General features: G+C 42.8%; 2 protein-coding genes across 4 annotated transcripts; one reads left to right on the top strand and one right to left on the bottom strand.

Moving 5' to 3' along the window:
* The first annotated feature begins 33,630 nt into the window (after positions 1-33,630).
* LOC123451895 (kinesin-like protein KIN-14Q) lies at positions 33,631-40,084 on the top strand. Of its 2 annotated transcripts, XM_045128443.1 has the most exons (19): positions 33,631-33,988; positions 34,683-34,849; positions 34,931-35,074; positions 35,258-35,515; positions 35,599-35,670; positions 35,764-35,829; positions 35,972-36,064; positions 36,260-36,394; positions 36,516-36,597; positions 36,683-36,778; positions 36,859-37,035; positions 37,121-37,227; positions 37,311-37,486; positions 37,576-37,737; positions 37,821-38,074; positions 38,163-38,326; positions 38,436-38,594; positions 38,967-39,385; positions 39,478-40,084. In XM_045128443.1, exons 1-19 carry the CDS (start codon positions 33,862-33,864, stop codon positions 39,638-39,640), a joined length of 3,021 nt encoding a protein of 1,006 aa, XP_044984378.1. In that variant the 5' UTR covers positions 33,631-33,861; the 3' UTR covers positions 39,641-40,084. The 2 variants fall into 2 exon arrangements, with proteins under 2 accessions (XP_044984378.1, XP_044984379.1); XM_045128444.1 differs by lacking the exon at positions 38,436-38,594.
* Positions 40,085-40,176: 92 nt separating this feature from the next.
* LOC123451896 lies at positions 40,177-43,937 on the bottom strand. 2 transcript variants are annotated; one of them, XM_045128446.1, is made up of 11 exons: positions 43,612-43,935; positions 43,392-43,506; positions 43,063-43,124; positions 42,423-42,907; positions 42,144-42,304; positions 41,827-42,024; positions 41,589-41,751; positions 41,413-41,501; positions 41,044-41,322; positions 40,820-40,898; positions 40,177-40,726 (listed from the first exon to the last, which is right to left on the bottom strand). In XM_045128446.1, the coding sequence occupies exons 1-11, from the start codon at positions 43,695-43,697 to the stop codon at positions 40,419-40,421; spliced, it is 2,025 nt and encodes a 674-aa protein (XP_044984381.1). In that variant the 5' UTR covers positions 43,698-43,935; the 3' UTR covers positions 40,177-40,418. The 2 variants fall into 2 exon arrangements, with proteins under 2 accessions (XP_044984381.1, XP_044984380.1); XM_045128445.1 differs by having other exon boundaries at positions 40,177-40,898; positions 43,612-43,937.
* Positions 43,938-72,089: the final 28,152 nt, after the last annotated feature.

The following is a 72,089-nucleotide window of genomic DNA, read 5'->3' on the forward strand; positions in this document are numbered from 1 at the left end:
GGTTTCTGACCAATTAAGAGGTGTTCGACATCTTCGTCCATAGAGAACTTCAAAAGGGGCTTTGCCCAAGCTTGATTGATAACTATTGTTATAAGCGAATTCGGCGAATGGAAGGCACTTCTCCCAATTCATACCGAACAATATAACACAAGCTCGGAGCATATCTTCTAAGATTTGATTCACTCTTTCTACTTGACCACTTGATTGGGGATGGAAAGCAGTGCTAAAAGATAAGTGAGTCCCCATGGCATTCTGAAAACTTTCCCAGAAGCGAGAAGTAAAGATACTCCCACGTCCGAGTTAATCTCCAGGGGAACACCATGAAGAGACACTATTCGGGAGATATATAACTCTGCTAGCTGGCTAGCTGTTATGCTCTCACGAACAGGAAGAAAATGAGCCACTTTGGAAAGACGGTCAATGACCACAAAGATAGCATTATTTCCTTTCTTGGTCTTGGGAAATCCGGTAATGAAATCCATACTAACTTTATCCCATTTCCATTCAGGAATAGCTAGAGGTTGAAGGGTGCCAGCAGGCCTTTGATGTTCTGCCTTAACTCGACGACCAACGTCGCAGTTAGCGACGAACTCAGCAATTTCTCTCTTCATCCTAGTCCACCAAAACCTCTGGCGTAGGTCCTGATACATCTTAGTACTACCGGGATGAATGGTGAGAGGAGAATCATGAGCCTCCTTAAGGATTAACTGCCTTAGGTGTGGGTTCCTAGGAACCACTAGACGATTCTGGAAGAACACAACACCTTGATCGTTCATAGAAAATTCTTTAGCATTTCTGCTAAAAATATTCTCCTTGATCCGTGATATACCCTTGTCACGCTTTTGGCCAGCTATAATTTGATCCTTAAGAGTAGGCTTCGCCACCAGGGTAGAAAGGAATCCTTGAGGAACAATATGAAGATTCAACTTCCGGAAGTCCTCATGGAGATGTGGTTGACCTTGTTGTAGCATCAAATTGTTACAATAAGATTTACGACTTAGTGCATCGTCCATAACATTGGCCTTCCCCGGGGTGTAAGTTATCCCTAAGTCGTAATCCGAGATCAACTCAACCCACCGTCTTTGCCTGAGATTCAAATCCGGTTGGGTGAAGATATATTTCAGACTTTGGTGATCAGTGAATATTTCGCAACGATTACCCAAAAGGTAATGTCGCCAGGTTTTTAGTGCATGGACCACAGCTGCAAGCTCAAGGTCATGTGTGGGATAATTATCCTCATGTGTACGCAACTGTCGAGATGCGTATGCGATCACATGACGATCTTGCATGAGAATGCAACCTAATCCTTGTCACGAGGCGTCGCAATAGATAACAAAGTCCTTAGAAAAATCTGGTGGTAGCAACACAGGTGCGGAAGTCAGGCGTCTTTTCAGTTCCTGAAAACTATGCTCACACTGTGGTGTCCACTCGAACTTTTAATCCTTCTTGAGGAGTTCGGTTAGAGGCTTTGCAACCTTGGAGAAATTCTCGACAAAGCGGCGACAATAGCTCGCTAGACCAAGAAAACTCCTAACTTGCTTAACCGATTCAGGTTGAGTCCAATCAAGGACAGCTTGAACTCTCTCGAGATTGACAGCAATACCCTTACCAGAGATTACGTGACCTAAATAGGTCACTTCTGGTAACCAAAATTCACATTTTGAAAACTTGGCATAAAGGCGATGCTCTCGAAGTTTCATCAATACCAGCCTTAGATGCTCGGCATGTTCTTGTTCGTTGTTCAAGTAGATGAGAATATCATCGAGGTATACCATGACGAATTTATCCAAATACTCCATGAAGATTGAATTCATCAGACGAGAGAAGGTGGCTGGGGCATTGGTTAAACCGAAAGACATGACGGTGTACTCGTATTGGCCATAACGAGTAACAAAAGCCGTTTTTGGAATGTCCCCGTTCTTAATCTTGATTTGATGGTATCCCAACCTCAAATCCATTTTGGAGAAGACTGAGGATCCAGCGAGCTGATCGTACAGATCGTTGATCCTGGGGAGCGGATACTTGTTCTTTATGGTGACCAGATTAACTGGTCGGTAATCTACAACCATCTGATCCTCTTGACGAAGAGGACGGGGCAAGCCCATGGAGAAGAGCTAGGACGAATGAAACCTTTGTTCAAGGCCTCATCTAGTTGCTTCTTAAGTTCGGCTAGCTCCAGGGGTGCCATCTTATAAGGTCTTCTGGCTATTGGGACAGTTCCCGAAATAAGATCTATCACGAACTCTACATCTCTGTCAGGTGGAATTCCTGGCAGTTCCTCTGGAAAAACATCCGGGAAGTCACGGACTACCGGAATGTCTTCAAGTTCCGGAAGAGGGTTGGCATTTAGGGAATAGAGTTGGCATTTGGCAACTCGAGTAGAGACATTTACTATCTCCCCCGAGGGATGGGTAAGCTGGACATTTCTAGAATGGGTATCAATCTTGGCATAGTGAGCTGACATCCAGTCCATGCCCAAGATGATATTAATATCCGAAGATTTCAATGCTATCAATGAGGCTAGAAAAAATAGCCTGTCTACTAGAATTTCATTGTCATAGGTTATCCTAGAGGTTTGCCATTTACTACCAGGAGTTTGGACAACCAATGGGATTGGCATATCACAAAAAGACATGTTATGCAACTGTGCATAACTTTCTGAAATGAAGGAATGAGAAGACCCAGTGTCAAAGAGAACGGACGCTGGGTGATGATTAACAAGAAGCGTACCTAGCATGACGTCGGGATCCTTTGCAGCTTCTTGTGCTGACACATAGTTCACACGGCCACGTGCAGGAGTTGGCTTCACATAGTAAGCTTTGCCCGACTTGGCTTGCCCGACGGACTTTCCGGGTTGCTTGGCACCCACATTCTGAGGACACTCACGGGAATAGTGCCCTGGTTCTCCACACTTGTAGCATATCACTTGGTTGGCACGTGGTGCAGCATTGCTAGCTGGACCACCATAAGCTTTTGTTGGAGGGTTGGCCTAATTCGTCTGAGGCGCCACGTAGGATGGCCTCGGAGTGTATCTTGGCGGCAGAGAACTGTTCGGAACCCACAGCCTACGTTTTGGAAACGCGGAACCAGAAGACGAGCCGAAGTCACGGGAGTGCTTCCTTGTGGCTTCGAAGTCAGCATGACCAGTCTCGGCACTGATCGCTTTGTTGACCAGGGCTTGAAAGCTTGCACACTCATGGAGGCGCAGATCACGACGAAGCTCAGGACTCAGACCCTTACGGAACCTTGCTTGCTTCTTAGCGTCAGTAGACACCTCCTCTGTTGCATAGCGGGCGAGATTACCGAACTCGTGGCTATAGGCATCCACAGTCAACTTGCCCTGAGTGAAGGCACAGAACTCCTCTCTCTTTCTGTCCATCAGGCCCTCTGGAATATGGTGCAGACGAAAGGCTGCACTGAAGTCTGCCCATGTGGCTACTGGTTCAGCAGGACGCATAGCTTCAAAGTTCTCCCACCACAGATTGGCGGGTCCTTCCAGGAAATACGCCGCAAAGGTTACCTTGTCGGCCTCAGACACATTCGCAGAACGAATCTTGCGTGAGATGCTGCACAGCCAGTCATCAGCGTCGAGGGGATCGACGGAATGATGAAACTTTGGAGGATTAAGCTTCACAAAGTCATTGAGGGACACTGCAGCATTCCTAGGCTGACGAGCCGTATTCTGCTCAATATGCTCTAACAGTTGGTTAGTCTCCCTTTTATTTCTCTCTGCCTCAAGCATCACTTCCGCCAGAGAGGGCGGGTGAGGCAGGTCTTCCTGCGACGCTTGACTACCCTCACCTTGCTCATGACCAGGGGCACAGTTCAACCTGGTGAACACCATCCTGACAAACAAACTCACAGCTTAGACCAATATCATATCAATACTAGCTATGGGTTAAGAATGTACTGAACACACGGAATGCGGAAATGAATATCCGAACAGCATGGTAACAAGCAACTGCTATATATACACCATGGTTCATACACATCCTTACATAGTTCAGTACAACCTTAACCGAAGAGCAAACTACTGAAATTATGGAACTACTCATCAGAGGCTTGCAAGCTTCCTATACATTATTTATCTAGGCCTCCGGAATTCATTTCACATCACAGGCATACTTCACAAGTCACGCAGGACTGTAAACGTACGGCTACTACCACACTATCCTTCCGCTCACAGCTCAGGCATCCGCATAGAACATCTCATAGAGATTACCTCCATGACCTGGGAGCTCAACTTGCGGATCAGGAAACACTCTAGCCTGAGATCCCTGGGATCCATAAGGACACGGATGTGGCCTTGGTCCCCTGACTGGTGGTAAGAGGGGTCCCCGAAGAGGTGTGACTCCTCCTATAGCTGGCCAGTCAACGTAAGCCGGAAGATGGGTCCTAACAGGGTTCAGCATCTCCATCTCTCCATACCCTGTCTGGACTACCGGTGCGAGCTGCGTCAAAGCCATCCACAGACGGGCACGGGTAGCATAAAGCTCCATGCGAAGAGCACGAGCATCCCTGTCTCTGTTCTCTAGCATCTCAATAGTGGACTGCAATAGTGGATCCTCCATAGAAGAATCAAAATAGACTCCACTGAGGTATCCCTCTTCACCAGTCTGAGAGGCCGGAACATAGCAGAACTCTGAATTCTGCAGCAGTGCATGTCTCGCTCTCATAATGGTCAGCATTGAATAGGCAGCATCTTGTACTGCCATGTCAACAGTGACTCCCAACCCATAGGACCAATGGATTGGCTTCTCAGCTCCAGGGTAGTCTGGAAATACCCTAACAGTGCAGATGTACTGGCTCTGACTGAAGTCTCGGTACTGTTCCTCCACTGTGTACTCTGGGTACCAGCGGTAACCGCACACCGACATCACCCTGACCAGCATGGCCGTATGACCCGGCACATCAATGCACCTGGTCAGACGTACCACCTGACGAGAAGGACGGCCAGGCATCTGTAAATAGAGAGTAATGCAAAAGCATTAGAGCTCTGAATGCAAAATTGGGCAGCATAACGGCTGTAAATGCTGAAAAACAAATTTTGAGACAACCCAAAATGGAATAGCGTAACCACTCAACTATCAAGTTCCACTCTCTGGTCATCAAACTTACTTCCTTTTTCTTAGCAAAGAAAGAAACCCAATATCTCTTGACCCGTAGTCCTATAATCTACCGATCAGAAACACGAGCCTAGAAGAAGATGAGTAGCCTAGTCCTTAATTCCCGCAGAAAAGACGAGGATGACCAGAATAGAATAACTTGAGAAGAGAACAAGAGTCTTACGTTCCCTTCCACAAACAATACCCTTATATATAACTAGAGCAATTCTAGACTCAACTTCGACCAGTTTGGCTTAGTAATCCGACAGTCAGTCAGGCTCTGATACCAACGCTGTCGGGACCCCGATGCTAAGTCATAGGAATCCAGCCTGTAACACATCGCATATCTTTGCGGTCTCACGCACGGTTAACTCTACGGCTGCAGCCTTACCTTAGCCGGGACCGTTTGCGTCTTTTGACTCACGTATGCAATAGTGTCGCTAGCATTCCAATTTCAAAGAACCCGGATCGACAAGTCTAGTCACAAACCAAAGTGGCAGTACCGCACAAGGACAGGCATACATGACCCAACAAAGCAGGTGTCGGTCACCAGCGAGTGTAGACGAGTCGTAGCAAGCTACAAGGACTCCATTACATCGCGTGACATTTCCCCAAAGGGGACAGACACAACAGCTAAGAAGGACACATGCCGGTCAACCAATGTGTCCGGAGCTGTAGCGAACTACCAAGGCTCGTTGGATCGCAAAGGGGCATTTCCTTGTAAGGAGTGCTACTAAAGTTCATGACTAGGTAATCGAACCCCATACATATCAAGTACGACACATGTACGTATAGCATACCGATATGTATAGATACAGCGATGGCATCACAACATAACCATAAACATACAAGCTTTATTTAAGAGGCTCGGAAGAGCCACACACATAATATTACACATTAACGGTCTCACGACCCATAAAAGCAGTCATTCAGATACAAGCCAGCGGAAGAGTTTAAACTGTCTGAGTACAGACAGGGCAACTAGAAGGCACATGGCCTGACTATACTACAGATCCAACGTAGGGCCAGATCGTAGCTGGGACACCAGCTACTCGTCGTCGTAGATGTCTACGAAGAACCCTCCATTAGGGTCATTAGCAACCTCTTCAACATTTATTAAGCAAACATGAGTACGAAGGTACTCAGCAAGACTTCAGGATATCTAACTACTCATGCAAGGTATCAAAAGAGTATTGTGGGGTTTCATGCGGAAAGCCAGCATCTGACTCGTGGCTAAACAACTTGCATTTTTAAATAATTTTGACAACTTGATTTCTCGCACACGAGTCCACTAACACCACAACAATACACTATCGTGGAATCATCCCGTCTCCATACCGAATTGCCGTCCACGACACTCACGCTTATCTTGACAATTTTATGAGTAGCCGTTGAAGTTATCTATGAACTACATATGTCTCCAAGTAGTCCATATCCGCGGACGCGGCTATTCGAATAGATCATAACCCTGCAGGGGTGTACTTCGACACACACGCTCTCGCCACTTATCACCATGTGCACGTCATGCACCTCGGCAACCTTCAAGCGGAAGCCCAGCGAGGGAGTCGGCCACGACCGTTAACCACACTACTACCTAGTCCAGGTTTATCGCCTATCTGAGGGTAACCCGTACGGAAGTCCGGCCGAGGTTTCCGCCACGGCCTCAAATGATGTGCGCAGGGTTCCCAAGCCCACCATGCGGGTGCCACTTGGTACACCGTGCCACTGCCTACCGCATCACGGCCCACCTCTCAGGTCAGCACCATGCACGGTCTCCAGCATTACTATAAACACCAGAAACTACTTGCAACTCCTGGACCGAGTACTAAGCGATTAATAGGCCGAGCGGGGTCATATTTCAGGGCCCAGTATGTGGTAGTATCTAGTCTTGGATTACATACACGGAACTCAGTTCCTAAGGACGGTTCCAATGAAACAACCCGCCATGTACTCCTACACAGCCTTTCACCGGTACCTTTACCAAATCAGGTTCAACACACAACCTTTGCTTACCGAACACATTCTCACAATTCTGTTCATCTCCCAGATGACAGACCATACACAACTCTAAGCATAGCATGCATAGCAGGATAAGGCACAACATAGCTCAAGCAACTATCAGGTATGCTAGGTTGCAAGGTTCGGCTATTTACTGTGACAAGGTTAGGTCATGCAAAGGAAGTGGGTTCAACTAACGTGGCAAAAGCAGTTGAAGCATTTGATCCTAATGCAATAAATAAGTGCAGGAGCAAGAACATGGGATTTATCGGGATGATCAAAATGGTTGCTTGCCTTGTTGCTCAGAGGAGGGACAATATCCGTCAGACGGATATTCGGTGGAATCCGGGGGTGCGGAGCCTACCGAGATGAAGGGCAACAATCAATAACAATCATATGCAAACAAGATGATGCATGAGCATGGCATGAGAATGCAAGGTGATATACTAATATAATCAACATGTATTAGGTTTGAAGTTGATTTGAATCACATTCAAATATCAATTCAAACGAGGTATTCTCGGATACCGATTTAATTGATTCGACCTGATGCTCAGATCAACTTGATGTTAGCATGCATGAGATGTCATGTTAAGGTACTGGTTTGTTATTAGAACCATGTTTGATCATGTCAAACAAGAAGAAATATAAATACTTTTCATATTCTATTTATAAAGTATTTGTAAGAATTGACTTATTCATTAAGCTACATGTTTGGGTTCTGTAACTTTTTCAAACATGATTGAAAATAGCATATTCAGATTCCTTGAATTTTTCTGATACTTTTTCATATATAAATTATTTTCATTGGAGTTACAGATTAATTTCTATGAATTTTTGAAGTTTTAAACATTTCTGGAATTATTTTTATACTGGAAAATACTTTTATTGCATCAGCATGACATCAGCAGGTCCATCTGGTTGTTGAAAGTCAAACCTGACCAGTGGGACCCACTGGTCAGTCTCTCTGCTCAATTTTAGATTAGGATTAATGTTATTTAGTTAATTAAACTCACTGGACCCACATGTCAGTGTCTTATTTATTAATCTGATTTATTTTATTATCTCTAAACTATCCAGAGGCTGGCCCCACCCGTCAGTGGCTCAGGCCAGCCGAGATCCACCGGCGGCGAGGTCGTCCTCGCCGGCGGGGAGCCTCCGGCGACCACCAGAACGGCAGAGGGGCTCGGAAACGGCGCCCAAGGGGCCAAACGCTGCGCGGAGAGCACCAGAAGAATGGCACATCTCCCGCAGCTCCATTTCTGCACTTAGACGGGGCTGATCTGGCCGGAGATGACGCCGGCGACGAGCTTGGCGGCGGCCAAGGTTCGGGCGTCATCGACGTCATTGATACAGAGAGAACTACGCACGGTTCTTAGCTCCTACAGCATCTACGCGACGGCCTCAAGCTGTTGGTGCCCTCGGAAGGACGAGCTGATCACCGGAGGGCTACCGGCGACGAGCTGCAGCGGCGGATCTTGTCGGGCTCTGGTGGAACTAGGCCTAGAGGAGGGGATCGACGAGGAGATCTTAGGGGAAATGACCGCATGGTCACGGGGAGTGCAGAGCAGAGCTTAGACGGCTCGGGGAAGGGCTGAGGGCGACGAATCGAGCAGAGCTCGCCGGTGGCCGAAGGTTGAAGATGACGGTGCCGTGGGCGTTGCAGGGCTCGGGGAAGCTTCGGCTTCTGCAGGGAGGACCAGATCGACGAGGTGGATCTAACGGCACACTCAGAGAGGGGATCCTATGGCTAGGGGCACGGGCAGCTCGAGCTTTGCTCGGGCTCCAATGGCGGCAGAAGGAGGGAGGAGAGATCCGAGAGGAGGGGGGATCTGGCGCTGGGAATGGATAGGGTCGGCCACGGGGAGCTTATCCCCGTGCTTCCCAGCGCGAAACGGCGGCCAGGCAGCCAGGGAGCTGCGTGGAGGCGCGCGGCGACGTGGTGGCCACCTCCTGCTCTTACTAGCGAGGAGGGAGACGACAGGAGGAGCTGGGCTGGGCCGGCTAGGCGACAGGTAAGGTTTTCCAAAAAAAAATTGTTCTGTTTCTGTTTTAAATACTAAAATTGATTTACTAATTATTTCAGCTCCTAAATAAAATGTAAAAGCTATGTTAAGCACCCTAGAATATTTGTTGGAATATTTCCAACCATTTCCAGAGTTTTGAACATTTTTGAAAATTTAAAGTTTCTGATTTCAAATTTAAAACTTGAAACCAGTAGCTTTTTGCATTTATTTAAAATACTTAAAGTGTCAAGAAAATGGTATTCTTCATTGCTCATTTACTTTCATGATTTATCAGAAAGTTTGAACTTTTCTTGAGGCCATTTTGGATTCATTGATTTTAACTAGTTTGAGAATTCCTTTATTTAAAGAAGTGGCTAGTGTTTTTGAGCTTTCCTTCATCACTTCCTTTGTTCTTGTTGAAATTTTCTTAGATGCAATGCAAAGAAGACATGAGCACAAGACTAACTTGTTTAAGGTGTCAGGGATGTGACACAATATCCAGTACATTGCATCAATGCTATCGAAAAGACTTCATTGATTCTCATTGAGAGCTTTGAATGCCCTATTCCTCGTGTCAAGATGAAGTATGATTTGCTTGCTGGGCAGATACACATCCCCATTGAGGTGACTTAGTGGCTATCATAAAATTCTCCGTTCTCTCTTGCAATTCGAGAAGGTTTTGTCATAAGGACTTGATCAACCCCATTGACGAATTTCTTCCGATGACCATGAAACGGATGAATCAGAGAGTCACATACCTCTGTTTTGAGCTTTCATTTTCTTTTGCTTAGAAGAAAAATGATAGAATTAGTTTAGCTTTTCCTGTTTTGTGTTTTAGCGTCCAGGAGAAAAATACCTCGAAAATAGAAGTTCTCCGATGGTCCTGAAAATTTAGTATGATTTTTTCTGGAATTTTTGAAAAATTCTGGGCCTGAGAGCTGGTCAGGGGGCCTGACCAGTGGCCACAATCCACTCATTCCAGCTCCCAGCCTCTTCTTCCACCTCCAGAAAAAATTGTTTTGCAACTCAAACCCGTGTTCTTGCTCATTTGGCTGTGATTTTCGATCTCCTTGCTCAAAGCACCATTCTCCGTACTGTTTTGGGGAAATTACTCCTTGGTAAGTGACTCCTCCATTGGTCCAATTAGTTTTTGCTCTAGTGCTTTATCCTTCGCGAATTCTTGCTACCTTGGTGACCCTGTTCTTGAGCTAGAAAAGTTGATTTTAGCTGGTCCCAAGTAGTTTTAGCGCGTGATATGGTCTCTAGGCACTAGTAGGTGTAGTTGCTACAAGTTGGGTTAACCCTTATTCACTTTTCTTTCGAAGTCTCTAAAAATTTCAGAATTTTTCAGAGCTAGGAAAAGGAAGAGGTGAGGAGGTTCTTGAGAGGCTCTTCAAGCCGTAACCACAAGGAGGATGAGAAGAACCACCCCAAGTACGTAGTCCCTCGAGTCACAGAAGTTCGAGCGTGCGAGTGGCCAAGTGATGAATTTTTGCGCGCCGCCGGACTTTATGAAGACTTTTATTACTTGGTGGAGAACGCAGGTCTTACTGTGTTCGTTGAAGATAAGTGCCCACAATATCTCCTCCTTACCAATATTTTCGTTCAAAGCTTCAACTTTTATTCGAGGAAGAATCCTCCCATGGTTGAGTTCATGATATACGATGTCCCCCAATGCATGACGCTGCAGGATTTTTGCAATGTATGCAAATTACCTTATGTTGGGGATATCCGTGACCCTCGTCCACGGGACTTGGAGGATTTCATTGGTTCTATTGCTGTTGGAGAGGAGAGAGGAGTGTCTCGCGCTAGAATCGCTAGCATACATTTTCCTGTGCTTCGGTACTTCTCACTATTTGTGGGAAAATGTTTGATTGGCCGTGGGGAGGCTGGATCACTTAGTTCTCTGGATCACTTAGTTCTCTAGACCTTCCGATTTTGCGCGAGGGTCTTTATAACGATAAGACTTATAGCTTGGGCGCTATAGTAGCTCAACGGTTGAACCTGAACCATTCCAAGGTGTCGTCTATGGAGGTATCTATGCTACCCGTCTTGCCAGACACTTTGAGATACCGATTAGACTGGGAGAGGAAGGAGAGATGCTTCTCCCTGAGAGATATCTGGATTATGACAGCATGGTTCGCCATGATTTTCTGGATAGAGATGCTAGTAGACGGATGATTTATAACCTGGTATTTAGTCAGGGTACTCGATAGACAATTACTTTGCCTGCTCCTTCTTTGTTTGATCTTCATGCAGGAAGGTACACTATTATGCCCGCGGACATCTACGCATATTGGGGCTTGGCCCAACCACAGGCGCCTGCGCCCGAGCCGCAGTCGAGTACCAGACGCCAGTTTCTCAATGGGAGCCAGAGGAGCTCACACAGCAGTGGCATCCACAGTCCCTCTGGAGTATCGTGGAGCTGGTTATTTCCCACCATGGGAGTAGACCAAGCTAGGCCAAAAGCCTAAGCTTGGGGGAGTACGTGTTCTCACCGACTTTATATTCATGCTTATGCTTTCACTTTGATAGCCGGTCTTTACACTTTGCCAATGTATTATCCATGCTAGTTTCTTTTCGTTTTCTTGTTTTCTTATTTTGTGTCCTTTTGAGAAAACCCAAAAAGATTTTTCTTTCTTCTTTTGCTTGTTGGAAGCTTTCCCGTGTAAATAGTTTTATTTTTCTTTGTGTCAAGGTAGAAGATATTGGTTACAATGCTTATTGGTTCTTGCATGCTTACCTGTTTAGCTTTCAAAGAGCCATATTATTTTGTCTTCTCCTTTGTGTTTGCCTGCAGATTCAGTTTAGTCCAATGCGCTTATTATCGTTTTCATCGTTCGATCGTGCAAATGAAAGGCAACAATGATGGTATATGATGAAGGGACTGAGACTGAAAAGCTGGTATGAACTCTATCTATTTTCTTTTTGTAAATATGACTAGCTTGTCGACCCAGATTTAGCTTTGTTGTGAGAGAACCATGTTTGCAATGACAACTTATAGATCATAGTTTCTGATGCCATGCTTATTTAGCTGAGAGCTTATAATGGTTTGTCTTGATTGCCAACATAGATTTTGAGATGACTATGATGTAGTATGATAGGATGGTATTCTCCTTTGAATGTTTCAAGTGGCTTGACTTGGCGCATGTTCATGCATGTAGTTGAAACAAAATCAACATAGCCTCTATGATGTTCGTGTTCATGGCGATTTATATCCTGTTCATGCTTGCATTCTGCGAAGGGCCTGTCTATTTATTTTCCTGTTGAGTCATCCTCCTCTTTTATAAGCACCAAGTAGAGAGCACCTTTGTCATTTTTATGCTTTGCTTTTGATTGATATTGAGTATGACTATGACTGGATCTTTGTTGCTATGAATTACAATGTTTAGTCAGCCCTTGATCTTTGAAAATGCTCTGCATTTATGGCTTGCGGTCTCAGAAAGAGCTAGCGAGAAACCACCTATTCATATTGCTTCATGCTTGCTTTGATTGAAGTGTTGGTATTTGAAACTCATTATTATTTGCTCGTTAGCTGATTATGCCATTGATATTAGTTTACCGTGAGACCTTTGTGTCATTTGCTTCTGTGGTTAACTTGTGATCTTGCTGAAATTCTGGTAATGAGTTAGAAATAGTTGCAACAACAAGATCAAACAGAGTTTGTCAAAGTTTTTCTTTCTCTCTCAGTTTGTCAACTGAGTTGCTTGAGGACAAGCAAGGTTTTAACCTTGGGGGAGTTGATACATCTCCAACGTATCTACTTTTCCAAACTCTTTTGCCCTTGTTTTGGACTATAATTTGCATGATTTGAATGGAACTATCCTGGACTGACGTTGTTTTCAGCAGAATTGCCTTGGTGTTATTTTTGTGCAGAAAACAAAGTCCTCCAAACGTCTTGCAAATTTACGGGGAGCAGTTTTGGAAAATATCAAAAATACCTGCGCCAAGTTCCACCTCAGGGGGTGGGCCAGTGGGCCACAAGCCCCTGCTTCGCCACCACCCCTGGTGGTGGTGGGCAGGCTTGTGGGGCCCACAAACACCTGCCGCCCCCAACTCCAGCTCTATAAGTTGTCTTTCGTCCCAGAAAAAATAAAAAGAGAAGTTTTTGTCGCGTTTTCGATACGGAGGCGCCGCCACCACCTGTTCTTCATCTGGAGGGCAGATCTGGAGTCCGTCTTGGGCTTCGGAGAGGGGAAATCGTCGCCATCGTCATCATCAACCTTCTTCCTCTCCAATTCCATGAATTTCTTCGTCGTTCGTGAGTAATCTATTCGTAGGCTCGCTGGGCGGTGATGAGTAGGATGAGATCTATCATGTAATCGAGTTAGTTTTGATGGGGATTGATCCCTAGTATCCACTATGTTCTGAGATTTGATGTTGCTAGTACTTTTCCATGCTTAATGCTTGTCACTAGGGCCCGAGTGCCATGATTTTAGATCTGAAATTATTATGTTGTCACCAATATATGTGTGTTTTAGATCCGATCTTGCAAGTTGTAGTTACCTACTATGTGTTATGATCCGGCAACCCCACAGTGACAATAACCGGAACCACTCCCGGTGATGATCATAGGTTGAGGAGTTCAGGTGTTCACCAAGTGCTAATGTGTTGGTCCGGTTCTTTATTAAAAGGAGAACCTTAATATCCCATAGTTTCCTTTTGGACCCCGCTGCCACGGGAGGGATGGACAATAGATGCCATGCAAGTTCTTTTCCCTAAGCACGTATGACGACACACAGAATGCATGCCTACATCACATTGACGAACGGGAGCTAGCCACATATCTCTCCGTGTTATAGTTGTTGCATGATGAATATCATCCAAACAAATCACCGACCCATTGCCTACGAGCTTGTCCTACTGCTGTTACTTGTCTTGCTCTGCTGCTGCTACTGCAGGAGAAGGTTCTTCTGGTGCCGCTGCAGGAGAAGGTTCATTGTTATAAGCGTCCGTCTAGCTAATGCCAGAGATTGCAGGATCAGCCCTTTTCTGGAGCCATTGCCAGGGAAGCACAACTGACGTCATTATGTTGCATGTTAGTATAGCAAGTATTTACGTTGCATATGATCATGTGCCGGTAAATCATTTGAAGTGATGTTACCGATGGCTCCTCCGGATATCCACCAAAGAAGCATGTTATTGTTATCCTTAACTTGCATTATTCATATCATGGGTTGTTTGCGAGTACATTCAAAAGTACTCATTGACTTGCCACTGGTTATATTATTGACCAGACATGTAAGGACCGGAGTTTGGAGATGAGTACGTCTTCGGAGACGCCCCTGCGAACTAGGACGCTTCCCAGTCGGAATGCCTGTTGGTGTAGGCTGATGACATGGGCACCCGCTTAGCCCTATGATTTCCTCTACTAGTTGTATCACTGTGATTTGGCCTTATAGGCTACCTTATGACCCTAACCATTCATTCACGTGATGTAATAATTCGGTACTTGGATGTAAGACTCTATTATTCAGTATATGTGTGTTTGGTGAGCATTGATCTCTGGGATCACTGAGCACGTTCATTCGGCGATCTCGACTCATAAGTCGGGGTCCCCATAATCTTTGATCAACGAGCTAGTCAACTAGAGGCTCACAAGGGATAGTATGTTGTCTATGTATCCACACATGTATTTGAGTTTCCAATCAATACAATTCCAGTATGGATAATAAACGACCATCATGAACAAGGAAATATAATAATAACCAATTTATTATTGCCTCTAGGGCAAATTTTCAACAAATCTCTGCCTTCTTGATCTAGCAAGAGGGGTGGAGAGGTAGGTGAGTTCTCCAGCACGACAGCGTGGTGGTGGTGAACTAATACAGCAAGGCTTCGCCAAGCTCTACTGAGCTAATCTAGACAAAGGAGAAGATCTATAGAGGAGAGGGCAACACGTGGCTTTTCACGTGGTGGCTGCCCTCAAAACTTCCACTATATATAGGAGGAAGAGGGAGGTGGGCTGCCATGCCCTCTCCTCCAAGGAGGAGAGGTTCAGCCGAATCCAAGGGGTAGGAGTCCTCCTCCAATTAGGTTTGGTGGAGGAGGACTTCCCTTCTTTGTGGGATTCCGCTTCCTTCTTTCTTCTTTTTTCCTTTTCTTTTACTTTTGGCCGAAATAGGCTTATTGGGCTGGCCGCACTAGCCCACTAAGGACCGGTGCACCACCTTTAGGCCTATTAGGTCCCCTCCCGGGTGGGTGGGCCCTCCCGGTAAAACCCCGGAACCCATTCGTCACTCCCCGTTCTTTACCGGTAATGCCCGAAAACTTTTCGGAAGCCAAATGCAACTTTCCTTTATATCAATCCTTACCTCCGGACCATTCTGGAGCTCCTCATGATGTCCGGGATATCATCCAGGACTCCAAACAACTTTCGGTCACCAACATATATAACTCAATAATACCGAAACGTCACTGAACCTTAACTGTGCAGAAAATAGTAGCAATAAACTGACACGATCATATGCTACGTTCATAGTTTGGGTCTTGTCCATCACATCATTCTCCTAATGATGTGATCCCATTATCTAGTGACAACGCTTGTCTATAGCCAGGAAACCTTGACCATCTTTGATCAACGAGCTAGTCAACTAGAGGCTCACTAGGGAGTGTGTTTTGTCTATGTATCCACACATGTATTTGAGTTTCCAATCAATACAATTCTAGCATGGATAATAAACGATTATCGTGAACAAGGAAATATAATAATAACTAATTTATTACTACCTCTAGGGCATATTTCCAACAGTCTTCCACTTGCACTAGAGTCAATAATCCAATTCACGTCACTATGTGATTACAATGAATCTAACACCCATACAGTTTTGGGGTTTGATCATGTCTTGCTTGTGAGAGAGTTTTTAGTCAACGGGGCCGAAACATTCAGATCCGTGTGTACTTCACAAATCTTTATGTCATAATATGGATCCTTCTACCATGCTTCACTTGGAACAATTCCAAACGACCGCTCCACTATATGAATCCGGTTTACTACTCAGAGTTATCCAGATTAGTGTCAAAGCTTGCATCGACGTAACCCTTTACGACGAACTCTTTTATCACCTCCATAATTGAGAAAACTTCCTTAGTCCACTATTTACTAAGGATAACTTTGACCGATGTTCAGTGATTCATTCCTGGATCACTCTTTGTACCCCTTCACAAACTCATGTCAAGGCACACCTTACAATACAGTCAAGAACTCCTTCTTTGACTGGTCCATTTTGAACTCCTTCAAAATCTTGTCAAGGTATGTATTCATTGAAAGTTATATCAAGCGTTTTGATCTATCTCTATAGATCTTGATGCTCAATGTTCAAGTAGCTCAATCCAGGTTTTCCTTTGAAAAATACCTTTCAAACAACCTTTTATGCTTTCTAGAAATTCTATATTATTTCCTATCAACAATATGTCAACCACATATACTTATCAGAAATCCTATAGTGCTTCGACTCACTTTCTTGGAAATACAAGTTTCTTATAAACTTTGTATAAACCAAAAACTTCGATCATCTTATCAAAGCGTATATTCCAACTCCGAGATGCTTGCTCGAGCCCATAGAAGGATCGATGGAGCTTGCATACTTGTTAACATCCTTAGGATCGATAAAAATGTCGAGGAAACAATGTTTTGACATCCTATCTGCAAGATTTCATAATAAATAATGCAGCAACCGCTAACATAATTCCAACAAACTTTTAGAATTGCTACGAGTGAGAAAGTCTCATCATAGTCAACTCTTTGAACTTGTCGGAAACATCTTTGCGACAAGTCGAGCTTTCTTAATGGTGACATTTACCATCATCGTTTGTCTTCCTTTTAAAGATCCATTTGTGCCTAACAGCCTTACAACCATTAAGTAGTTCTTCCAAAGTCTACACTTTGTTTTCATACATGGATCCTACCTCGGATTTCATGGCGTCCGGCCATTCGTCGGAATCCAAGCCCACCATCTCTTCTCCATAGCTCGTATATTCATTGTTGTCCAGCAACATGACCTCCAAGACAGGATTATCGTACCACTCTAGAGAAGTACACATCCTTGTTGACCTACGAGCTTTGGTAGTAACTTGATTCGAAGCTTTATGATCAACATCATCAGCTTCCACTTCAACTAGTGTAGGACCATAGGAACAATTTCCTACGCCCTTCTACTCTATGGTTGAAGCGATGGTTCAATAACCTCATCAAGTTCCACCATTCTCCCACTCAACTCTTTCGAGAGAAACTCTTCCTCGAGAAAAGATCCTTTTCTGGAAACAAACACTTTGCTTTCGAATCTGAGATAGGAGGTATTCCCAACTGTTTTGGGTATCCTATGAAGATGCATTTATCCGCTTTAGGTTCGAGCTTATCAGGCTGAAACTTTTTCACATAAGCGTCGCAGCCCCAAACTTTTAAGAAATGACAGCTTAGGTTTCTCCAAACCATAGTTCATACGGTGTCATATCAACGGAATTACGTGCTGCCCTATTTAAAGTGAATGTGGTTTTCTCTAATTCCTAGCCCAAAACGATAGTGGTAATTTGATAAGAGACATCATAGTATGCACCATATCCAATAGGGTGCGACTATGACGTTCGGACACACCATCACTCTATGGTGTTCTAGGTGGCATGAGTTGTGAAACAATTTTCACATTGTCTTAAATGTTTACCAAACTTGCAACTCAGATATATATTTACCTCCACGATCACATCGTAGACATATTATCATCTTGTCACGACGATCTTCAACTTCACATTGAAATTGCTTGAACTTTTCGATATTTAAAACTTTGTGATTCATCAAGAAAATACACATGTATCTACTCAAATCATCAGTGAAGTACAAAGTTGTCAGAATCGCGATTCTGAATCGAATCGGAGCTCTGTTGCTAGGATCCTGAATCATAGAATCTTAACTATCAGGATCATAGAAACTTAGATTCTATGAGAAAATCATAGAATTGGAGGGGCTAGTTTGGATCGTAAGATCATAAGATTCTAATACTTGAGTCACGATTCTGACAACTTTAGTGAAGTAAGAACATAATGATATCCACTGCATGCATCATCACTCATTGGAATGCATACATCAAAATGTATTATTTCCAACAAGTCACTTGCTCGTTCCATCTCACTAAAAACCAGGCCTTCAGTCATCTTGCCCATGTGGCATGATTTGCATGTCTCAAGTGATTCAAAATGAAGTGAGTATAAATGATCCATATGCATGGAGTTTCTTCATGCGTTTTCACCAATAGGTATAGTTTGCATGTCTCAAACGATTCAAAAACGAGTGAGTCCAAAGATCCATCAGCATAGAGCTTCTTCATGCATTTTATACCAATATGACTCAAGTGGTAGTGCCACAAGTAAGTGGTACTATCATTACTACTTTGTATCTTTTGGCATCAATATTATGAGCATGTGTATCACTACGATCGAGATTCAATAAACCATTCATATTAAGTGTATGACCATTGAAGGTATTATTCAAGTAAACAGAGTAACCATTATTCTCTTTAAATGAATACCGTATTGCAATAAACACAATCTAATCATGTCTATGCTCAATGCAAACACCAAATAACAATTATTTAGGTTCAATAATAATCCCGATGGTAGAGGGAGCGTGTGATGTTTGATCACGTCAACCTTGGAATTACTTCCAACACACATCGTCACCTCACCCTTGCTAGTATCCGTTTATTCTGTAGCTATAATTTCGAGTTACAAATACTTAGCAACTGAACTGGTATCTAATACCCCGGTGCTACTAGGAGTACTAGCTAGGTACACATCAATATCATGTATATCCAATATACTTTTGTCGACTTTGCCAGCCTTCTTGTCTACCAAGTATCTAGGGGTAGTTCCGCTTCAGTGATCGTTCCATCATAATAGAAACACTTAGTCTCGGGTTTGGGTTCAACCTTGGGTTTCTTCACTAGAGCGGCAACTGGTTTGCCATTCATGAAGTATCCCTTCTTGCCCTTGCCCTTCTCGGAACTAGTGGTTTCACTAACCATCAACAATTGATGCTCCTACTTGATTTCTACTTTCGCGGTGTCAAACATCGCGAATAACTCAGGGATCATCTTGTGCATCCCTGATATGCTATATTTCATCACGAAGCTCCAGTAGCTTGGTGGCAGTGACTTTGGAGAACTATGTCAATCACTCTCTTATCTGGAAGATCAACTCCCACTCGATTCAAGCGATTGTAGGACCCACACAATCTGAGCACATGCTCAACGATTGAGCTTTTCTCCCTTACTTTGCAAGTAAAGAATCTTGCCAGAGGTCTCATACCTCTCAACACGGGCACGAGCCTGAAATCCTAATTTCAGCTCTTGGGACATCTCATATGCTCCGTGACTTTCAAAAGGTCTTGGGCACCTCAATTTTAAGTTGTTAAGCATTACGCGCAGAACTATCATGTAGTCATAAAAAACATGTATGTCAGATGTTTGCAACAACCACAGACGATGCTCGGGGGGTAGCACACCGAGTGGTGCATTAAGGACATAAGCCTTTTGTGCGGCAATGAGTACAATCCTCAGTTTACGGACCCAGTCCGCATAATTGCTACTATCATCTTTCAACTAAGTTTTCTCTAGGAACATATCAAAAACAGTGGAGCTACAGCGCAAGCTACAATATAATTTGCAAAGACATATTGACTATGTTCATGATAACAAGTTCAATTAATCATATTACTTAAGCACTCCCACTCAAATTGACATCCCTCTAGTCATTCGAGTGACACATCATCCAAATTCACTAACTCAAGTCCGATCATCACGTGAGTTGAGTTAGCTTCAATGGTGAACATCTCTATGTTGATCATATCTACTATATGACTTGTGTTCGACCTTTCGGTCTCTTGTGTTTGGAGGCCATGTCTGTACATGCTAGGCTCATCAACTTTAACCCGAGTGTTCCGTGTGTGTAACTATTTTGCACCCGTTGTATGTGAACATTGAGTCTATCACACTCGATCATCACATGGTGTCTCGAAATAATGAACTGTCGCAACAGCGCACACTCGGGGAGAACGCAATTTCATCTTGAAACTTTAGTGAGGGGGCACCTTATAACGCTACTGTTGTCCTAAGAAAAATAAGGTGCATAAAATGATTAGCATCACATGAAAATCATAAGTGACATCATATGCCATGAACTTGTGTTTCTTGATCTCCATCACCAAAGCACCGGCATGATCTCCATCGTCACCGGCGCCACACCATGATCTCCATCATTGTGCTGCCATCGAGGTTGTCACGCCAACTATGTTGTTACTACTAAAGCTACTGAACTAGCGATAAAGCAAAGCATCACCAGGCGCAAATTAATTAAAGACAACCCTATGGCTCCCGTCGGTTGCCGTAGCATCGACGTGCAAGTCGATATTTAACTATTACAACATGATCATCTCATACATAAAATATATCATATCATGTCTTTGTCCATATCACATCACAACATACCCTGCAAAAACAACTTAGACGTCCTATAATTTGTTGTTGCATGTGTTTACATGGCTGCTATGGGTATCTAGTATGATCGCATCTTACTTACGCAAAACAAAAATGGTGATATGCTAGTTGTTATTTAATATTCTCCAAGGACCGCCTCGGTCAAATCTGATTCAACTAAAGTTGGAGAAACAGACACCCACCAGTCATTTTTACGCAACAAGTTGCATGTTAGTCGATGAAACTGGTCTCTCGTAAGCGTACGAGTAACGTTGGTCCGGGCCACTTCATCCAACAATACCGCTGAATCAAGAAAATACTAAGGAGGGCAACAATCTGAATATCAATGCCCACAAACTCCTTTGTGTTCTACTTGAGATGTCATATATGCATAGACCTAGATCATGATGCCACTGTTGGGGAACGTTGCATGGGTAACAAAAAATTTCCTACACGCACACAAGATCTATCCATGGTGATGACCATCTACGAGAGGGAAGAGTGCATCTACATACCCTTGTAGATCGCTCAGCGGAAGTGTATATAACGCGATTGATGTAGTCATACGTCTTCACGATCTAATCACGATCTATCCCACGATCTCATCACAATCCGTCCCGTGATCTCATCACGATCCTTCCCGATCTAGTGTCGAACAGACGGCACCTCCGCATTTAGCACACGTCCAACTCGATGATGATCAACGCCTTCTTGATCCAGCAAGAGGGACGGAGAGGTGGATGAGTTATCCAGCACAATGGCGTGGTGGTGGTGGTGGTGGTGAACTAATCCAGCAGGGCTTTGCCAAGCTCTAGTGAACTAATCTAGACGAAGGAGACGATCTATGGAGGAGCGGGCAACACGTGGCTTTTCAGGTGGTGGCTGCCCTCAAAACCTCCACTATATATAGGAGGAAGAGGGAGGTGGGCTTCCTTGTGCTCTCCTCCAAGGAGGAGAGGTTCGGCCGAATCCAAGGAGGGGTCCTCCTCCAATTAGGTTTGGTGGAGGACTCCCCTTCCTTGTGGGATTCCCCTTCCTTCTTTCTTCTCTTTTCCTTTTCTTTTACACTTGGACAAAATAGGTTTATTGGCCCGGACGCACCAGCCCTTAGTGGGCTGGTGCACCACCTTTAGGCCTATTAGGTCCCCTCCCGGCAAAACCCCAGAACCCATTCGTCACTCCCCGTACTTTACCGGTAATGCCTGAAAACTTTCCGGAAGCCAAATGCAACTTTCCTATATATCAATCTTGACATCCGGACCATTTCAGAGCTCCTCGTGACGTCCGGGATATCATCCGGGACTCCGAACAACTTTCAGTCACCAACATAAATAACTCAATAATACTGAAACGTCACCGAACCTTAAGTGTACACACCCTGTGGGTTCGAGAACTATGTAGACATGACCAAGATACGCTCCGGTCAATAACCAATAGCGGGACCTGGATGTCCATATTGGATCCTACATATTCTACGAAGATCTTTATCGGTTGAACCTCTATCTCAAGGATTCAGTTAATCCCGTATGTTGTTCCTTTTGTCCATCGGTATGTTACTTGCCCGAGATTCGATAATTGGTATCTCCATACCTAGTTCAATCTCGTTACCGGCAAGTCTCTTTACTCATTCCCTAATACAAGATCCCATGACTAACTCCTTAGTCACATTGCTTGCAAGGCTTATTGTTATGTTGTATTACAGAGTGAGCCCCGAGATACCTCTCCGGTACACGGAGTGACAAATCCCAGTCTTGATTCATGCCAACCCAACAGACACCTTTGGAGATACGTGCAGAGCACGTTTATAGTCACCTAGTTATGTTGCGACGTTTGATACACACAAGGTATTCCTCCAGTGCCCGGGAGTTGCATGATCTCATGGTCATAGGAACAGATGCATTGACAAGAACAAAACAGTAGCAATAAACTAACACGATCATATGCTACATTCATAGTTTGGGTCTTGTCCATCACATAATTCTCCTAATGATGTGATCCCATTATCAAACGACATCTCATGTGTATGGAAAGGAAACCTTGACCATCTTTGATCAACGAGCTAGTCCTTGAGAGGCTCACTAGGGACAGTGTGTTGTCTATGTGTCCATACATGTATTTGAGTTTCCAATCAATACAATTATAGCATGGATAATAAACGATTATCATGAACAAGGAAATATAATAATGTTGGAAATATGCCCTAGAGGCAATGATAAATAGTTATTATTATATTTCCTGTTAAAAGATAATCGTTTATTATCCATGCTATAATTGTATTGAATGAAAACATAGATACATGTGTGGATACATAGACAAAACAATGTCCCTAGCAAGCTTCTAGTTGGCTAGCCAGTTGATCAATGATAGTCATGCAAGTGTTGTCACTTGATAACTGGATCACATCATTAGGAGAATCATGTGATGGACTAGACCCAAACTATGAACGTAGCATATTGATCGTGTCGTTTTATTGCTATTGTTTTCTACGTGTCAAGTATTTATTCCTATGACCATGAGATCATACAACTCACTGGCACTGGAGGAATACCTTGTGTGTATCAAACGTCGCAACGTAACTGGGTGACTATAAAGGTGCTCTACACGTATATCCGAAGGTGTCCGTTGAGTTAGTATGGATTAAGACTGGGATTTGTCACTCCGTGTGACAGAGAGGTATCTCAGGGCCCACACGGTAATACAACATCACACACAAGCCTTGCAAGCAATGTAAATAAGTGTAAGTCACGGGATCTTGTATTACAGAACGAGTAAAGAGACTTGCCGGTGACGAGATTGAAATAGGTATGCGGATACCGACGATCGAATCTCGGGCAAGTAACATACCGAAGGACAAAGGGAATGACATACGGGATTATATGAATCCTTGATACTGTGGTTCAACCGATAAGATCTTCGGAGAATATGTACGATCCAATATGGGCATCCAGGTCCTGCTATTGGATATTGACCGAGGAGTGCCTCGGGTCATGTCTACATAGTTCTCGAACCCGTAGGGTGTGCACACTTAAGGTTCAATGATGTTTTAGTATAGTTGAGTTATATTTGTGGTTATCGAATGTTGTTCGGAGTCCCAGGTGAGATCAAGGACGTCACAAGGGTTTCTGGAATGGTCCGGAAATTAAGATTGATATATAGGATGGTTTCATTTGGTCACCGGAAAGTTTCAGGCAATTCCGACGGTGTACCGGGAGTGACGAATGGGCTCCAGGTGTTCACCGAGAGGGGCCCACTCACCCTGGAGTGATCCCAAGGCCCTAGGGTGGCGCCACAAGTCCTTATTGGGCTGGTGGAGTCAGGCCAAGAGGGCTATGGCGCCACAGAAGAAAATACCAAAAGAAAAGAAAAAGAAAAATGAAAGAGGGAGGTCGGAAGGAAGAGGAGGACTCCTCCTTCCCAAACCGAATTGGAGGAGGAGTCCTCCTCCTCCTGGCGGCCGGCGCACCTTGAGGGCCTTGTCCCTCAAGGCTAGCCCCTCCCCCTCCCTCCTATATATAGTGGTGGTTTAGTGCTTTTTGAGACACAACTTTGCCACGTGCAACTCTAGCCTATTCCACATAGTTTTACCTCTAGATCGGATTTCTGCGGAGCTCGGGCAAAGCCTTGCAGGAGTAGATCATCACCACCACCGGAGCGCCGTCACGCTGATGGAGAACTCATCTACTTCTCTGTCTTACTTGCTGGATCAAGAAGGCCGAGATCATCGTTGAGTTCTACGTGGGTTGAACGCGGAGGTGCCGTCCGTTCGGCACTAGATCGGAACGGATCGTGGGACGAATCGCTGGACGGTTCGTGGGGCGGTTCGAAGGACGTGAAGACGTTCCACTACATCAACCGCGTTTCTTAACGCTTCCCTCTGTGCGATCTACAAGGGTACGTAGATCTAATCTCCACTCTTAGATGGACATAACCATGATAGGTCTTCGTGTGCGTAGGAAATTTTTTGTTTCCCATACAACGTTCCCCAACAGTGGCATCATGAGCTAGGTTCATGCGTAGATGTTATCTTGAGTAGAACACAAAAGGTTTTGTGGACGGTGATGTTCGATTTGCTTCCCTCCTTAGTCTTTTCTCGATTCGGCGGTATTGTTGGATTGAAGCGGACCGGACCGACATAACTCGTACGCTTACGAGAGACTGGTTTGATCGATTGACATGTAACCTCGTTGCATAAAGATGACTGGCGGGTGCCTGTTTCTTCAACTTTAGTTGAATTGGTTTTGATCGAGGCGGTCCTTGGAGAGGTTAAATAGCAATTTGCACATCTCCGTTTTGGTTTTTGCGTAAGTAAGATGCGATCATACTAGATACCCATAACAGCCACGTAAAACATGCAACAACAAATTAGAGGACATCTAACTTGTTTTTGCAGGGTATGCTTGTGATATGATATGGCTAATGACGTGATGTGATATATTGGATGTATGAGATGATCATGTTGTAATAGTAAATATCGACTTGCACGTCGATGCTACGACAACTGACACGAGCCATAGGGTTGCCTTTAAACTAACATTTGTGTTTGTAGATGCGTTTACTATATTGCTAGGTTGTAGCTTTAGTAGTAATAGCATAGATAGCACGACAACCTCGATGGCAACACATTGATGGATATCATGATGATGGAGATCATGGTGTGGCACCGGTGACAAGAAGATCATGCCGGTGCTTAAGAGATGGAGATCAAGAAGCACAAGATGATGGCCATATCATGTCACTTTTGAATTGCGTGTGATGTTAATCCTTTTATGCACCTTATTTTGCTTAGAACGACGGTAGAATTATAAGGTGATCTCTCACAAAAATTTCAAGACGAAATTGTGTTCTCCCCGACTGTGCACCGTTGCGAGAGTTCGTCGTTTCGAGACACCACGTGATGATCGGGTGTGATAGACTCAACGTTCACATACAATGGGTGCAAAACAGTGACGAGCCTAGCATGTGCAGACATGGCCTCGATACACATAAGACCGAAAGGTCGAGCATGAATCGTATAGTTGATATGATTACCATAGAGATGCTTACCACTGAAATTATTCTCAACTCACGTGATGATCGGACTTGAGTTAGTGAATTTGGATCATGTACCACTCAAATGACTAGAGAGATGTACTTTTTGAGTGGGAGTTTATTAGTAATTTGATTAATTAAACTCTAATTATCTTGAACATAGTCTAAGTCCACTCTGCAATATTTGTGTTGTAGATCAATGGCTCACGCAACAGTCACCCTGAATTTTAATACGTTCCTAGATAAAGCTAAGTTGAAAGATGATGGAAGCAACTTTGTAGACTGAGCTCGTAATCTTAAGTTGCTCCTGCAAGCTGGGAAGAAGGATTATGTCCTTAATGCTGCGCTAGGAGATAAACCACCCGCTACGGCTGACCAAGATGTTAAGAACGCTTGGTTAACACGTAAGGAGGACTACTCAGTAGTTCAATGTGCAGTCTTGTATGGCTTAGAGCCGGTACTTCAACGTTGCTTTGAGCATCATGGAGCATATGAGATGTTCCAGGAGTTGAAGTTTATCTTTCAGAAGAACGCCCGAATCGAGAGGTATGAGACCTCCGATAAATTCTATGCTTGCAAGATGGAGGAGAATTTGCCTGTCAGTGAACATGTGCTCAAAATGTCTGGGTACTCAAACCGTCTAGCTGAGCTAGGGATTGAACTCCCGAAGCTATCACTGACAGAATTCTTCAATCACTACCACCAAGCTACAAGAGCTTTGTGTTGAACTATAACATGCAAGGGATTAACAAGTCAACCGGCGAGTTATTCGCGATGCTGAAAGTCGCAGAGTCAGAACTCCGAAAAGAGCATCAAGTGTTGATGGTCAATAAGACCACTAGTTTCAAGAAAAATGGCAAAGGCAAGAAGGGTAACTCCAAGAAGAGCAGCAAGTCTGTTGCCAATCCGACAAAGAAACCCAAGGCTCGGCCTAAGCCTGAAACAGAGTGTTATTATTGCAAGGGATTGGGTCACTGGAAGCGCAACTGCCCCAAGTATTGCGGCCAAGGAAAATCAGGTATATTCGATATACATGTTATTGATGTGTACTTAACCAACTCTCGTTGTAGTGCCTGGGTATTTTATACTTGTTCTGTTGCTCATATTTGCAACTCGAAACAGGAACTGCGGAATAAACGAAGGCTGGCGAAGGATGAAGTGACGATGCGCGTGGGAAATGGTTCCAAGGTTGATGCAATTGCCGTCGGCACAATTTCACTTCAGTTACCATCAAGATTAGTTATGAACTTAAATAATTGTTATTTAGTGTCTCATTAAGCATGGACATTATATCTGGATCTTGTTTATTGCGAGACGGTTACTCGTTTAAGTCACAGAATAATGGTTGTTCTATTTCTATGAGTAATATCTTTTATGGTCATGCACCCAATGTGAGAGGATTGTTCATATTGAATCTTCATAGCGATGATACACATATACATAACATTGAGAAGAAAAGACTTAGAGTTAACAATGATAGCGCCATGTTCTTATGGCACTGCCGCTTAGGTCATATTGGTGTAAAGCGCATGAAGAAACTCCATTGCGATGGACTTTTGAAGTCACTTGACTTTGATTCACTTGACACGTGTGAACCATGCCTCATGGGCAAGATGACTAAGACTCCGTTCTCCGGAACAATGGAGCGTGCAAGTGACTTGTTGGAAATCATACATACCGATGTGCGCGGTCTGATGAGTGTGGAGGCGCGCGACGGATATCGTTATTTTCTCACCTACACACGATTTGAGTAGGTATGGATATATCTACTTGATGAAGCACAAGTCTGAAACGTTTGAGAAGTTCAAGCAATTTCAGAGTGAAGTTGAAAATCATCGTAACAGGAAGATCAAGTTCCTATGGTCTGATCGTGGGGGTGAATATCTGAGTTTCGAGTTTGATGCTCACTTAAGACAATGTGGAATTGTTTCACAGTTGACACCGCCTGGAACACCACAGCGTAATGGTGTGTCCGAACATCGTAATCGTACTTTGTTACAGATGGTGCGATCTATGATGTCTCTTACCGATTTGCCGTTATCGTTTTGGGGTTATGCATTAGAGACAACTGCATTCACTTTAAATAGTGCACCATCAAAATCCGTTGAGACGACACCATACGAACTATGGTATGGCAAAAGACCAAAATTGTCGTTTCTTAAAGTTTGGGGATGTGATGCTTATGTCAAAAAGCTTCAGCCTGAAAAACTGGAACCCAAAGCGGAAAAGTGCGTCTTCATAGGTTACCCAAAGGAGACAGTTGGGTACACCTTCTATCTCAAATCCGAGGGCAAAGTGTTTGTTGCTAAAAACGGAGCTTTTCTTGAGAAGGAGTTTCTCTCGAAAGAATTGAGTGGGAGGAAGATAGAACTTGACGAGGTTGTCGAACCTCTAGTCCCTCTAGATGGTGGCGCGGGGCAAGGGGAAACCCCTGTCATTGCGATGCCGGTTGAGGAGCAAGTTGACGATGATGATCATGAAACTTCGGATCAAGTTCCTATCGAACCTCGCAGGTCGACGAGATCACGTACTACTCCTGAGTGGTACGGTAATCCTGTCTTATCAATTATGTTGTTAGACAACAATGAACCTGCAAATTATGAAGAAGTAATGGTGGGCCCAGATTCCAACAAATGGCCGGAGGCCATGAAGTCCAAGATAGGATCTATGTACGAAAACTAAGTGTGGACTTTGGAAGTACTACCTGAAGGCCGCAAGGCTATTCAGAACAAATGGATCTTTAAGAAGAAGACAGACGCAGACGGTAATGTGACCGTTTATAAAGCTCGACTTGTGGCAAAGGGTTTTTCACAAGTTCAAGGAGTTGACTATGATGAGACGTTCTCAACGGTAGCGATGCTTAAGTCCGTCCGGATCATGTTAGCAATAGCTGCATTTTTCGATTATGAAATCTGGCAGATGGATGTCAAAACGGCATTCCTTAACGGTTTTCTTAAGGAAGAGTTGTATATGATGCAACCCGAAGGTTTTGTGGATCCAAAGAATGCTAACAAAGTATGCAAGCTCCAACGATCCATTTATGGACTGGTGCAAGCATCTCGGAGTTGGAATAAGCACTTTGATGAGGTGATCAAAGCATTTGGGTTTATACAAGTGGTTGGAGAATCTTGTATTTACAAGAAAGTGAGTGGGAGCTCTGTGGCGTTTCTAATATTATATGTGGATGACATATTGCTGATTGGAAACAACGTGGAGTTTTTGGAGAGCGTAAAGGATTACTTGAATAAAAGTTTCTCTATGAAGGACCTAGGAGAAGCTGCTTAAATTCTAGGCATTAAGATCTATAGGGATAGATCGAGACGCCTGATAGGACTTTCACAAAGCACATACTTTGATAAAGTTTTGAAGAAGTTCAAAATGGATCGGTCCAAGAAAGGGTTCTTGCCAGTGTTACAAGGTATAAAATTGAGTAAGACTCAGTGCCCACCAACTGCGGCAGATAGAGAACAAATTAGTTTCGTCCCCTATGCTTCAGCCATAGGTTCTATCATGTATGCAATAATGTGCACTAGACCGTACGTTAGCTTGGCCATAAGTATGGCAGGCAGGTTTTAGAGTAATCCAGGAGTGGATCGCCGGACGACGGTCAAGAATATTCTGAAGTACTTGAAAAGGACTAAGGAAATGTTTCTCGTTTATGGAGGTGACGAAGAGCTCGTCGTAAAAGGTTACGTCGACGCAAGCTTTGACATCGATCCTGATGACTCTAAGTCACAAACCGGATATGTATTCATTCTTAATGGGGGTGCGGTAAGCTGGTGCAGTTCCAAGCAAAGCGTCGTAGCAGATTCTACATGTGAAGCAGAGTACAAGGTTGCCTCGGAGGCAGCAGAGGAGGGTGTCTGGATGAAGCAGTTCATGACGGATCTTGGAGTTGTGCCGAGCGCACTAAATCCAATAACTCTGTTCTGTGACAACACTCGTGCCATTGCTCTAGCAAAGGAACCAAGGTTTCACAAGAAGACCGGACACATCAAATGACGCTTCAACCTCATCCGTGACTACGTCGAAGGAGAGGACGTGAATATTTGCAAAGTGCACACGAATCTGAATGTAGTAGACCCGCTGACTAAACCTCTTCCACGGGCAAAACATGATCAACACCAGAACTGTATGGGTGTTATATTTATTACAATGTAAATCGCATGGCGAGGTGAGGACTAGATTATTGACTCTAGTGCAAGTGGGAGACTGTTGGAAATATGCCCTAGAGGCAATGATAAATAGTTATTATTATATTTCCTGTTAAAAGATAATCATTTATTATCTAAGCTATAATTGTATTGAATGAAAACATAGATACATGTGTGGATACATAGACAAAACAATGTCCCTAGCAAGCCTCTAGTTGGCTAGCCAGTTGGTCAATGATAGTCAAGGTTTTCTGACTATACGCAAGTGTTGTCACTTGATAACTGGATCACATCATTAGGAGAATCATGTGATGGACTAGACCCAATCTATGAACGTAGCATATTGATCGTGTCGTTTTATTGCTATTGTTTTCTGTGTGTCAAGTATTTATTCCTATGACCATGAGATCATATAACTCACTGGCACCAGAGGAATACCTTGTGTGTATCAAACGTCACAACGTAACTGGGTGACTATAAAGGTGCTCTACAGGTATCTCCGAAGGTGTCCGTTGAGTTAGTATGGATCAAGACTGGGATTTGTCACTCCGTGTGACGGAGAGGTACCTCGGGGCCCACTCGGTAATACAAACATCACACACAAGCCTTCCAAGCAATGTGACTAAGTGTAAGTCACGGGATCTTGTATTACGGAACGAGTAAAGAGACTTGTCGGTGACGAGATTGAAATAGGTATGCGGATACCGACAATCGAATCTCGGGCAAGTAACATACCGAAGGACAAAGGGAATGACATACGGGATTATATGAATCCTTGACACTGAGGTTCAGCCGATAAGATCTTCGGATAATATGTAGGATCCAATATGGGCATCCAGGTCCCGCTATTCGATATTGACCGAGGAGTGCCTCGGGTCATGTCTACATAGTTCTCGAACCTGCACGGTCTGCACACTTAAGGTTCGATGATGTTTTAGTATAGTTGAGTTATATGTGTAGTTACCGAATGTTGTTTGGAGTCCCAGATGAGATCACGGACGTCACGAGGGTTTCCGGAATGGTCCGGAAACGAAGATTGATATATAGGATGGTTTCATTTGGTCACCGGAAAGTTTCGGGCAATTCCGGCAGTGTACCGGGAGTGGCGAATGGGTTTCGGGTGTTCACCGAGAGGGGCCCACCCACCCTGGAGTGAGCCCAAGGCCCTAGGGTGGCACCACAAGTCCTGATTGGGCTGGTGGAGTCAGGCCAAGAGGGCTATGGCGCCACATAAGAAAATAGCAAAAGAAAAGAAAAAGAAAAAGGAAAGAGGGAGGTGGGAAGGAAGAGGAGGACTCCTCCATCCCAAACCGAATTGGAGGAGGAGTCCTCCTCCTCCTGGCGGTCGGCGCACCTTGAGGTCCTTGTCCCTCAAGGCTAGCCCCTCCCCATCCCTCCTATATATAGTGGTGGTTTAGGGCTTTCTGAGACACAACTTTGCCACGTGCAACTCAAGCCTATTCCACATAGTTTTACTTCTAGATCGGATTTCTGCGGAGCTCGGGCGGAGCCTTGCAGGAGTAGATCATCACCACCACCGGAGCGTTGTCACGCTGCCGGAGAACTCATCTACTTCTCCGTCTTGCTTGCTGGATCAAGAAGGCCAAGATCATCGTTGAGTTGTACGTGGGTTGAACGCGGAGGTGCCGTCCATTTGGCGCTAGATCGGAATGGATCGTGGGACGGATCGCGGGACGATTCGTGGGACGGTTCGAGGGACGTGAAGACGTTCCACTACATCAACCGCGTTTCTTAACGCTTCCTACTGTGCGATCTACAAGGGTACGTATATCTAATCTCCACTCGTAGATGGACATCACCATGATAGGTCTTCGTGTGCATAGGAATTTTTTTGTTTCCCATGCACCGTTCCCCAACAAATAATAACCAATTTATTATTGCCTCTAGGGCATATTTCCAACAAGCAATACGTTATTTAAAAGACTAGAGACAATAAAATTAGGAGGGTTGTTTATCCAAACACATGGTTGCGGCATAGCCTCCCTAGCTAAGCTATAAGCTACAATGTTGATGTCCCTATTATAATAACTATACCCCACTCGAGAACGAAGACGTATATATCAACGAAATAAGGAGCGGTTGTCATAGGTGAAAAAATCCCTTTTAGGTTTCGTTTCACAAGGGAGGTTTTCCTGCCTATGAGGTCGAGGATTGCAGGGGGTTCGGTGATTCCCTCCCGTTCACACAATCCCTACTACCCCCCCCCCCTCCCCAATTTCCCGTGTTTGAATAAACTTGCGCGATCTCAACTCTCACCCAATATCTTCATCGTCCAGTTCCACGAGTAGGCCCTCGAGGATTCGGTTCCGCATGGAACGAAGGGGGTTGTCGGGGATCGGAGGGTTTGGACCAGTCAAAACCATGTGCTTTAGACGACCTTAGGGGGATTTCTCAGGATTACCAGGCTCGCGGGGTTAATCCCCTGCAAACCCTCCCAACCCCCTTCTAACAAATGAGGCCTTATAGTGTTGCCTCCTTTTTCATCTTTGGTTGAATTTTGGATGGCCAATACTATGCACCGGCGCAACGACCCAAATTTGGGCCGGTCTGTTGCCGAGCTTTGGAACTGCAAACGCAAACGGGCAAGATTGTGGCGACCAAGTCATTTTCTTCCTTCCGTGCACGAGCAAACAAAAAAAGGATCTTCACGGCCAGTCTCTTCATGCTTGCCCTTTGCTGCTGCGTCGCAGCTCGCCGAGGCCACTCGCTGTCGTAGCTCGTTGGGGACGCTTGTCACCCAGCTCCGTCGGGCCGGTCAAAAAGAAAAGACGTCCCTAGCTCCGTCCGGCGAGGCATGTCTCCTTCCCCCTGGTTGCAGCACAGTCGGGTGAAGGTGTACTCGCCACGCGCCCATCGCAACACCGCCATGCAGCTCCGTCGCCATCGCTCGCCATTGTTAGCTAGCCGTTCTTCGTTTGAAGCTTTTACAGAAGCACGTTGCAGCTTTTCTTGATGCCGGTTGCAACTTGTTGCGTCGTCGATTGTAGCAAAATTGACCTCGCTGGCTCTAGCAAAACGCCTCGGTGGTCGCAACATGGTCGTATGGTTGTAGCATTTTGCGTCGGTGATTGTAGCAAAAGTGTACGCCGGTAGTAGCAAAATCCATCAACGGTTGCAGCAAAATTCATCTCTCCGCCATTACCGGTTGTAGCTCCGTCATGATGGATGTAGCAAAGTCCATCGACGTTAGTAGCAAATTACAACAAAGGTTGCAACAAAAAAGGCACCGCGGTAGTAGGTCGTAGCTCCGCACGATGGATGTAGCAAATCTGGCGTTGATAATAGCAAAAAATGGCGATGGTTGCAACAAAAAACTTGGTTGTTTCCAGAAAAGTTTCTGTCGTCGGTTGACTCACTTATTTTACTTTTCCTTCACCGTCATTGACGTGGGGTTGCAACTTTTCTGCATATGGTTCCAGCACCATCAACGATGAGTTGCAGCTTTTCTGCGCTCCTTGCTGACCATAGAGATGGTGAGTTCCATCATCATGACGCCTCGAATAGTTTCACATGCAGGCCCATCCATGTATACTTGGGTCGTACGGGACGATTGTTTCATGGATGCTTACGTCAGCGTGGCGTGCTAGCCGGTGAAAAGCTCAACCGGACTGCCGATTTCAAACGTTTTTCATTTTGATACGCTGTGCAACTTGTCATGACTTTAAAAAGTACTACTGTACATGCATAATCACTATCGGCGTCATGTACGCAAAATCCAACGGTGCGGAGCAGCACGGTGATACGTATCGTCTTCTCGGTTAAAAAATTGCAAAACAAGAGTATCAACATTTATTTAACCCCCTCGAAAGCCCCCCACCCCACGTCACCAACAACACCCAACCGCTCTCTTCCCCTCACGAGCGCCACCACCATTCGAAAACACAAGGAAGAACCCCTCGGGCCTCAGGTCTCTCACTACCCCACCCCACCCCACCACTGCAGACGAGGAGAGTTCACCCCCAACCCCAACCCTGCCTCCCTCTCCCCCGCTCCATCTTCTCTTCTCTCCTCTCCCAGCGGACACACGGCAGTCGGTCGGCTCGTCGGGATCGGTGCTGGTTCGGGCCTTCTTGGACCAGGGACGATGGTGGCGACGGCGACGGCGACGGCGACTGGGAGGGAGCTGGCCCCGGCGGCGGCGGAGGGCGCGCTGCGGAATCACGGGACGGTGAAGGACATCGACGTGGCCACCCGGCGGGCCCAGGAGGCAGGTGAGTCCGCGGGCACACGCGCGGATCGCGCTGAATGCGGGGCGAGAATTTAGTGATTTGATCTTCTTGGTTCGCTGGCTGACTGGGGGTGGAGAAATGAGCGCCGGGGTGGGGAAACTCCCATCCCGATGTCACGGTGGCTTGATCTCGGCGCTTTGCCCCTTGATTTAGGCGAGATGTTCGCAGATGCGGTTGAATTCAAATTTCATGGTGTGATCTGGGTCCCAAGTCAGTGGATGGCGCTAGTTTAAACGTTTCCCTTGTCGCGCTTGTTTGAATTTTAGCTTGCGTTGAGCTCATAGTTGTGTTTTCTGTGCCTTGGAGTTGGTTGGTTTAAAACTGGTCCTAGCTAATGATAATACTGTACCATTTAGTATCGTTCGCTCTGCACATTATACTGTGCCAAACTGCCAATTGTGTTGTTCATTAGCAAATTACACTGCTGCGGTGGCGGCTAATGGTGATACTGGGCCAACTGTATCATTCGCTTTGCAAATCATACTGCTGCCTGTGCTGGTTCATGAAGCAGTTGTTTCATAATTTTGTGCCAACCTAACACTGAGCATACGGGCTTGTGTTTTAAATAAAATAGATAGTGTATGATGGTGATGGTTCTTACGACAGTTGATATGCATGATTGCTACAATATAGCAGCACAATGTGAATTTATGATTTACTGGGGTTGAAAATGCAGCAAATAGACGGTATAATGCAGCCAGTTGGTTGCGAAGAACAGTCGGGATTGTGTGTGCAAGGGACCTGCCAGAAGAGCCCTCTGAGGAGGAATTCCGGCTTGGGCTGAGAAATGGAATTGTCCTTTGCAATGCACTGAACAAGGTTCAGCCCTGCGCCATACCTAAGGTAGTTGCACTCTCAGTACTTCTAGTTTATTTAGTTGCCATGCTTGCTAATACACGGTGATGTTATACCCGTACATTTTAGGTCGTGGAAGCCCGCACAGATACTGTTATACCTGCTGATGGCTCAGCTTTGTGCGCATATCAGTACTTTGAGAATTTGCGCAACTTCCTTGTCAGTTTACAAGATATAGGGCTCCCTACATTTGAGCTGTCTGACTTGGAAAAGGTATTTCTTTTACATTTTGTATAGAGAGTTCATGCCATAGGTTCATTTAGCTTATAAATTCAGTATTCCTTAGGTAGATTATATCCTTATTGGTAAGGCACTTCAAATGAATTCAAAAGTAAATGATTGACTTACTTTTCCATGACAAAAGGTAACATATTTTATTTGCCAACTGGAACTCAGGGTGGCAAGGGTGTTCGAGTTGTCGATTGCGTTCTTGCTCTGAAGTCATTCAGTGAAAGTAAGACAACAGGGAGACAGACTCCATGTAAATATGGCAGCATTACAAAGCCTTCGATGTTTGGGAAGTCTTTCATACTCAAGAATTCTGATGCTTTTATGAATAAGTTAATGAGAAGCCACACAACAGAGCCAATCCAGAAAGTTTTAATAGCAGAGCAAAGCATAGAAACTGATTGCTGTCTAGAATCCACTGACATGGTAAGTTTTATAATGCAATATCAGTTCCTATTTCACACTCGTTATGTGATGTACTTCATAATGACCTGTGTCTTCCTTTGTAGACTACTTCAGAATCCCTTAACATGCTTGTGCGTACGCTACTCTTGGATAAGAAACCAGAAGAAGTCCCATCGGTTAGCCTACTTTCCTTGAATATATTGTTGATCGTCATTTAGTCGCTCTTGGTAGACATAAAAAATGAAACCAAAGTCTTTGCCAACTTGCAGATTGTCGAGTCACTTCTGATCAAAGTTATTCAGGAATATGAGTGTCGAGCTGCAAACCAGCACATGGTATGTTTCATTCCACTATTATTGAGAAGATCAGGTTTATCCAAATTTTCTGGGGCATTTTCTTAGTTGTATCGCATTGAACTTTTATATGATGATGATATATAACCGTGCAGATTTACTAATTTGGACAAACATATCACAGGTGAATTGCATAGGTGACCTTAAAGGAACTGACCTATTTTCCAGACCAGAGAAATCATTGCCAGAAAAAACTTCCACCAGTAAGCGAGTTAAGGTATACTTGTTTCTTGCCATCTATTAGCCAGACATGTAGACAGTGAGCATTGCTTTAAAATTGGATGTCAACAACTATACATCCAGGCCTTTCCAAGAAAAACTATAGATTCAGGGTTCAGGACAAACAAGTTTCTACATGGCCGGAGAGCTTTCATGTACTAATATGTTTCATTGTTTGACGAACGAAATGAAGATGGGTGAAGAGGAGCCAAATCTCTTGAAGATGATGGAAGATGTCAGCTCTGTAGTTCGGAATGGTGATTGTGCAGATGAACAGTTCCAACCAGGGGTGGAAATAAGTATTGCTCTACAACAGAAACATATCCAGGTATTTCCTTTTGTTTTACATTCCTTGTTTGGTCTTCCCTAATCCGCATTTCGGTTGATCATATTTTCCGGTTATTTGTGCATTCCTTGCTTGATCTTTTGACATAATATGCTCACTGTAGGAATTAAGAAATTCCCTTTCATCTGTCAAGTCTGGAATGGAACAATTGAGAATACAGCACTCTGAAGATTTTACTAAAATTGGTAACTTATGATTGATTTTGCATCTATCAGTTTTCTTTTCTGCAAATCTATTTAAGAAACACCATATTCTAACACGCTATAACAGGTAGGCAGCTGTACATCCTCTCTAACGCGGCTTCTGGCTATCATAAAGTTCTTGAGGATAACCGCAAATTGTACAATCAAATACAGGATCTTAAAGGTAACCATTTTTGGTGCACAAGGAATAAGATATTAAACATACTAGTCTACATCATAGATTTCGTTTGACTTTATCACCAGGAAATATTAGAGTATATTGTCGAGTGAGACCTTTTCTACCTGGACAAGCAAATTCCTCCAGTAGTGTTGCTGGCATGGAAGAAAGAACAATCACAATAACCACTCCCACAAAATATGGAAAAGATGGAAGCAAATCTTTTACTTTTAACAAGGTCTTTGGCCCAGCAGCCACTCAAGGTTACATACTTTTGTATATGCTTACTCATAATTAGCTTGACCTTCCTTGAGTACCGAATTTCATGCTTTCTTTTTATAAATGCAGAGGAAGTCTTTTCGGATATGCAACCATTGATCCGTTCGGTTCTTGATGGTTTCAATGTTTGCATATTTGCTTATGGCCAGACTGGATCAGGGAAGACATATACAATGGTAATAAGCTTTGTCAAAAAATTGTCTCAATATTCGTAGGACAAAGGTAAAAGAGCTGAGGCCATTCTTATGATGCTGTGCAGAGTGGACCTAATGTACTGAGCGAGGAAAGTGTTGGTGTCAACTACAGAGCACTAAATGACTTATTTAATCTTCAAGCACAGAGAAAAGGGACAATCGATTACGAAATTTCTGTGCAGATGATTGAGATCTACAACGAGCAAGTGAGAGATCTCCTTCAGGATAGTGGAAACAGAAGATATCCTTTTTACATTAGAAAATTCTCTGTTGTTCATCTTGGATCTTAGTTATTTGAGGAATATCTTGAATCTCCTTAACGTTTAGCACATTAGAAATAAGAAATACTTCACAGAGAGGGTTTGCAGTTCCAGATGCAAGCATAGTTCCTGTCGCATCGACCTCTGATGTTGCTGAATTGATGAATCAGGGCCAAAAGAATCGTGTGGTAGGTTCAACAGCCATCAACGACCGAAGCAGCCGCTCTCATAGGTTTGGCATGAACGTACCTTGTTTATACTGTGTTCTTACCTGTATAGTTTAGCTTTATACTTATGACTGAAACCTACATGCAGTTGCCTGACTGTTCATGTTCAAGGACGTGACATAACATCCGGGACAATCTTGAGAGGTTGCATGCATCTTGTTGATCTAGCCGGTAGTGAAAGAGTTGATAAATCTGAGGTTGTTGGAGATAGACTGAAGGAAGCACTGTACATAAACAAGTCACTTTCAGCACTCGGAGATGTGATCGCATCCCTTGCCCAGAAAAACTCGCATGTCCCTTACCGCAACAGCAAGCTTACCCAGCTTTTGCAAGATTCTCTAGGTAGTTTGCAAAGTTAATATCCCAAATTTCACTTTCTTGGTACTACAATCTACAATCTATGGGATAAACATTGTGTTGCAACGTTCAGGAGGACAAGCAAAAACACTGATGTTTGTGCACATAAGCCCTGAACCAGATGCTGTTAATGAGACAATAAGCACCTTGAAGTTTGCTGAACGAGTTGCCTCTGTTGAGCTGGGCGCAGCAAAAGCGAATAAAGAAGGTGGTGAGGTTAGGGAGCTCAAAGAACAGGTACTACTTATTCTTGATTTTTTGTTTCTGTGAATTAGCTATAGGTAGCACCATGCCACTGCCATTGAGATGTATAAGAAAGAAACTTATGTTCTTTTGTGAGTTTTAGATTGCTTGCCTTAAGGCAGCACTGGCTAAGAAGGAAGGAGAACCAGAGAACATTCAGAGCACACAGTCAAGCCCAAACATATATGGAATTAGCAAAGGCAATGCAACGCCTGTATTTCGAAAAAACAGGCAGCCAATGGAAGAGGTTGGAAACCTAGAGGTGACTATTTTCTATCCATCCCAGCTCTTTTCCAGCCATCCCAGCTCTTTCTCTTGGATAGCACAAAAATTGTATTGATTTGACCAAGTCATCCCAGTCATCCCAGTCAAATATTATCTACAGGCCTAGGCCCATAACTTGAGGACAGTGAAACCCTTCTAAAACAGAAATGTCTTGTGAAAAAAAGCTTTGTTACTAAGTGGGCTTAAGTAGATAGTTTGTTGATATAGGTCTTCAATTTAGAAAAGAAATTGGATTGCTCAGTTAATCCAATTGAGAAAACAGAAATTGTACCATATGTAACTTTTAATCTTAATCTTCTTGACATGTGGAACTCTAATATAGGTCACTGTATATTCTCTTTTTTAAAAGGTCCGGAACAATGTCACTCCCATGCAAAAAGTGCTAAAGTTTGATATTCCTGGCTCTGGCATCCTCGTCGAGCATAACTCGCCTAACTTGGTCAAGAATTCCTGGGTTGGTAACACAGCTGGTGGTGACGACCAATTCGAGAATAGCAATTCTGTTTCAGAGCAGGAGCCTAATCTCACCACTCACAACCTGCTTCCGAATTTGTTCTATCAAAGATACACTCCGGGGCCGCAAAGGGGTAGGGTTGAATCAGTACCAAACCAGGAGCCAGACGAATTTAATGGTGTTACTAACAGCTGTTTCTTGGACCAAGACATGGTGACATCAGCCAGTGGCCGGAAAGTAGTTGGCATTACCAATGGAAGCGTTTCAAATAAAAAGAAGCCTCGGGCAAAGAATGAAAATAATATGACAACGAGGTGAGGCCAGCTGCTATTTATACTCAAATGAAACTATTCTTTGCACATGATTAGGTAACTTTAACCTTTTCTTCTGGTTTTGAACAACTCAGGAGTACAAATCCAACATGCAAGTCACCACCACAATCGCAGAAAAGACTACAAACACCAGTCAGGAACTCTGTGCAAAAAACACCTACCAAGAATGGCAAACAACTTTTGAGTGGTACAGATGGAAGAAGAACTCCAAATGGAAAAACTAGCACTGCAAAGTAATGAATCAATGTGAAGGTGGATTTTGTTGCCATCGTCCTCGTCCGTGCATGGCATTGTGCTGACAAATTCAACAGAAAGCTTTTGAAAAGAAGTATCTTCTTGAAACTCTTTGGAAGCATCACCAATGTGGAGTGATTTACATCCACTGGATGGGTCATTTTATTACGTTGAATATAGATAGAAGATCTTCAAGAGACAGAAAGAAGTTAAGCATGGGGAATTTCATATTTGGGATATGTACGTCTTCTACACTAGAAATTACTGTTGTACCATTTGTTCATGAGCGCTGCACCTTGTGAGCAGTTGCTTCTAATGGACAGGCTAGCTGTGTTTATAGCATTTTTTACTTGATCTCTTCAATAGCAAGTATCAAGCTAAACTGCCAATCTCAGGCCAATTACAACTTATCCACGGCATTTAAAGGCACCTCACTTCATTTTAAAAGGATTGTCTCAAATGAACTTCAGGAGCAAGAGAGTGAAAAATTGCATGCTTTTCACATGGTCTGACTCCTGAATTCATAAATAACAACTAAGTTACAGAAATATTTACTTGTATATCTGTTGCTAACAAATCACAATACAAGCTCCACACATTGTACTGTTGCTAACAGATTAGAACACAAGCTCCACACATTGTTCTGCCGCAGTACTGCTATTTTTAACTAACTATATTATTAGATTATATACTTCATCCATATCATGATGTACAACATCAAGATGGATCCTTGATCCACACATTGTTCTGTCACAATTGTTATCCACACTATTCAGCAGGGTCATGTTGTTGGTACCAGCCTTGCCCTTCCCGGGGGACTATGCAGACCCCTTCTTGAGGCCCTGGAGAGTCGCCCTACAGATGCTAGCTTCAATGCTGCCCTGATCTTGACCCACTTACGTGGCGACAAAGGTGTCGCTGCCCCTTCACTGCTAAAAAGCTGAGAAATGAAGCTTTGTATGAGCTGATCATTTTCTGCCGAGTCAAAGCTGTTTGTTCTTGATGGCTGAAAGCCAGTAACAACTTGATTAGATTGAAATAGTGTTTGTCCATTGCACAGTAGGTCAGGTTGCTTGCTGAAACTCTCTCCTGCAGATGTCATCCAGAACTGATTAGATCCAAAGCAAGTCACCATCAAATATGAGGTAATTAGCAGCAAAGGTAATGTTTCAGAGTATTTACTGCTGCTTGTAAGCTGGGAGTGAGGCTGCATAGAATCCATGGCTGTATCCGTAGACATTAAACTACTGACAGAGAAGCTCTGCAGGTGCAAAACATACTTGATTTTGTTCAGTTTAAGAGTATCCCAATGAATTGTTCAGTTCCAGTTTATATCCAGTGTTACTTTTGATAGAGATTACTTCCAATAAAAGTCACAGTGCTTGCACAAGAAAAAGTTATCTTACATTGTATGATTCTTCAGAGAAATGAGAGTGGTTCTGTCCATGCTGACCATGCATAACAACCTGCCCTGCCTGAATGTTGTCATGAACAATAGGAGAAGTTGCAGCATCTGGACCAAAATCTGTTCTTTCAATATTTGGTATATGTAGCCGTGTGATTCTTGGCCGAGTTAAGAAAGTTCCTTGGCTTGGATCATATGGTGTAAATTTGTTGGTGACTCTTTGATGGCTAACATCATTGGAAGTCTGGCCCTGCAGAAATCTTGACATATCCACTGAAGCCTGCTTGAAAATTGATGACAGCACCTTAGAGTAACCTCTATATGTTTCTTATCCTTAACCATAGTTTATGTTTGAAGCATTACTACTTACATCAGTTGCTTGTTGGAAAGCACAGAATCTCTCCTTTGATTCAAGTCCCTGACTAGTCAAGAAGTCTCCTTGAAACCTACTGTGCTGACCTGCCAACGAATTAACATCAGTGTTTGACGTTCGTAAGTAATTACTATGGTTAGTGAATGGAACTCGTAGAACAGGCAAGATGGTACCATAATTCAGTATCTGCCGATTTTGAAGAACATTACTCAACCTAGATGCACCCTTTGCATGAAACTTATGAAGTGGTACAGGACGGTTGTTGATCATAATATGATCATACTGAACATCCTTCATATTCTCATAAGCCTTTTGCTTCAGAGTCTCGACTAAATTCTGTGAAGAAAGAATATTAAATGTTAGAGCATTAGTGAGAAACTCTCCTACCTGAAGCAAGTGGGGCTAAATCACCTTCTCTGCTGGGTGAATCATATCTAAGGGCTTGTAACAATCACCAAATTTCACCCCAACAAGCTGAAGTATGGCATCAAAGAAAAATTCCATGTTGCTTTCCTTAATTTCATGCATGTAAAGAGTATCGCCAACTTTGCACGTCATGGCATGTTCTATGATGGCTTTCCAAGCTGCTGGTGACATCTTGGTGAAAGTCTAGAGGTAGAGGAGAAACCGGAAGAACTTGTTAGTCCAATATCAGTAACTCTGTTGTACTAAAGCATCGTGCAGTATTTTTTAATTAGTAGATAGATAAACATATATAGAACCTTTACCTTCAGTAGCTTCTGTTCATCCTTTACATAAGACTGTAATAACTTCTGCACGGTATCAATTCCGCTGTCTGACAAGGCCTGGCGGTAAGCCCCATTCCTACCAATCTTTTCCAAACGCCAAACTTCATCGCTCAGCTTAGGTGGATAGTGCTTTTCAAATCCTACAAAAGCAGCAAGATTCATATGATCGGTCTCAGCTCCAAACAAAGAAGGCACGTTCGTGAAGAGGAAAAATAAATAAGCAAATGAACAGCTTAAATGTGAGGCAAATAGGCATACCCTCCACCCTACGCTCTTTAACGCGGAAAGGTTCAGTGATTCCTTCAAGAACCCTCTCTCCAAAGGCATCGACAAGCCTCAGCCCCAGCCTGAACTTCTTAGTGCTTGTGAAGCTAGAGTTATCAGTGAAGTTAGCACTTCCAAGGAAAGCTTCCCCTCCACTGAGCTTCAGCATCAGATCACCGTTGAGGAGTTTTGCGCTTTTCTCTCGGCCCCATACTATATGCTTGCTGAATTCCTCAGGAGTCCAGCATTCCTCTTTTTTAGCATTGAAGTTGCCATGGAGGACTACAACCTCAACCCTAACCGAAGAAAGATGACCGAACCTGACGACGTTCGTCTGGTCGTTTTCGAGGTTTTCAACCATGGCCACCTTGAGAGCTGATCCATCCTTGGCTTCTAACTTCATCATGGTGTAAACTGGTTTTAGATCATTCAAGAACATGAGCTGATACCTCGGACGGTGGCTCCGGCCAGCTAATAGCCTACATATATAGCTCAAAAAATTACCATCAAAATTGAGCAAATGGAAGCATATTGAGGCAGCTTAGCATGTATGTTAGGAGCAGTGAGACTGACTTGAAACATTTTGTAAAATGGATCTAATTTTATCATGAGAAAGGAGAAGTATATCTCCCACCTTGGAGGCGCTGCTGCTGCACTGAATTGTCTGAACATGGCTTTCTCTACCTCCTCTGAAACCTGAAATATGCAGATGTGAGAAAGGTTATAATTTTTCCAGATGATATTGAGAAGAAGACAAAGATTATCAAGAACAGATTCGTATGTTTGGCCTTTAGCTGTTATAAACGTGAATATATCAAAGTATCACAAATGAATAATAGGCCTTTCTTTTAGCTGTTCCTTTACAGATATGAGAAGCACACACAGGTACTACTAAAAATTCTCATAAATAAATCAAAAAGGGCATATGGGGACAGGAAGCGCTTTGTTTGACCAAGTGCCTACCACTCTCTGAACCATGTTGCTGAAAACCGGCAGGAACATGGCCATGAACTCCTCCCCTATGATCCCTCTGAAGCCAAACACTCCCTGACCCATGGTCCTCCTCCCCCTCACATGCCTGCCACCCAAACAGATCAGCTCAGGATCGCATATGAACAAGGTAATTAAGTTGACCAGCCGTTGATTTGATCCCAAGGATGGAAATCCAGAGGCGGAGACTCACATGACGAGTGATGTCCAGCGCTTGCAAGGCCGGGAGAGCTCGCCGCCGTCGCCGGAACATGGACGGGGCCGCTTGGAAGAAGCCATTGTGGAAGAAAGGGAAGGAGGAGTCCATTGGCAGGGGGTCTGATATAGATGAGGAGGAGGAAGGGGGCAGGAAATGGAGGGCGGGGGAAACCTGCAGGAAGAAGCTGGGATGGTTCCCTAGTCTCAGCTTCTTTGGATTTTCTTTGGCGGCGTTTGAGTTGCCTATGCTTTTACAATACTACTTGACTTGTGATTGTCAACGGCGGATCCGCTTCTTCTTTGGTACTTTCGCCTTGCGTTTTGTGGCAGTGCGTTTGGAACGTTTTCTTCTTCTTCTTTCCTTTGTAGTTGACGATAACAGGCAGCTCAATGTACATATTTTTCTACTATTTTTTAATGCAGTTATATACCGCCGGAGCTTCCTCTGCAGTTTTTAGCAAGATTAATGCACTGAAAATGGGCCCCTGTCACGAGTGGGGCTGACAAGGCGTAGAAACATGCATGTCGGTGATTTTCTTGGAAGAACCATCGCGCGGAAGGTTTCTTGAGCTGATCAGTTCATGGCCAGTGAACCGCCGCAACCCGACTAGTACAGATCTGAGTGGCGGGCTCACTTCGTCCACTAGTGTTTGCTTACTATTTCTGGACTCTTCAAAGAAGGTTCACTTAACTATACACTGTCACCAAGGTGAGCAGAGCACCTGGATCATTGTCGCCGGCCAGCTGGAATCGAGTGTACCGGCAGAGATCTCTCTAACTTTTTCTCTAAGTATTCCCTCCGTACCACAATACTTGTTGTTCTAGTTCTCTTCAACAATAAGTATTTTAAAAAAAATTATAAATGATGCACGGTTTTGTTCATAGTTCACGCTAAACATTGTTCTTTATTATATCATGCATAAATTGTTACCCTACTGCTCGCTCCTATCTTTCTATCATAGAGGAAATCAAAACAACTAGCACGTCGAGAGGATAAACCCCCGCGTCGCCCCCGCTCGGACGACTAGGGCAGGACGAAACCCTAGTCGTCGGGGGCTCTCCTTCCTTCCCTCCCTCCATTTGATGCTCCAAGGGAAGCCGCCGGCCTATAGCCCGCAGGCCGACGGCGGTGGTGGGGGCCTCCCTCTCTCCTACGTCATGGGGATGGTGCGGAGCCCTGCGGCGTGAGGAGGCACGACCGATCTGGCCTTGGCGACGCGGCGGGTGTTCCTGCCTTGACCGGCGGCGGCACGATGGCTGACTCTGCCTCGGGCGACAATGGTTGAGGGCACGACGGATGGCCTTTCGGGCAGCAACGTTGGCTTTGTTCGGCGACGGCTACCAGATGTGCGACAATGGGCCATCTGACCCCGGATCGACGGCGGCGACGCAGAGGGCCTGGCGAACGGGTCGGCGCCATGCGTGGTCTGGCCTCCGAACAGATATGATATGGCTGGTACGGCCTACTCGCTACGTGATGGCTCATATCGGTGGCAACCCATGCACACGATGCTTGATGGAGGTTCATCGAGCGAATCCGGGTGAAAACCTCGTTCTCAGCTTGTTGTCAAGACTAGCGATGGCGGCACTCTTTTGTGTTGTTGTCTTCTTGAAGGCATCGCCGTGGAGAAGCTCCAGACCTCCATCTGCTACCTTCGGAGGAAATCCTAAATTAGTACATCGGACGACGGGGGCTCTCTGGTCTTGTTTTCCTCCTAGGGGCGTCATTTTTGGAGGTGTACATGGGCTCGAGGGACTAGTGGACGGTTTATTTGGTGGAGTGGTGCTTCATCTTACACATTCATAGTGGCCGATCTCGGCGGTGTAGCGCAATGGAGACTCGGCGTCCGGTGTGCCGAGGTGAACTCGCGTAGAAGGAGGACACTATCTGGCAGCATTGTGGCATTAATGGCAGAGAGGCCTAGCAAGGTCGGTATGTTAGTCTTCTCTGAAGATGAATTGGTGGAAAACGGCGGCGATGACACATGAGAGTGTGTCGGACCGGTTTGTACCCTAAACCCAATATGTGGCTTGGTTGGGGCCTCCGACTTTAGATGTTAGACTTTCATGCGACGTTTATTTGGTATTAGGCTCGGACTATCGATACCCCTTCATTAAGTGGATAGGAATAGCGACAATTGTTGCTAAGATGACGGCTTCAGACTAACTCATGTATTATTTTATAAGGTCTTTGTAAATAATCAGTAAAATAGACGCATGTATCGCTTAGATGCACAGGCCGGGGTAATCCTCCTTTTCTAAATAAAAAATCAGCAAAAAGGCAAAAGGAAGTGAAGGTCGTACGTGACCTATAGTGTAATCCTAATCGAGTTGCTAGACTATAAGGCCATCTTGAGCGCTGACCCGCAAACAGACACAGTGTTTGTGCGAAAATCAGTCCATACTAATGAGTTAATTCCATGGAACTACCACACCTCGACACGTCATAACGAATTGGTAGTCATATTTTTTACAAGTCAGTACCAACTCGGCAAGTCTAAGTGTTGCAAAACGGTCTAACAACCATATAATGATGTATTTACCGTATTAACATACTGGCCAACTCGTGCGTGGCGCTCCACTAACTAGGAGCCGACTCAGTCATTCTAACTGGCTGGGTCGAACCGGTTCCAATAGGACAAACCTTAGCTCTCATTTCCCCTCCCCTTCTCCCCTCACAACACGACTATCTAGCGATGGCGGCAATAACAATGGTTGTAGTGGCGGTGGTTGTGTGGGCGGCTATAGAGACTTTCCTGGCCTCGGGAGCGATGACCACGTTGGTCTCAATGGCTCCACTTCTTCTTACTACTCTAGTGACGAGGAGGAGGAGGAGGCTCCCATGTCCATGGAGCAACGGGTGAGGCTGGCAGAGATTTGGGTGGCCAACCCTAACACTAGCCATCAGTGGACGAGTGGAGCTGGCGGCATGGTGTAACTCACTCTCCTCTCTTCTTTATGCCTAGTTCAAATTTGGGGCTAGGGTTAGTTTTACTAAAAAAAACCATATTTAATGTCAATTGTAGTTTGGACAATGTTGTTTGGGATGTTAGGATGCACTTTGATGCTCAACATAATTTGGATAGGAAGTTATGCAGCTCAAATGTAACATTTTTTAATCTATATGCGATGTTACAAACACAAGGATTTTCTTTCTCTGATGAATTGTACCACATGAAGAATTTAGGCATAGGAGAGGAGAGAGAGCATGGCTTAGAATTGATTGACACAAACATCAAATTGCAGCAACTAAAAAAGGACTATGAGCATACTTTAGTTCTGAATTTCTTAGTGAGGGCAACCGCGCCTTTCAGTAATGTATGTCATAGAGAAGAAGAATTAGCAACAATATTGCATGAACCACCTGATGTGTATGATCTGAGTGAGCATGATGTTCTTGTTGTTGATGAACAAGGTGTTGTTTTTCAGAGTTAGTGCAACAGCAGTACCACTCAACCTATTGTTGTGTTCACACAAGAGAGCAGAAATTTTAGTAAGGGAAAGCTCAGAGCTGTAATGGAGGAAGAGCCACTCTTAGAGGAGGCACATAATAGTAGTGATGACTCTAAGGCTGCATATGACAATGATAACAACCCTTCTGCATAGATTAGTACATGATTTCTGAAGACACAGAGATAATAGAGGGGGATAGACTAGTAGAGTGATGTCTACTACACAACTTTATTCTTGGAGACTATGTAGGGCCTCCAAGCGTAGAGTTTTGTAGAACAACAACATTTTTTCCTCAAGTGGATGACCTAAGGTTTATCAATCCGTGGGAGGTGTAGGATGAAGATGGTCCTTCTCAAACAACTCTACAATCAAATACAAAAATCTCTTGTGTCCCCAACACACCCAATACAATGGCAAATTGTATAGGTGCACAAGTTCGGCAAAGAGTTGGTGATACAAATGTAGTATGGATAGTAGATATAGGTTTTTGTAATATGAAAATATAAAAACAACAAGGTAAAAAGTGTAAAACAACGAGAAAAACGTTGTATAAATGCTTGGTAATAAGTCCTAGGGTTCATACTTTAACTATTGTAATCTCTCAAGAATGCTAACATAGTATAATCATATGATCATCTCTCAACGTGCAACAAAAAATCACTCCAAAGTTCCTACCTAGCGGAGAACAATAAGATGAAATTGGTGTAGGTAGTAGAACCACCTCAAAGTTATTCTTTTTTATCAATCTTTTGAGCTATTCCTATAAGTGTCACAAACATCCCTAGAGTTTGTACTATAATAACACCCATGATACATATCAATCAACCCTAGTGTCACCTAGATACTCCAACGTCACCTCAAGTATCCGTGGATAAATTATGCACATGCATCAAACAATTTCAGATCCATCATATTCAATCCAACACAAAGAACTTCAAGGAGCACCCCAAGATTTCTATCGGAGAACATAGTATGAAAACGTGCAATCAACCCCTATGCATAAATCCCCAAGGTCACCGGAATCCGCAAGTTGGTGCCATAACATATATCAAGTGAATTACTTCAATACCCCAATGTCACTACGGGTATCTGCATGCAAGAAATACATCAAGTGTTCCCAAACCAAAATATTCAGTCGAACATAACGAGATCTTAAAGGGAAAGATTCAATTCATCACAACAAGGTAGCCAGGGAATAACATCGTATGATCCAACTACATTAACAAGGCCTGTGATACATCAAGATCGTGCCATCTCAATCTACTGGTACATACCCTCAGCCTCGAGGGTGAACTACTCCCTCCTTGTCATGGCCTCCTCCGGATGATGAACATGCCACCGGAGATGATTTCCCCTCTCCAGCGGGGTACTGGAAAGGCTCCATATGGGTTTTTGGTATATACACATAGTTGCGGCGGTGGAGCGAAAGTTCTCTCTTTATTTCTGGGGTTTCTGCTATATATAGGATTTTTGAGCACTAGAATCACGCCAAACTGAGCCATGAGGGCACGACCTAGGGGGCGTTCCCCATTGTATTGTGGCCCACGGGTGGCTCCCCTCTGGTGGTTATTCGCTTCAATATTGCTTATTTTCCTCCAGAAAAATTGATAAAAAAGTTTCGTGCGATTCCGAGAACTTCCATTTTCTGCACAAAAACAACAACATGGTAATTCTCCTGAAAACAATGTGAGTCCAGGTTAGTTCTAAAAAAATCATATAAAGTGCATCAACACTATATAAAAGTATTGTAAGCATAGGCAAACATGGAACGAATACTTCATAAATTATCAATACGCTGGAGACATATCAGCATCCCCAAGCTTAATTCCTACTCGTCCTCGAGTAGGTAAATGATAAAAGGAACAATGTATGAAGTGTGAATGCTAGCATAGTATATAAGTTTGATCAATGATAACTCCAATCACCCTTTTCTAGCATCATAACAAGCAACTTTTTCATAAAAATCATAATGGTTTAGTAGCAATAGATTCACATGTCATGGTTCAAACAATGCATTCTCTTGAAACTCAACATCATATGTTCTTACTCATCAAACAATTTCAATGCATCATCAAATCTAAGTAAGAGCTCCACATTCTCAACTATCATATAGTCTTTTATGATTGCTAATACTCAAAGCATATTTTTAGAACAAATAACATCCATCAAACACAGAGATAGACAGGGGCTTAATGTTTCGCCTCCCAACATACTTATCATAAAGATAATTGTCAACAATAAAGAATCATGATCAAATATATTTGACTAGATATTTATGTTTGGATCTTTCCCCCACCAGATGGTGCTTGCTAACTAATAGACTAAAGTTGGAATAAGAAGTTGACTCAACATGAAAATTAAGTAACAAGAAAGTAAATGGATTGTCCCTTTGCAGGGGGAAGTAGGGATTTGCACACGTGTCGGAGCTCATTGTTTTAAAACATAGATGAATATGTAATTTTGGATGGTGTGCCTTTCATGTCAACGTCACAACAGAGTTTTCAATATCTTCCATGCTAATCACATTATTGGCGGTTCTCGAATAGAATTGAAATTTTACTCCCCCTCCACCATTTAGTCACATTCCATGGCTATCCATATCCATGGGTACCATCCAAACAATCAACTTTCCAGGGGGAGTTCTTGTTTATTTAATATTTTATTATGCAGGACTGGACATCCTTTTTACCAGCCTCTCTCATGCAATCACAAGTGAATAAACACTCATCTTGAGAATAACTCGCTTAGCATGGAAGATAATGACCGCCCCATCGCTCCATGAGCGGTACGAGCACACAAAAGATAGTTTTATTTGAAGGTTTTAGAGGTGGCACATGCAAATTTACTTGGAATGGCAGTGAAATACCATATATAGTTAGGTATTGTGCACTCTCATGGAAGAAACTTGGTTCAAGGATTTGGATGCACAAGCAGTATCTCTACTTAGTACGAAGTTTTGGCTAGCAAAAGGTTCTAAACAAGCACCACATGTTGGAGGATCCATAACAATATAACTTCTATGCAAATATACCCAAACATAACCATTACGTTTTCTTCCTTGTCCAACTTCAACTATTTGATCAAGGTTGAAAATAATTGATGGATATTCACAATCATAAAATATGTCCAAGATAATATATTTGTACGCGAAAGTTCTCTTTCTTATACTAATCATTCATGAATTGCTCATATGACCAATACAGTCATTATCAAACTTCAATAGATTTTAATTTCTAAACCAAATGTGAAACTACTAAAAGAAATAAGAACATTGATAATTTCATATTTATGATATTTCATTCATTCACAATTTACTCTTAGGATATAAGTGAAGCACAAGAGCAAATAATCAAACTACTCTCAAAAGATATAAGTGAAGATCAATGAGTAGTCAAACAATTAAGTAGCTATGCAAGGACTCTTTCTCAACAAAGATTTTCAGATCTGAGTATTTTACTCAAACATAAAACTAAGTAAAAAATGCACTCCAAGAATAGCACATATCATTTGGACAGATAAGAACTTAGGATCAACATAGACTAACCGTTAGTTGTTGACGAAGAGCCGTGGGATGCATAGCATCCCCAAGTTTAGATGCTTGAGACTTCTTGTAATGTTTACTTGGGGTGCCTTGGGAACCCCCAAGCTTTAGCTTTTATATCTCTTTCAATCCTCTCATATCCCGGTTTCACCTAAGTCTTAAAAACTTCATCCACACAAAACTCGAAAAGAACTCGTGAGATATGTTAGTACACATAAAAGTAAATCAACACTTCATGTACTGCCAAGACAAGTTGCATAATAATTTTCAAACATCAGGTACTGTATATTATAATTTCCACTATTTATATCTACCAATATAAGCCATGAAAACTCTAGGATAAGTAGATAGCAAAACTATGACAACAATCTGTCCAAATAGAACAGTCTATAGCAATCTATTTAAAAAGTGTACTTCTGTAACTCCAAAGATTCTGAAAATTTAGGGCCTGGTACATAATTTGTATGAAAGTACTTTGTAAACATTTCAGAAACTTTACACGTTCCAATAAAATCTGATAATTAAAATACTATAGCAAAAGTTTCTATTTTTGTACATCACACATGCAATTTAAGCATTATAAAGGCAATTCTTGGAAATTTTTATTGAAAAACTAGATCATAAATAACATCTAATAGAGAACAAAAAAATAAAATGACGCTTGCAATACACATATCATGTGATGAATAAAAATATAGCTTCAAGTAACATATACCAATAATGTTGGAGACGTAAGAGGGGATGCCTTCCGGGGCATCCCAAGCTTAGACGCTTGAGTCTTCCTTGGATATTACCTTGGGGTGCCTTTAAAATCCCCAAGCTTAGGTTTTTTAAGCGTCTTATTCACCTCATATCGGTATCTCACCCAAAACTTGAAAACTTCAATCACACAAAACTCAACGGAACTTCGTGAGATGGTTTAGTGTAATAAAGATAGACCATTCACTTAGGTACTATTAATACAAGATTCATAATTGTTATCACATAATACCTACTGTATTCTATCATTCACATAATTTATATCACCAAATATAATCTATAGAAACACTAAAACAAGCAAACTATGCATGCAAAACAGAATGTGTGAAAAAAAGAACAATCTGCGAACATCTGCACAAATACCATACTTCCCTACCTCTAACAATTCTGAACAATTAGGAGAACTCACAGATTTGCATAACAAAGCAGTGTAAAAATTTCAGAATTTTTTGAAGTTCCTGTAAAATCAGAGAAATTCTGCATTGGACATAAAAGTTTTTGTGTTTGCACAGAATCAAACAAACATGTATCCACACTATCCCAAAGGATTTACTTGGCACTTTATTGAAAAAGACACACAAAACATGATTACTACAGTATCGTAATCATGTGAACACTCAAAAAAAGTAGGTAGAAGTGTTGGGTTGTCTCCCAGCAAGCACTTTTCTTTAATGCCTTTTAGCTAGGCATGATGATTTCAATGATGCTCACATAAAAAGTAACAAACTGAAACACAAAGGGAGCATCATGAAGCATATGACAAACACATTTAAGTTTAAACCACTTTCTATGCATAGGGATTTTGTGACAAAACAATTTATTGGAGCAAGAATCAACTTGCATAGGAAGGCAAAACAAGCATGACATCAAAACTTTGAACACACATGGAGGAAATTTGATATTATTGCAATTCCTACAAGCATATGTTCCTCACTCATAATAATTTTCAGTATCATCATAAAGGAATTCAACAATATAAATATCACATAGATAATTCTTTTCATGATGCACAAGCATAGAATTTTTATTACTACACACACAAGCAAAATTCTTATCATTCATGGTAGTGGGAGCAAACTCAACAAAATAACCATCATGAGATACTTGATTGATATAATCCATGTGAAAATTAAAATCATGATAACAAGTTTCATGGTTATCCTTATTATTTATAGCATAAATGTCATCACAATAAACATAATAGATAGGAGGCATGATTTCATCATAATAAATTTGCTCATCAAAACTCGGGGGACTAAAAATAGCATCTTGATCAAACATAGCATCCCCAAGCTTGTGGCTTTGCATATCATTAGCATCATGGGTATTAAGATAATTCATACCAACAATATTACTATCATGCTCATCATTCAAGGATTTCACATTAATCATTTTCATAAATTCTTCCTCTAGCAATTGAGCGCAATTTTCAGAACCATCATTTTCACGAAAAACATTATAAAGACAAAGCAAATGAGGTAACATAAATTCCATTTTTTGTAGTTTTGTTTTATAAAACCAAACTGGTGAAAAACAAGAAACTAAAAGATTTAATTGCAAGAGCTAAAGATATACTTTCAAGCACTCACCTCCACGGCAACGACAGCAAAAAAGAGCTTGATGTATACTACACAACTTTATTCTTGTAGACTATGTTGGGCCTCCAAGTGCAGAGTTTTGTAGGATAATAGCAATTTTCCCTGAAGTGGATGACCTAAGATTTATCAATCCGTGGGAGGTATAGGATGAAGATGGCTCTTTCAAAAAATCCTGCAATCAAATACAGAAAATCTCTTGTGTCCCCAACACGCCCAATACAGTGGCAAATTGTATAGGTTCACAAGTTCGGTGAAGAGATGGTGATACAGGTGTAGTATGGATAGTAGATATGGTTTTTTGTAATCTGAAAATATAAAAACAGCAAGGTAGAAAGTGGAAAACAATTAGCAAACTGTTGTATAAATGCTTGGTAATAAGGCCTAGGATTCATACTTTCACTAGTGCAATCTGTCAACAATGCTAACATAGTACAATCATATGATCATCCCTCAATGTGCAACAAAGAGTCACTCCAAAGCTCCTATCTAGAGGAGAAAAATAAGATGAAATTGGTGTAGATAGTAGAACCACCTCAAAGTTACTCTTTCTGATCAATTTTTGAGCTATTCATACAAGTGTCACAAAGAGCCCTAGAGTTCGTACTAGAATAACACCCGTGACACATACCAATCAACCCTAATGTCACGTAGATACTCCAATGTCACCTCAAGTATCCATGGGTAAATTATGTGACATTGAAAGCACATATGCTCCCTTGGTGGTTTTGATAATTCATGACAACATACATTATCTCTTGGACTAATACTTTTACCTAGTATATTTCTGGTATAGTCCACATAGAGCATTGGCAAAAACGATTGTGTGGAGAAGCCCCAAGGAAAGGAATAGGATTGGCCAAGCTTCAAGATACAAGACTCTACATTTCATATTTGTGAGAATTCACATTTGAGTTTATTGGAAAGCCAATACTATTAAAAGGGGGTGAGGTATGTGTGATGAATTGGTTGCTCAAGTGCTTAGAGATAGACACCAAAAATACTCAGCAATTCTCTCACAAAATCTCTATTCAAAGTCTATACATCAAAAATCGGTGCCACCAAGAATTCCATTTCGACCCTACCTATTTTCCAGAGACATAACCATTGCGAAACTCTAGAATCTCGGTATCACCAAGTTTCACTTCGGTGCCACCAAAAGTTAGTGACCAACTCTGTGGTATCTCTCTTACAGAATCAGAATTTCTGAGTTTGGAATCGATACCACCAAGGTTTGGAAACTGCCCTAGGTCACCATATCGGTACCATCGAGATTCGTATATCGGTCTCACCAAGAATTCGAAAGTTGCCACATTTTTTGCAAATCGGTGCCATCGAGATTCGTTTCGGTTTCACCAAGTTGGTCAATAATGTTGTAACGGTTGGATTTTTGAAGATGCCTATATATACCCCCACCACCACCTCTCACTCGCAGGGGAAGCACTCAGAACACACACACACACTTGCCATATTTGTTTTTCTGAGAGAGAGCAACCTACTCATGTGTTGAGATCAAGATATTCTAATCCATTCATTTGAAACTTGATCTCTAGCCTCCCCAAGTTGCTTTCCACCCAATCAATCTCTTCCACCCATGCCAAATCCATGAGAGAGTGATTGAGTGTTGAGGATACTATCTTTTAAATCACAAGAGCAAGGAGTTCATCATACTACCACATCTATTACCTTTTGGAGGGTGGTGCCTCCTAGATTGGTTTGGTGTCGCTTGGGAGCCTCCTACTTTGTGTTGTGGAGTTGAACCAAGAAGTTTGTAAGGGCAAGGAGATCGCCTACTTCGTGAATATCTATCCTGATTGAGGCTAGTCCTTCGTGGATGTAATCCATGGTGGAATAGACAAGGTTGCTTCTCCGTGCACTCGCGCGATTGTTACCCTTCGTGGGTTGAAGTCTCCACAAACATGGACGTACGATAGCACCACCTATCGGAACCACACCAAAAATCACTGTGTCAATCTTTGCGTTTGATCTTCGTAAACTCTACTCTTTACTTACATGTGCAATTTCTTTACTTTCCACTGCCATATATGTTGACTAGCATGTGTAGGGTGTGTATGGCTTATTAGAATTGCTAAAATTTGCAAACAATTAATTTTGTGAAAAGGATAGGTTTTAATTTATGCAAGTAGTCTATTCACCCCCTCACTAGACATCCCTTCTAGTGATCCCACAGACATGCATCAAACAATTTCAGGTCCATCATATCAATCCAACACAAAGAACTTCAAGGAGCACCCTAAGGTTTCTATCGGAGAACATAGTATGAAAACGTGCAATCAACCCCTATGCATAGATCCCCAAGGTCACCAAAATCCGCAAGTTGATGCCATAACATATATCAAGTGAATCACTTGAATACCCCAATGTCTCTACAGGTATCCACATGCAAGACATACATCAAGTGATCTGAAACCAAAATATTCAATCCAACATAATGAGATCTTAAAGCGAAAGATTCAATTCATCACAACAAGGTTGCAAGGTAATAACATCATATGATCCAACTAGATTAACAAGGCCTGTGATACTTCAAGATCGTGCCATCTCAAGAACAAGAGAGAGAGAGAGAGAGAGAGATCAAACACATAGCTACTGGTGCATACCCTCAGCCCCAAGGCTGAACTACACCCTCCTAGTCATGGACTCCACCGAGATGATGAAGATGGCCACTCGAGATGATTTCGCCTCTCCGGCAGCGTAATGGAAAGGCTCCAGATGGGTTTTTGGTCAATACAGAGAGCTGCAGCAGTGGAGCGGAAGTTCTATCTTCATTTTTGGGGTTTCTTGTATATAGAATTTCTTCAGCGCTGGAATCACGCCAAACGGAGCCACATGGGCCCCACAAGCCATCAGGGCGCGGCCTAGGGGGCGCCCTATTGGCTTGTGGCCCATAGGCGGCTCCCCTTTGGTGGTTCGTCGCTCCAATATTACTTATTTCCTCCAGAAAAAATTATAAATAAGTTTTGGGCGATTCCAAGAACTTCCATTTTCTGCACAAAAATAACACCATGGTAATTCTGCTGAAAACAACTCCAGTCCGGGTTAGTTCTCAATAAATCATATAAAGTGCATCAAAACCATATAAAAGTATTGTAAACATAGGCAAACATGGCATGAATACTTCATAAATTATTGATATGTTGGAGACCTATCATAGAGCAAGAAGATGAAGATGAAGATTCAGATGAATATTCAAAATAGGAACAAGTACATTATGAGGGTGACACCGAGGGTGAGGATTTGTTTGAGATGGAGCAGGAGGAGGAGGAGGAAGAGATTACAGGAGAAGAACCACCAATGCAACAACCTGCAAAAAGAGGAAGAAGCTAGAAGTTAGGAGAGGTCGCACTAGTAGGTCACATTCAAGTGTGTGGTACAAGAGGTGAAACCTGATTTCAATCCTTCATGAGATGAAGAAGATCATGGGTGGATGTTTGAGGATGAAGATGATGGACAAGATCCACTATCATTCTAACAAAAGGAGGGAATAGTAGGGCCAAGAAAAGGAAACCTAGGATTTGGTACAATGCAAACTTGATCAACCACATCAGCAGTTATGCATGTACATGTGCTTTAAGGATCAGCAGCATTTATAGATGCTTTGTTGAGCTTCCATATTACACAAGTGAGAGATTTCAGGTATCACAGAAACTCGGACCAAAGGATCATTACTTTTTGTAAATAAGAGTGTTGTGAGTTCTTTATAGTTGTTGCCGTTATCAAAGTAGAAAACATTTGCTATTAAGAAAATGAGGGTGCAACACACTTTCCCTAGCAGTAGAGAGACATCAAGGATTAGTGCAAAGTGGCTTGAAAAGACCTATGAGTCATTGTTCAGGTCTGATCCAACAACTAGCATACACACTTTGATTAACAACTGTGAGGAGAAGTATGGTGTTGATGTGCCAAGGCACATGGCATGTAGGGCTAAAAACCTTGATGTAGAAGTTGTTTTAGGAGATCACAAGAAGCAGTATCCGAGGCTGAGGGATTATGCTCAGACCATCATGGATACAAACTATGGAAATAGAGTTGTATTTACAACATTAACTCCAAAACCTACTACAAAAATACCACATCCAGGACTAAGGTTTCACGATATGTTCTTCTGGATAAATGGAGCAAGGGAGGAATTTCTCAAAGGATGCAGACCATTCATTGGTCAATTGTGTGTTCCTTTACCTTATTTAGTAGGTCTTCTTAATAAACACATCACATTTCCTTGTATATGATAACTTTATAAATCTTTGTTGGTGTACATCACACACTTGCATTGTTTAGTAGTGCTTATGGATCATATATAGCATTGTTAGTTCACTAGTAATATATAGTGACTTAAATTGTTCTTTGCTTGCAAAAACAGGTGTTGATGGATGCTTTATTAAGCTCACGACTCATGCTCAAATCCTTGTTGCCACTGGCAGAGATGGCAATAACAATATTTTTCCACGTGCATTTGCTATTGTTCGACAAGAGGACACATGAAACTGCTGTTGGTTTCTGCATCAATTGAAGATATGTCTAGAAGGAGAAATTGGAAATTTTAGCCCTTATACTATCATGTCTGATAGACATCAAGTATGCATGCATCTTCCTGTTTATACATATTAGTTATGTTGTAGACAGTAGCTTCAGTACTACAGTAGCTAAGTATAGCATGTTATGTGAATAGGGGCTACTAAATGCAGTAAATCAAGTATTTCCAAACTGCCATCAAAGATTTTTCCTTAGACACTTGTATCCAAATTTCTAGAATGTTCGGTTTAGGGGGATCTTAAGAAATGCATGGATAATGTCAGTTATGCTTATAACTAACACAAGTTTAACATTGCAATGAATGATGTGAAAACGAGAGTGAGGAAGCTTGGAAGTGGTTGAGTGGAATACCTAAGCACACATGTGCTAGGCATGCTTTTGACACTAACTGGAAGACAGACTTGGTTGTTGACAACCTGTCTGAGGTGTTCAACAAGTACATCTTATATTTTGGGGAAAATCCTATTAGGATAATGATTGATGTTATTAAGGGCAAGCAGATGATGAGGTGGCATATGAATAGAGAGAGAGGAAAGGCAGCTTTGTGGGAGATCACACCACATTATGCTGAGAAGCTAGAGGTGGAAAAGGAAAGGGCCAGATTCTACAAACCCAGTCAAGCTGGTATAAATCTTTGCAAGTGTTGAGTGGGCAGCACACACATGTTGTAAACTTGGAACTTCATACATGTGGTTGCAGAAAATGAGGCCTCTCTTGCACACCATGCAACCATGCAATATCAGCAATTAACAAGGCAAAAAGATTTCGAGAGGACTTCGTGTGTAAATTCTTCAAAAAAAACTTTTTACTTGGCAGCATATGAACCTATGATATTTCATGTTCCTAGCGAACATGATTGAACAAAACAAATGGACCAGACATAGAGCCACCTGATTTCCATGTGAAAAAAGGAAGGAAGAAACAGAAGAGGATAAACGGTAGGTTTTAAATTCCAAAGCCAACGGATTGTTCTAGAATGGCCACTATAACATGCAGTAATTGTGAGCTCCAAGGCCATAGGTACACCGACTGCAAGCAACAGTTGAGACTAGAGTTGGCTATAAGTAAAAACAAGCATGTGGTAAACGCTTGTTAATACTCCACGTAAAACGGTTTGTATTTTTCAAATTTTGACTAACTACCATGTTTTATTTTTGTTTCACAACAACAAACAGGATGATCACAACAACCACCTGCAAGATCACATCAACAAATAGGAAGATCACAAGAGCCACCTGCAAGATCACAAAATCAAACATGAAGATAACATCTGCCACTTCCAAGTTTACAACCTCCTACTGCAAGGGTTCCAAGGCCTTTCATTTCCCCAGATTTGCTGCTGGAGCTTCATCTTCTGCTCCTTCCACTTCTGGTGCTCCTCCTCCTTTTGGTAGCCCAAGAAATCATTCTGGATGGATGGCATATTTTACCACCACTAGTAACACTTGAGTGACGTGATGGTGCATGTTATTTGTGCTTCTGGGTTGTGCTTCTGAACTAGTATGTTTTGCTATGAACAATGTTAGCTATGACCAATGTTACCTATGAACAATTCATACTTGTGATCTGCGTTGGGTTTTTCCCCAAAGAGGAGGGGATGGTGCAACAGAGTATATATAAGTATTTACCTTAGCGAGAATCAAGGTTATTGAACCAATATGAGTATCACACAACCCCCGTCTTCAGCACCTACACACAAAAGAGCAAACACTTGCACCCAACATGGGCAAGAGGGTTGTCAATCCCCTTGGACTCATTACTTGCAAGAGGGTAAGAAGTGTAGATGATAGTTGGATAAATACAAAGTGCAAAATAAATAAAAAGTAAATAATGACAGCAAGGAAATAATAGCGTTTGTAAATTTATAACTGGATAGACCCTCGGGCCATAGTATTCTCTAGCGGAATCTCTCTCGAAGTAGGCATACAGTGGATAAATTACTGTTGGGAAATTGATAGAAAAGCACATAGTTGTGGAATATTTATTCACTGCAATGATCATGTGTATATATGCATCATGTACATAAGCAAGTAGACCGACTCCTGTCTGCATCTACTGCTATTACTCCACCCATCGTCCGCTATCCAACATGCATCTAGAGTATTAAGTAAAACAGTGTAATGCTTGGAGAACAATGACATGATGTAGACAAACTAAACTCAATTAATATGAATGAACCCTGTCGTTTTATACTTAGTGGCACCAATACAAATACATGTCATATCTCTTTCTGCCACTGGTATTAAGCACCGTAAGATTGAACCCACTACAATGCACACCTCTCATTGGAGGTAGATCAATCTAGTTGGCCAAACCAAATCAACAGATCGAAGAGATTTACAAAGCTATAATAATCATGCAAATAAGAATGGTATAACAATTCAGAGAATACTCACATCTTTATCTTGAATAATCTGAACATAAATCCAGAATTCATTGGATCCCAACACACACACCACACAAAGTGATTACATTGAATAGATCATCGCGAAGATCCGATGAACTTTGTATTGAAGAACATAGAGAGAGAGAGCCATATTGATACTATCTATGGACCCGTAGGTTTGTGGTAGACTACTCAGACGTCACCATGAGAGCAACAAGGATTATGTAGAGGCCCTCCATGATCGACCCCCCTCCGGCAGGGCACCAAAATAGGGCTCCAGATGAGCACATGATGGAACATAATCTTGTGGCAGAAGAAAAAGTATTTAGGGAGAAACCCTAGGGTTATCAAAATATATGAGGATTTATAAGCCTCGGAACAAGGCCGGGAGATGAGGGGGTGGCCCACAAGCTAACATGGCACGACCACCCTCCATGGGTGCGTCCTGTTGGCTTGTGGGGCCCTCGTCTGGCCCCGACCTTCTCTCGAAGCTTCCACATCTTCTTTTGGCCCAGAAAAATCATCAAAAAGTTTCGAGGTATTTGGAATCCGTTTGGTACTGTAAACCTGAAAAGCCAAAAACATGCAGAAGATAACAACTCACACTTGGCACTGGGTTAATAGCTTAGTGCTCAAAAATAATATGAATCAGCAAACAAATGCCCAAAAATTGTCCTAGAAAGATAATATTATAGCATGGAACAATCATAAATTATAGATACGTTGGGGACGTATCAACATTCCCAAGCTTAATTCTTGCTCGTCCTCGAGTAGGTAAATGGTAAAAACAATTTTTTTGATGTGACATGCTACTCGACATGTAATCTTTTGCACGTGTGATCACTGAGAAACGATGAATTAACAAACATCAACATTGTAATATCCATAAACATAAGTAAGATGACCGTTGATGTTCAAAATATACGATCCTTAAGGAATTTTTACCCCAATTCATTTTCTCATATTAGCATGGCATGGCTCCATCTTCACCACATAAATACAAATGTCAAGTACCAAAGTGTTAAGCCACACAATTGGATCATACTTTTTAACGCACTTCAAATTATTATTACTCACTCAATACATGAGCGTGAACCATGGGCATAACATATAGGTGGAATAGAATATGGTGGTAGGTTTCATAGGGGTAAAAGTGGAGAGGATAATCTCACATCAACTAGGCGTATCAACGGGCTATGGAGATGCCCATCAGTAAATATCAATGCGTGGAGTAGGGATTGACAAGCAACGAATGCACTAGAGTTATAAGCGTATGGAAGCTCGAAGGAAGCTAAGTGGGTGTGCATACAACTTGCTTGATCATGAAGACCTCGGGCATTTGAGGAAGCCCGTCATCGGAATATACAAGCCAAGTTCTATAATGAAAAATTCCCACTAGCATATGAAAATTACAAAACAACACGTAGTAGCACTATCGTTAGAGCATATTACTCCATGCATGGTTTTGGTAATTGATGACAATCCCTATGAACTAATGGTTGCATTGAGTTATATTCGAAGGATTTGTCCATCGACACTTCTTGAAGTCCATTTGTTGTTTTCAAGGAGTTTATATGATGACCATGGTGGTATTCAGGGTTTTATCCAAAGATTGGTCATAAGACACAAGGTTGATCAAGACTAAGTCAAAGAGGGAATCATGTTGATCACCACACAAGCGTACAAGATGTACCAAGAGGGATCAAGTGATCCCATGGTATGGTTAGCATTGTCCATTTCACTTATGTACTAACCCATGGTCTTCGTGAGAGTTCTATACGGGGTTACGTGTGTTTCCATGGGCTTGCGTCAAAAGGAAGATCTCATTCAACCCATGGAATATTGCGGTGTGCAAGTTCAGGTGGAGCATCACGAAGGAATCATCCTTGAACCTTGCCATCCATTGTGGTGACAATGGACTTGTGAAAATAGGACGAAAAGTGGCTCACCCATGGTGGAGTATGGGGAAGCAATCAACTAGTCTTCATCGAGCCAACGTAACCAAGAAAGGTGGTCCATCTTGAGGAGGAAAACACCGTCATCATTTATCTCATGTGGACTATGCACAAGGCAAAGTTTTGTCCTTGATAGGTTTTCTATTTTACAGGTGTCAGTGTGTTAGTCGGGAGACTCGGTTATAGGATAGATTGTCATACTATCAAGGGGGGATCGTATTGTACATCGAGAGCTCAAACCATTGCATTCTTGGCATCGTCATCTTTCTTAGTTATTGGTTGGCTTTTATCTATGTGGGTTTTGAGCTTATGGTCATCTTCATGACAAGCTCGAGTTCATCGAAAACGGAGTTCATGTGCATCTTCTAAGATGTTTTCAATGTTGGTGTTTTTGCTGCTTCTTCATTCATTGAGCTTTCACATCTCATGCATATAAGGGTTTCACTACTTGGATAGTACTCATCGTGTTCGATCCAACAAGCTTGAGTTTGCTCAATTCGGAGCTCGTATGCAAAAGTTATGGTAGTTTTATTGACAGGGTAGTTTTTCTGTGTTAAGTAGAAGTACCGCTGCGGTGGAAGCGGTAGAACCACTTGGGGGGGGGGGGTACTACCGCTCTCTAGTACCACTGCTACTATCGCTTATTTTTATCTCTCTAGTATCTTCAGCACTCGAGCATAATTTGAGCGGCAGTAATGAGCGGAAGTACCACTCTGAGCGGTACTACCGTGCAACCCTCCTAATTTCTGCTAACTCTCGGCTTTCAATAGTGCTAAGCGGAAGTACCACTGGTGGGAGCGGTAGTACCACTCCGGCGGAAGTACCGCCACCCTCACTTTGTCAAACTACTTGTGAAGCCCGATTCTTCCGTGCGAGCGGTAGTACTGCTTGGTCTTGTACTCCAAAATTATGTATTTTCTTGGATATTTGTGTCAAGAAAGTGTGCACCATCTAACAACATTCCTGGGGCTGGTATGCACAAGGGTCATTTGATGGGAAATTCATATCCCGGGAAAATCGTCCCTCACAGTTATTTCTAGTATTGCCATTCTTTTTCGGCATTTACATTCTCATTGGCATTGGTATTTTCGTTAGGAGCATCTTCATGAGTTCTTGGTATGCATGGGCATCCTCATTGTAAGAATCAAGAGCATCAACTTCGACTAGGTTGACAACACCAATTGCCATTTGTTTAATATCTTTAGAAATCGAAGGTTCGTCTATCACAATTGGTAGGTGCTCTCTTTGAGAGCCGTTAGATTCACCAACTGCACATTTACCATTTTCATAACTTTCCTATGGTGAGAGTTATAGACTCGATATGCAAATTTGTGCCATAACCAAGAACAAAACCTTCATGTGCTTCGGGTGCAAATTTAGAACTGTGATTCATGTCACGAATGTAACATGGAGCACCAACGACACACAAATAAGAAACATTTGGTTTCTTCCAGTGACAAGCTAATATGAAGTTTTCTTAAGGAACTTGTGAAGATAAATATGATTCACAATATGACAAGCAATATTAATTGCAGTTGCCCATAAGCGAATGGGATTTTTATACTCAACATTGTTCTTCCCATTCAATGAGGGTTCTGTTTGTTCTCTCAACAACTCCATTTTGCCGAGGAGTGCAAGCAGTACAAAACTCATGAGTGATACCATTTTCATCAAGAAAACCATCAATATGAGTATTTTTGAACTCAATGTCGTTATCACTTTTGACATGCTTGATTCTCAATTCATATTCATTCTCATCTTTCTTGGCAAATCTTTTGAATGTATCTTGAGTAATAGCCTTGTCTTCGAGAAATAATACCCAAGTGTATCAAGAGAAATCATCAGCAATAACCAGATCTAGTGACTACCACTGAAACTTGTTTAGTTTTGAGGTCCAACTAAATCCATATGAAGAATTTCTAGTGGTCTTGTGGTAGCAATGACAGTTTTTGACGAGTGATGCTTCTTCGCCAATTTGCCGGCCTCACAAGCACCACATAGATAATCTTTATCAAAATTCACATCAAGAACCTTGAAGATGATTTTTCTTCATGTAACGACTAAGATGCGGTCCTTTCCAATTTAGGGATCGAGGCCCCAAAATGGAAAGAAGCGCATCTAAGCGTTTCGCAAGCACGGTAACATAGCACATACATAATAATAGAATGACAAATAGGGATTCATCTGCCATCTCATAAATAATATCAGAGTTTACATCACGTATTTATTCAAACAAGGTAGTTCCGCTATGGACTACATAACATGAGAAAAGGCTATGCTACCCTGCATGCTTGCCCACGATCACGACCACGCCTCAATCTTTTGGATAGTTCACGTACAAGCGGTCGTTCTCCTCATCGTACTGCCACGCCAGCTGGGTGCCGTCGGGATCGCCTGTGTCGGGCGTACATGTACCTGTTGGTGTGGTGAATTAATCTATGAGCCACGGGGACTCAGCAATCTATGACCTCGGTGCCAGAACTAGTCAAGTTATTAGGTAAGGAAGGTTCAGTGTTTAGGTTGCAGCATCCTAAGCATTTATGGTGGCTAACTTACGTAGAACAAGTATTGAAGGTGGTCTATACTAGCGATCGATGAATAACTAATCAATAAGTGATCCTTAACACCTCCTTGCGTCAATCATAACCCCACCGTGTTCCCGATCGAAGAGAGGTATTCGAAGGGGATAGTCACGGTTACACACACAGTTGGCAATTTTATTATAATTAGTTCAAGTTATCTAGAACCGGATGTTATAAAATATTCCAAGTTGCCATATAACCGCGGGCACGACTTTCTGAAAGATTAAACCCTGCAGGGGTGCTCCAACTAGTCCATCACAAACGGTCACGGGCCGCAAAGTAATCCTCTATCACGAATCTCGTGATCTCGTCGGATTCCTTAGAGGAAAACCTCAACTCTAGGGAGAACCAAAGCTTCACCGGGATTCCTATACGCAAGATATATCGCTAAGGTAAGACAAGACTAGCAGGACCTCCCATCGTGCCGACGACCCCGATAAGAGCCGCGTATCTCAGTCTCAGGACACAACGGATGAGCGATGGTTACCACGCCAAAACACCGAGTTGCCCTGGGGAGCGTAATAAGTGCTCTAGGTTGGACCAACACTCATGAGGAGCACTGGCCTGGGTTGTTGATTAATTCCTCGGGGTAGCTATTCCCTATGCAGATTATTATTAAGTGATTAGCAAATTAACACCAATGTTGGGTCCTGCCGGACAAGTCTTAACACTACACGATTTATCAAGGGGGTCCCCATAACAACCCCCAACGTGTTAGGAGCGATCAGTTATGGAATCAAACACCGGTAGCCGGAAAACTATGGCGGCAATAATGGAACAAAACACCCGACAAAAGGCTAGGACTTCCTTTATTTACCAAGTATATAGGTGCATTAATTAAATAGCAGATTTAACATAATGATATCAAACTCATGTTATCACATGAGACAAGGCACCTGCAACTAGCAACGCTAACATTAGGAGCTGAGAAAAGCCTACTTAGCCATTCAATATTTTCTAGGAGGGGAAAAGTGTTTGGGTTTCATGGCAATAATAGGAGGCAATTATTTCAGTGGTAGGCAGCGAGCATATGACGAAAGAACGTGAATCTAGCATAACAAGTCTAGAGATGGAATCAAGGTCATATCATCTTGCCTGTGATATCCTCAGCTTGGAAGTGCTCTTGTTCGTCCTGCACGTACTCTCCCGGATCCATGTAATTTCTCTCCGATCCCTATGCTACCCAACACAAAATATCATCCAATGAACAACACCACAACAATATGCAACAAGCACATGATGCATGAGATGAAAATGAACATGCATCTCTATTCTAGTCACTTGCACAAGCATGAGAAGTAAATACAAAATTCTGGACAGTTCTCCATTCTAAGCTATCTTGACATGCATGGAGATGACATGAACAGATGCGTCACGCGAAAACGATGCAAAAACATATTAAGAACGTTATGAACGGAGCTACAGATCAATCGGAAACAACGAAACAATAAATGGAGTCCTACGTATCAAATCCATCACAACACACTCTAATGACATACTTCTGGTATTCCCAGGTTGCCATATCACAAAACAAACAAGTATGGATGGGGTGGTGCAAGGAATATCACCACACCATCAACTATGCACTCACAAGCATCAAAACATCAAAAGTATACATTCTGTCCTAAACAGCATCATAGCAGTTTGAGAGCTACATGCAAAGCACCTACAGCCACCCAAATGTGCCAAATAGGATATGTGGCAGAAGTTATTCATAATCTCTACAAGCATGAGCAAAAATATAATACAAAGGAGTTTCACACAGAAAGTTCTACAACTGCTAACTTGGACAAAAATATTAGTTTTCAGGGACTTAGTGAAAATCTCAGTTTCTCACTAGCTGTTTATGCTCTGAAGCATTTTGACAGCACCCAAAACAATATCTACAGGAAGCCAAATGGAATGAAAATTGATAGAGATCTAGACAAACACAAAAGCTACAACTTCTCAGTTGATTGCACGGGCTGATTCCCAACACATGAACTTTTGCAAGCATAACTACAAGGGAAGAAAATAACAGCAGTTTCTCAGACTTAGTGAAAGTCACAGATTTTCACTAAACTGGAATTTTCAGCCACATGCCTACTTTGACTAGGCACAACTTGCACATATGAACTCCTAAGCATGAAACAAAACCAACATGTTATAGAGGGGTTCACCCTCTACTGCCCCAACAAGGAATCAACCTCTTGGGCTCATCACATCACATGGAACCAAGCTCTAAACATTGAACAAAACAGAAATATGACATTCCCAGCAAGTGTTCCAAAGTGGAATATGAACCCACCATTGTATTCCTGGGACGATTCTATCCCAAAAACATATATAATACATTGGCACTTGCATAGAACAAATGGGCACAAACTTGAAAGGAAAGTCTACATGGAATCACATATAGGTGAATAGTGCATCATCACATGTGCTTTTCACTAGATTAACACCTACACATCCACTTGCACATGCCCACCACACCAAGGGAGCACATGAGGGGTAGACCTCATGTTCATGTGCCTTAGCACACCAACACACACTCACATACCTCAAGCACACATATAATAAGCACCTACACATGCTAGTTATCAAACACACACTATCTTACACTCATGTCAAGCATTCCTACACCTACACATACAACTTGCACATGTGCTTATCAAGGCACATCATGCCTTGGGCATGAGTGAGACACACACACAAGCACACACATCATCACATGAACTCCTACACTCACACACAAAGTATGTGTGGGGGGTGGGGGAACCCACACACACTCACATACACTCACTTGCACTAACTAGTGCTCGAGATCATCACCCATGAGCACAAGTATCACACACACATCATCACTACACTACACACATGCTAAACACACTCACATACATAAGCTAGCTCAACATACACTAGCATTCAAATACCTACACATGCACCACACATAGATATATCTACACATGCTCTCTAGCATCATGAACAAGGACAACCTGCTGCTAGTGAGGTAAATAAAATACCACATGAGTGGATCTAGCATGCCCCAGCAAATAAGCAAGCAAACAAGTGCAAAACAGAAAAGAAATGGCAAAAAAAAGGAATGGGGAGGGATTCGAACCCTAGACCCCCTGGTCAACAACACACAGGCAAACCACTAGGCTAGCCTGCACTGGCTCAATAGCGACAAGGAAGGAAGCAGGGTATGCTTCCCCCTGAAGCTACTGTGCCGAAAAATAACAGAACAAAAGGGGTGCGCCGAGGGGTTTCAAACCCACGACCTGTCCACTGCACCAAAACACACCTACCACTCTGCTACTGCTTTGGATCTTAACAGAGAAGGGGGGTAAACTCTATTGAGCATCCCCCTCATGTATTTCCTCTACCCGACGGTGGCCGGAACAGGGGAAGTACCTCGCCGGCATTACACACTAAATTGAACTGTCGCTCGTCGATGGAAGGGAGAGTAGGCTCCCACGGTTCCATTCCTAAACTTAGATCGCCTCGGGGTAGCCTACAGCAACGGCTCCACTACACGCGGCGGCACTAGTGATAGAGAGGGGAACGGCGACGAAGCTACGGGCTACGCTCACGATCTGGTGACAGGGAAGAGGGGGAAAGGATCTAGGTCACCCACTGGACAAGGTCGACGCGTCTGCCGGAGAGGAGGTAGAGGAAGAAGGGGAAGAAGCCGCGTCGGGGAAGAACGTCGGGGAGGAAGCCGTCGTCGTTGATGAAGGGGAAGCAGGGCAGATCTCATCCTCCTAGCTGCGGGAATGGGTTCCCTGGAGATCCTGCATGCTCGCCGAGGGGTTGGAGAGGACGGAGGTGTACGGCCGCGACGGCGAGAACCTCCTCAGCTTGCGGCCATGGCGGAGGAGCTCGTTCCCTTACCTGATGCCTACGACAGAGAGGGGGAAGGAGATGGGAAGGAGGTGGCGACGCAAGGAGAGGAACCTTAGCCTTGCACGTACGCCAAGGGGTTTATATGGAGGACGAGGAGGCGAGGGACGCGTGCCTCGACATCCGTGACGACGTTGCTACCCGTCGCGCTCTCTCTGTCTCTCTGAAGAAGACTGATGGAGGAGGAGGAAAGGGGAATGCCGTCTACAGGGAAAGGGCCACGCTCGAGGGAGGTTGGGCCAGCTTGTGGGAGGAAGCTCACTAGGTGGCGCCAGATAGGAAAAAGAATACCCTCTCGGGTTTTCTAATTTAAAACAAACAGAGAAAAGAAATAAAGCAAAGGCAAATCTGTTGGAGTTAAAAATAAAACAAAATACCCCTGGTCATAAGGGAATTATGACCCAAATAAATAAAATGGAAAAGGAATATTTGGAGCATATAAATATTTACAAAACATAATTTATTGGATCTGTTTTGTGAATATTTGCACCACTAAAACACAGTTTCAAAACAGCAAATTCATAGCATCACATCCACCACAAATAGTACTAAAGCATGGGCATATTTGAAACATGGATGGAGCAAAAGAATCTTGGGCTTGAGATAAATAGAGAAAGGGAGTTGTTTTGAAACCTATTGCAAACCACATAGTGTTTCCTACTTTCAAACAACACCCACATCATTTCACATATCATCATCACATCATCACATGTCATCACACCACATACACATGATCACAAGGCAACAAACACAATATGCATGGATGCATGCATGCAAAGGAAAACAAGAACAAGGTCACACATGAAATAACACATGCATTGATCTCTCATTGCAATGACAAGATGGACCCACATACAGAAGGTTCCAAAAAAGGCAAGTTACACTCTTGGGGCATTACACTTCACTAGAGTTTGCATATTCCTCATACCTGCATGACCAAGTCTTCAGTGCCACAACCATCCGTCTATTCCTTTAGCAAACAAGAAGGTTCGGACTGAGGGACCTTTAGAGAACTCCACAATATACCAAACACCTTTTCTATAACCCTCAAAGATGAAGGAATTTTTAGTGGCCATGAAGACAATGCATTTAGTAACCGAAAATAAAATTAACATGCATAAATCACATATTTTGGTAACATGCCTAAGATTGAATCCAAGGGAGTGAACAAGTAAATCACCGTGAATGTTCTTATCCTTGGATATAACAATTTCAACAAGCCCAAATACCTTTCCTTTATTGTTGTCACCGAAAGTAATCAACAAAAAATGACTTGTATCCACTCATATTACTAGTGCCTCCACTATCCACGATCCATTCAGTACACCGAGAGACATAGTCTTGCAGAAGAACTAAACACTGACATTTTGAGAGGTGGTTGAGAGACATCTAACAGGATATGATTTCTTTCGGTGACCAAATGAATTGTTTCCTAAGGAAAAATTAGCATAGTTGAAGGAATATGCATTAAAACCGTTCCTGACATATGAGTATAATGATTCAAATGGGTGTGCATGTACTCATTATGTTGAGCATTCTTGAGTATATATCGAGCATTTTTGGCATGCATGGTTAGTAGCACATTAATAGTTAATGCCTCAATAATGGTCTTAGGCAGTCTAATGGTTTTCTTAGGGGGTCCATTCTGGTTGTGTGGACCAATGTAGCAACAAAATACCTCACCACGCTGGTTTTTAAACATCTTGTAGTTGTCCAAAGAGTCATAATTATCGCATTTAAGAATGGGGCAATTATATCCCGAGAGCAATGTATGGTCAAGAGTTTTGCTCTTTACACGCACCCATGTTGTACGAGGATACTAACCAGGTTCCTAGTAGGTGCCATTTACATTTAGTTTACCTTCCTTTATAGGATTTTTGTGAAGAATGAATTTCTTCAAAACATCACATAAGGGTTGATGCCCTTGTAGGCTTTTGAACATGCATGTCTGAAGAAGACACTTCAACCTATCATTTTCATCACATAGGAGAGCAGTTTCCTCAAGAGAGGTGTTAGCATCAGTATCACTAGTATGAGCATTTCTTTCGGTAGTGCTAGATGACCCCACATAAGATTCAACATTACCGTTTTCATGGCATTTTAAGCAAGGTGGTTCAAATATCTCAAACCGCTCTTTGAGTTGTTGGGCGAGAAGAGAATTTTCTCTTTGAAAGTCATCATGAGCCTCTCTCAATGACCCGATTTCATGTTTCCTTTTTAGGTAATAAAATCAACTTCACATAGTCAGCCAAGAGAAAATCATGACGCTTGCTTAGTTCTTCCATCTGTTACTCGAGACTAGAGGGATGTTCTGTCAACATTTGGTTTTTCTCCATCTCCTCGACCAACAACCCTTCAGACTTCCTGAGGGTTTTCTCAATCTTATCAAGGGATAATTGTTGCTTGTTATCATTTGTTATCTGTTTTTCGTGATCATCATCATCTAAAGAAAATTTATCATTGGCGCAAAATTTGTGATGCTTGGGAGGTACATTCTCCTTTGCATCTTTCTCCATGAAGCAGAATGCGCGTGCCTCATAACCACTTGACTTGTAACCAAAGAAGGATGGTGCGGGTGTGGAGGTACACACAATCCCGACCATGATAGAGTCGGATTCTTCTTTAGACTCTTCTTCATTATCAGAGTCATAAGATTCTTAACCCGAGTCCATTTTGTTTCTCATATATGCCTTGGCCTTGCGCGAGGAATTTCTTTGGTTGGAGGTACACTTTGAGAGAGGCCTTGAAGAGGACCTTGAGGTAAACTTTGAAGAGTGATCTTTCTTCTTGAAGATCTTCTTAGTTTTATTCTTGTCATATGAATATTGGTTCTTGCTCTAGCCCTTTCCATGCTTGCTAACATTCGAGTGAAATCTTCCTTGGCTCGAATCTCAGCTTCCCATAGAGGGCAGTTTGAGATGAAATGCCCTGGTCTTATTATTTGAAGCAAGTGTTGTTTCCCGCAGGTTTTGTTGAGGACTTGGAACTCCTAGATTTGGTTGAGCCTTTCTTCTAATATTGATTTTTCTTTCAAAAATGCTGATGACCCACAAGTATAGGGGTTCAATCATGGTCATTTCGACAAGTAAGAGTGTCGAACCCAATAAGGAGCAGAAGGAAATGATAAGCAGTTTTCAGCAAGGTATTCTCTCACGTGGTGCGAGTAAGAGTGATAGATAGTTTTGTAGAAAGGTAATTCATAAGAAGTAACAAGTAATAGTAGTAGCAAGTGTGCAGCAAGATAGACCAATCCTTTTTATAGCAAAGGACGGGTCTGAAAGTACTCTTATATGAAGCAAGCGCTCCCGAGGACACATGGGAATTTCGGTCTAGTCATGTTCATCATGTTGAGTTGATCCGCGTTTGTTACTTTGATAATTTGATATGTGGGTGGACTGGTGCTAAGGTGCTATTCTTACTTGAACAAGCAACCCACTTATGATTACCCCTTTCACAGGCATTTGGAACTACGAAAGAAGAATTAGGAATAAATTTAACCATAGCATGAAACGTGTGGATCCAAATTAGCCCCTTATGAAGTACCACATGAACTGGGGTTTAAGCTTCTATTAGCCTCACAACCCATCATCTTCTTGTTAATCCACAATGCCTTCCCTTAGGCCCATAACATGGTGAAGTGTTGTGTAGTTGACGTTCACACAACGCCACTAAGATAAGCAACACCATACATATCATCAAAATATTGAACGAATACCAACTTCACATGATTACTTATAACAAGATTTATCCCATGTCCTCGGGAACA

This window comes from Hordeum vulgare, chromosome 5H (assembly GCF_904849725.1).
Source record: "Hordeum vulgare subsp. vulgare chromosome 5H, MorexV3_pseudomolecules_assembly, whole genome shotgun sequence".
Lineage (NCBI taxonomy): Eukaryota > Viridiplantae > Streptophyta > Magnoliopsida > Poales > Poaceae > Hordeum > Hordeum vulgare.

What these genes read in the sequence shown, in the direction of transcription:
- LOC123451895 (XM_045128443.1), top strand. Translation starts at nt 33,862, where the DNA reads ATGGTGGCGACGGCGACGGCGACGGCGACTGGGAGGGAGCTGGCCCCG. An exon ending in CAGGGAAGACATATACAATG is followed by an intron (nt 37,228 to 37,310) that starts GTAATAAGCTTT and finishes GATGCTGTGCAG; the next exon opens with AGTGGACCTAATGTACTGAG. An exon ending in CAGGATAGTGGAAACAGAAG is followed by an intron (nt 37,487 to 37,575) that starts ATATCCTTTTTA and finishes AACGTTTAGCAC; the next exon opens with ATTAGAAATAAGAAATACTT.
- LOC123451896 (XM_045128445.1), bottom strand. Translation starts at nt 43,697, where the DNA reads ATGGCTTCTTCCAAGCGGCCCCGTCCATGTTCCGGCGACGGCGGCGAG. An exon ending in ATGAACAGAAGCTACTGAAG is followed by an intron (nt 42,025 to 42,143) that starts GTAAAGGTTCTA and finishes CTCTACCTCTAG; the next exon opens with ACTTTCACCAAGATGTCACC. An exon ending in TGATTCACCCAGCAGAGAAG is followed by an intron (nt 41,752 to 41,826) that starts GTGATTTAGCCC and finishes CTTTCTTCACAG; the next exon opens with AATTTAGTCGAGACTCTGAA.